General features: G+C 41.6%; 1 protein-coding gene across 1 annotated transcript; it reads right to left on the bottom strand.

The window, feature by feature from the left end:
* Nucleotides 1–4,750: 4,750 nt before the first annotated feature.
* Nucleotides 4,751–14,780, bottom strand: LOC311109371 (insulin-induced gene 1 protein-like). The gene is made up of 6 exons (XM_084152224.1): nucleotides 14,556–14,780; nucleotides 13,943–14,292; nucleotides 12,932–13,056; nucleotides 12,211–12,377; nucleotides 9,965–10,064; nucleotides 4,751–6,793 (listed from the first exon to the last, which is right to left on the bottom strand). The coding sequence occupies exons 2-6, from the start codon at nucleotides 14,274–14,276 to the stop codon at nucleotides 6,764–6,766; spliced, it is 756 nt and encodes a 251-aa protein (XP_084008350.1). The 5' UTR covers nucleotides 14,277–14,292; nucleotides 14,556–14,780; the 3' UTR covers nucleotides 4,751–6,763.
* Between the last annotated feature and the right edge of the window lie 57,309 nt (nucleotides 14,781–72,089).

Genomic DNA, 72,089 nt, shown 5'->3' on the forward strand with positions numbered 1-72,089 from the left:
ATTAAGAAACATGAGCTGTCAAAGACCCACATGGATAGCTGTTTGAGATTGTCTGCTTTTGGGAGAGTGAACATTGCCACTCAACTGGATGAGGGATACAGGCTAGCTGTCCGCCACCACAACGATGAGGTTAGCAAGAACCGCCACATCCTCAGCCGGCTAATCCAGTGTGTGAAGTTTTGCGGAGTGTTTGAGTTAGCTTTGCGAGGCAAAGATGAAACTGAGGGCTCCACCAACCCTGGTATTTTTCTTGGACTTGTCAACTTTGTGGCACAATTAGATGAGGTGTTTTATGGAAATGCATATTGTTTATGCAGTGTTGAGGAATGTGAAAGAACACCCTTGATTATTTTTACTGTGATAACTTATTTTGCTTTTGTAAGCCAACACTTTTGAGATCAGTCAATAAATGCTTCTGGTATTGACTTATATGCTGCCCCTGTCTTCATGTTGTTGCTGGACATATCTTTTTTAAAATGTGTGTAGGCCACCTAAATCATCAGAAAAATTGCCCCCCCTGAGAATTTTTTCAGGAGCCGCCACTGTCTGAGAGTCCTTTACGTCGCTTTTAGCAAACTCCAAGCGGGCTGTCATGTGCCTTTTACTGAGGAGAGGCTTCTGTCTGGCCACTCTACCATAAAGGCCTGATTGGTGGAGTTCTTCAGAGATGGTTGTCCTTCTGGTAGGTTCTCCCATCTCCACAGAGGAACTCTGGAGCTCTGTCAGAGTGACCATCGGGTTCTTCGTCACCTCCCTGACCAAGGCCCTTCTCCCCCAATTGCTCAGTTTGGCCGGGCAGCCAGCTCTAGGAAGAGTCTTGGTGATTTCAAACTTCTTCCATTTAAGAATGATGGAGGCCACTGTGTTCTTTGGGACCTTCAATGCTGCAGAAATGTTTTGGTACCCTTCCCCAGATCTGTGCCTCGACACAATCCTGTCTCGGAGCTCTACAGACAATTCCTTCGACCTCATGGTTTGGTTTTTCCAAATCATGTCCAATCAATTGAATTTACCACAGGTGGAAACATCTCAAGTATGATCAATGGAAACAGGATGCACCTGAGCTTAATTTCGAGTCTCATAGCAAAGGGTCTGAATACTTATGTAAATAAGGTATTTCCGTTTTTTATTTTTTTTATAAATTCGTAAAAATGTCTAAAAACGTGTTTTTGCTTCGTCATTATGGGGTGATGTATGTAGATTGATGAGAATTTTTTTTATTAATTCCATTTTAGAAGAAGGCTGTATCGTAACAAAATGTGGAAAAAGTCAAGGGGTCTGAATACTTCCTGAAATAAAAATCTAATCAAATTGTATTGGTCACATACACATATTTAGCAGATGTAGCAAAATGCTTGTGTTCCTAGCTCCAACAGTGCAGTAGTATCTAACAATTCACAACAATACACACAAATCTAAAAGTAAAAGAATGGAATTAAGAAATATATACCGCCGCTCTGATATCCAAAAATTATTTCCGGCTGTATGTAATAACACAAAAAAAGTTCTGGGCTAATAATGTATGAAATAACACACACAAAAAACAATACTGCAAAGTTGCTTAGGAGCTAGAAGCAGAGCTGCCATGTTTGTCGGTGCCATCTCTATTACATACACTGTATGTAGCCATGTAGCTCAGGCCCTGTGTACTGTACATAGACAGGTACACAATCATATCATATCACACTCACAATGATTAGAACTAGCACAGTAAGGCTCCCTAGAGCACACTGACATGATAACATGCTGTTGGCTTTGACACCACCTGAGGTGGATGGAAAATAATATGGTACCATAATACGTACAGCCCAACTGTCAAGTGTTGGGTCAAGTTGGCCCACAGGGCACTGTATCAGGACCTGTGTGGTTTTCTAACTGCTGATGTATGAGAGGAGGACGTGATGCAGAGGAGAGAGGGAGGCAGAGGAAAGAGAGACAAGGGCAGAGGAGAGAGAGAGAGATTTGTGCTGGCTTGAGCGGTTGTCTATTGGAGTCCTTCAGTCAGCTCTGGGGGAAATGAAAAGGGTTGAGGCCTCGCCAATTATTCTGACTGAGTGGAGGAGGAGATATTAAGAGGGGGAACGTAGCCGTGGCATGTGGCGCTGGATCGCTGCCCTGTCGGGAGAGACCCAACGCTCTCAGAACGAGGGCTGAATCCGGCCTGAAAATTGGCCTCACTCCCAGAAATGTCCCCAGTGCAAAAGGTTAACTGTCAGTCCCCTGCTAGGTATAAATAGAAGACTGCTCTCCAGAAAGGCGTGTCACGAGGGGGGAGCAGATTGGGTAGGGGGTGCTCCTCCTCTTATGATAGTGATCCTAGTGACAGGCAGGGGTATATAAGTTCAACGAGGGGGAGGGTTGACAGGGAGTGAGAGAAAAGGGGAAAATAGATGAGTACATTATAATGGTAGTCGAGACTGTGACAGGGGCCTCAGACAAAAGACTGTCCTGCTCTATTCAGCTTCCCCTGCCACAGACACAACAATAACAAGCCGGGCTAATCGAGCTTCCAATGGAGCTGCGCTGATGCCCCAGCACTTTTGGACACTATTGCTTTGTGGAAGCCATCTTGACACGTAGTAATTAAGTGGCAGGAATTCCTGTTGTCATCCAGTCTTGTAAACAAACGTGGAGTTCAATGGCAGATCGAGTTAGAATTAGGACAGTGATGAATAAAATGGATGAGAAAGAAATCCATTCTCTAAATGAAAACGGACAAAGTATTCTTTTTCCTCTATAATACTGCAGTTTGTCCTAATAATCCTCTAACTATGCTGTAGCTTGTGCCTTTAATAATCGTTGCCCTTGCACACCCAGAGAGAGCGATGACTCACTAGGTTACTCAGCAACTGTTGAAAGCATCAGCTTAGCAAGTAAAGGTTGAAGGGCAGCACCATGGGAGTTATTCATAATAATATGTCCCGAATGACACCCTATTCCCTATATAGTGCACTATATAAGGCAGGGATGGGCAACTTTGATGGGGGTGAGGGCCACAAAAATAATTTTAAGCCCTACCCTACCCAGGCCCAATTGCTTCTGCCAAATTTAAGGCCCTGCCCGAAACCTGAAATCACTTCCTACGTTAGTAAATCCATTAGCTGCTCCTCTCTGTCTGTCTGTCACTCGCTCCTTACGCTCAGCTCGCTCTGCATGTACTCTGCTCATGGCGCTCTGAGTATGTGAGTATCCATAACAACGGCTCCGCTTGGGCTGCTCTGCTCTCAATAAAGTGTCATGACAGCAGTTTGCTGTTAGCTAATTTTCGTAACTCTAAACTACGACAAAACTCAAAGAACATTATTATTTTCTGTGAAATAATCTCTCCTGTTTTATAGTTGATGAGGTTGATGCACTTCTGACACCATGTTATGATCTTAGTCAGATATGAATGTACTGCGCAGCAGAGCACGCGCAAATGGCTCAGTTTCAAAATGTTAGTGATCAATTAGTAATACCCGAGCCCTGCCAGTACCCTAGTTATTAATGAAAAAACAGGCCTTACCCGGCTCTAACCCGATGTATAATGTCAGGGCTGTTGGGCTCGGGTCGGATAGCAGAGCTCTGGTCTGCATACACCCTGACTTAATACTGTTTTGCTGACATGGGCTAATTGAGTGACTGTCACTAACCAGGTTTCCATCCTACCTGTTTATGCGCGTAAAGTACATGTCGGAAAAAAAAAATGAAGGCCTGATGGAAACAGCAAATTTGTCGGTAAACTTGCCAAATGTTGCCAAAACTAAATACACTAGACAAGGTGGGATCCTTTTGTGTCAGTAAAATGAATTAATGCGAGAAATGGAGGTGGAAACACTTTTATGCGCAAATATTGATATGATAACCATCATATCGAAGAAAACTTGGACTCACACGATGACATGTTGTGTGGTCCTCCCACTACGACTCAGGAAAGCATGCAGTTTATTAGGCTACAGATGAAATAAATGACGATGAACTTCACAGGGTGGTGAAAGTGCACGGTGATGAGCTTGATGCTCCTTTCCAATAAATATAGAGGGTGTTATTATTCTGGTGACATGATGATCGATGCTTGGCTGCCTTTGACAAATAAAAATAATCTTGCTCTTTTGTCCATAATAATCTCTTCATGTAGGCTATACCTGCACTGTTTCTGTGAGCAGTTGGCTAGAGCGCACATGCCAATACCAGAGTGGTCATTTATTTTGTGCACCATGTCATTGCGCAAAGACTTTTATCCGCAACAAGTCAACCTAGCTATTAACTGACATAACAAAATAAAAACTGATGATGCACAACCAAATGTCTAAATTGCACCTTGTGTATTCTACTATTCTAAAGGGGGAAATTGTAAAGGGGGAAATTGTAAAGGGGGAAATTGTAAAGGGGGAAATTGTAAAGGGGGAAATTGTTCCGTGGGCCTACAAAAGAAGGGGCAGCCGCCAGTTGCCCATCCCTGATATAGGGTATAGGGTACCCTTTTGGACGCAGACAGAATCTCCACTATACCTCCTGCGTTTTCCAAGACAGAATAAAACAATTTATTAGTGATCAAAATTCTGAATAAAATAGCATCTATATTTTTGTTATGTCTCATTTGCATACCTTATGTGTTTGTATCAATTACATTTTCAGATGGCAAACTTACCAATGGGGTAAACTCTCATACAAACACTTCATGCATTGGGCTCAAAATGATGTGCACACAAATCTTCTTGTATCTGTATGTTTGACAGAACTATGTAGACATAATGTAGATACGCACACGTCATTAGGAGTTCCTTTTTATTTTCCAAGGTAATAAAAATGATGCACAGCTGAAAACACATACTCACACTCTCTACACATTGAAATAATAGGTGTTTCAACCACCCCAATAATAAAGCTTCCTTTTCTCCCAGCAGCACACCTGGAGTGCATCCAAAATGGCACCCTATATAGTGCACTACTTTTGACCACGGCCCATATGTATATAGGGAATAGGGTGCCATTTGGGACGAACACCTGAAATTGAGCAAAGATTCACACCGAACCAGGCGTACCAACCAACCCCTCTGTGATCTATACATCACAAAACATAACACATAATAATCTGTATTCCCATTTACTAACATTTTAACTACTAGGAGAATTTACAAACAGTTTGACACAATGTTTTTTATCTTCTCACGGTGAGAATAGTCATTGGTATACAGTCATCTCAGACATACTTTTTGTTTTTTTTACAAAAACTGCTGTTATTGCTTATTTTATGCACCTTTTCTATATCCACACTGCATCTGAGTCCACAGAGTCTCATCTCTTAACCTTTGTCAGAAATAATAAATAAGAATAGTCGGCTCAAGTATATATGTGATTGCACTTTTATTCGTTAGCCCCCCAACTATTGAACTAACTAGGTCTAGTGTGGTAATACCTGTCTGATTATATAGGGAAGTGATTATACATGTAAGCAATATATAATGATGTACAAGTAATAAAACTGAACTGGTATAGTAGTGACAAAAGCACTCAATTATATAATACAAAGGCAATCACAGATTGCAAATCCTCAAGGCCATAGTAAAAATGTCCTGTCTCCTTCTCTTAATGTATGTTCCTAAACTTTAATGCTTAGTCTGGAAAATTCAAAATAGGAAATCTGCCATTCATTTGAGGGGTCATAGGTCACCTCCAGGTTGCACACCATGTCCAGGAAGTCAGCCAAGAGGTGAGCTTTCACACCCGATTACATTCAGGTGCCTTTTTGTTATCATTACTGATTTCACTGCAACCATGAATATGCTTACTTATTGTAGCATCATGGTACATCATTCAAAACATGGTCACATCATCTGTGATCTCATGTATATTTGGTTTGGGGTTATAGGTGTTGGCTTTCTAATTTCTCAGAGATAAATACTTCTCTTGGTTAATTACAATATTGTGAACACACAATACATGTCATCGGTGACATACCGCTGGTCACTGTCTCTGTGAGTATCGGACATTTTTGCACAGCTCTGAAACGTTTCCCTTTTAAGGTCATTTTGTACTCAGGCATAACAAAAAAGCAAACATTGTAGCACCACCTTTTCACCTCATCTTTTCTGTTAAGACCTGCACAAATCCACACACACACCTGCAAAAAGCGAATAGTTCACTCTTACACTGTAAAACTGAAACCAGTTAACTTTTCATTTCGAAGAACTGGAAGGGCAAATACTGTCCTGCCATAGTGAGGGAGGACCTAGTGGCTAGAAGCTAGCCTAATGGTATATGGACCCAAACAGGGATAGCCTAGCGGCTAACTGCTAGCATAATGCTATTTGGATCCAAACAGGTATAGCCTAGCGGCTAACTGCTAGCCTAATGCTATATGGACCCAAACGGGGTTGGCCTAGCGGCTAACTGCTAGCTTAATGCTATTTGGACCCAAACAGGTATAGCCTAGCGTCTAACTGCTATCCTAATGCTATATGAACCCTAACAGGGATAGCTTTGCGGCTAGCTTCAGGACTAATGCTACATGGACCCTAATAGGGATAGCATAGCGGCTAACTGCTAGCCTAATACTATAAGTTATTTTGGCCACCAGGAGGTGCAGAAGTCATGGCACGTTAGGTCAAGGGTGTTCTGGCTAGCTCTTTGTTATAACGCACAGAAAAGTAGTAACAAAATAATAAGAGTCTATTTTCTTTCTAATTTAAATGTCTCTCCCCATGACGGCAGACTTGGTTCCGTTACGCCTGCTCTCCATATTGTCAGTCTTCCTTCTTTCTCCTCTTCAGCTGATCTCTGTTCAGTCGTTGTGGAGTTTCTCGACACCACCCTGAAGGGAGAGAGAGGAAAGCTCATGTTCATATATCATGCTCTACATCTGAATCAATATCAGCAAACAACAGACATCTTCCTACAGTGGTAACATCCACAATGGGGATCGGAGAATAACATTATTGACGACTTTAACATAAGGCTGAGTTCTGCAGTTCTTGACAGTAGACTATAGGGCTATTATACAGTGGACCATGGTGTCCAACTGTGAAAAGATTATCTAAAACTGGGGTTGCAGTAAATTGTGATACCCCTTCCTCAAGGCCTCCCTAACCCCCCTAAATGGTATACGTGTCTAGAAGAGAGAGTTCTCCCTCTCCCTCTTCCTGTTTCTCCTGATTTAGAACATCCCGTCAGAGCCCTGAGTCATGTGTTAAGCATATGTAGACCATACCAGAACATAATGTACGTCCCAGAACTTAGTTGGTCTTATACAGGAATATTTCTTGCATTCAAGAGCGCTAAAGACAAAATTAAACCATCAACATTTACAGACAAAATGACATACAGTGGCTTGTGAAAGTATTCACCCCACTTTTTCCTATTTAGTTGCCTTACAACCTGGAATAAAAATTGGGGTTTGTATCATTTGATTTACACAACATGCCTACCACTTTGAAGATGCAAAATATTTTTTGGGTGTGAAACAAACAAGACAAAAAAACAGAAAACTTGAGCGTGCATAACTATTCACCCCCCCAAAGTCAATACTTTGTAGAGCCACCTTTTGCAGCAATTACAGCTGCAAGTCTCTTGGGGTATGTCTCTATAAACTTGGCACATTTAGCCACTGGGATTTTTTCCCATTCTTCAAGGCAAAATTGCTCCAGCTCCTTCAAGTTGGATGGGTTCCGCTGGTGTCCAGCAATCTTTAAGTCATACCACAGATTCTCAATTGGATTGAGGTCTGGGCTTTGACTAGGCCATTCCAAGACATTTAAATGTTTCCCCTTAAACCATTGCTTTATCGGTATGCTTAGGGTCATTGTCCTGCTCCGTCCCAGTCTCAAATCTCTGGAAGACTGAAACAGGTTTCCCTCAAGAATTTCCATGTATTTAGCGCCATCCATCATTCCTTCAATTCTGACCAGTTTCCCAGTCCCTGCCGATGAAAAACATCCCCACAGCATGATGCTGCCACCACCATGCTTCACTGTGGGGATGGTGTTCTCGGGGTGATGAGAGGTGTTGCGTTTGCGCCAGACATAGCGTTTTCCTTGATGGCCATATAGCTCAATTTTAGTCTCATCTGACCAGATTACCTTCTTCCATATGTTTGGGGAGTCTCCCACATGCCTTTTGGCGAACACCAAATGTGTTTGCTTATTTTTTTCTTTAAGCAATGGCTTTTTTCTGGCCACTCTTCCGTAAAGCCCAGCTCTGTGGAATGTATGACTTAAAGTGGTCCTATGGACAGATACTCCAATCTCCGCTGTGGAGCTTTGCAGCTCCTTCAGGGTTATCTTTGGTCTCTTTGTTGCCTCTCTGATTAATGCCCTTCTTGCCTGGTCCGTGAGTTTTGGTGGGCGGCCCTCTCTTGGCAGGTTTGTTGTGGTGCCATATTCTTTCCATTTTTTAATAATGGATTTAATGGTGCTCCGTGGGATGTTCAAAGTTTCTGATATTTTTTTATAACCCAACCCTGATCTGTACTTCTCCACAACTTTGTCCCTGACCTGTTTGGAGAGCTCCTTGGTCTTCATGGTGCCGCTTGCTTGGTGGTGCCCCTTGCTTAGTGGTGTTGCATACTCTGGGGCCTTTCAGAACAGGTGTATATATAATGAGATCATGTGACACTTAAATAAAGTCCACCTGTGTGCAATCTAACTAATTATGTGACTTCTGAAGGTAATTGGTTGCACCAGATCTTATTTAGGGGCTTCATAGCTAAGGGGGTGAATACATATGCACACACCACTTTTTCGTTATTTATTTTTTAGAATTTTTTGAAAGAAGTTATTTTTTTCATTTCACTTCAACAATTTGGACTATTCTGTGTATATCCATTAGATGAAATCCAAATAAAAATCAATTTAAATTACAGGTTGTAATGCAACAAAATAGGAAAAACGCCAAGGGGGAGGAATACCTTTGCAAGGCACTGTAGATGACAACAACCACATAAAACAGAAAGGTAAAGCTACATAACCAGTTATACGTAGGCTACTGAAGAAGGATTAAAGGAAAAGCGCTTTCAATATTGTTATTTATTAAGGCAATATTTCTGTCATTTCAAACTTTTGGAAGCACAAAAACTTGAGTCAGCTTCTCAACAGTTCAATCGCTGGCCTGATTTCATACTATACTACAACTACAAGTATAATGAACAAAAGCTCAAATTAACACATCACTAAAAATGGCTTCTAACTGTGTAATTCCTAACCACTACTCTTTCTTAATGGCCTTTAAAATGCTACTCCAGCCAAGCCCCGATCAAATATTAGCTACAATAATCAGGGTCGTTTTTATTAGTGCAAACTGTAGCAAAATGTTTTGCAATGAAAAACCAAAATAACCGTTTCATATTGGACAAGTTCTTGTAGTCCCTCACTGTTTCAGTCCATTTTCTTCTGTTTCGTGCCTAGTGAATGCAACCCAGTTGACTGAACTCTAGTGCTAACGCGTTCCTGCCACAACCAAGCTGGCTGCTTTGTTGAGAAACACAAGATGCAAGTTTGAAAACAATTCAAAGGCAACTCTAAAAGACTGAATGAAAGGTAAACAGTCTTAATCCATCTCAGAGAGAGACAGAGTGAAAAAGAGTGAGAGAAAAATAAATAAAAGAAAGCAAGCTCGTGCCAACTGCCAACATTTCAAACACCATCAATCAAAAACAACAAGCAGCAAATGACCCTTTGGTACATTTAGCTCTAGGACTCGCTGTAAGACTGGCTTGTTACTGTGAAAAACAAAACAACATGCTTAATTTTGTTTTCACACTTTAATTCAGTCGAACCGTATAATGGACGTGACTGTGAAGAACTCTACACAGAATAAGGACAGACTTCGGGCGTACACCTGATGAAGGCATTATAGCCGACATTGTGTTGTGTCAGGCCTTTTCTCTCACAAACGTTCGTACCACATGAACATGTCAATGCGCTGTCAATGTGTTAATGTGCTTACAAACCAGCAGAATTTGACTAAGAAAATAGGGGACAGGACTTACCATGGCTAGCTGGCGTCCTATGTTCCCCACAGTCACTCCTCCTGAGAAGAATATGCATGGAAGCCAAGAGCGCACATACAGAAAGTCTGGATACGTGTATCTATAAGAGAGGGAGAAAAATACATCAGATTAAATTAAATATCTGCCCCAATAGTCAAATCTAGCCCCAAATAAGACATGTCGAGACAAGTCTTAAAAGAGGAATGGCAACTTAAACACAGTTTCAAAAACAGATCTCGGAAGGGGGAAGGCAGCATTATTAAAGTTTAATGCAGAAATATAAAATCCTCTCCCTCTCCATTTCATCTCTCTCTTCCCTTCAGTCAACAGAAGCTGTGAGGCCTTTTGAACACAGTTCTTTGTAAGCCCCTCACTGAAGCAACAGAGTGCTCCTTCTCCCCAGGATGTTTTTGAGGAGGTGCCACAGAGGCAGGTAGGAGGGCCAATAATTGGGTGTAGAGGCATGGGGGAATCCGTATCACCAAAAAATAATTGCTTTCATTTTCATGTCTTATCTGTCAGATCATCTTTACTGGAATCAGGTGACTGAGACCAGTTCCAGAAAATACACTTTAATAATACGTCATTCACAAAGGAGATAGACATCTTTTCTCAAAAAACACCTTATTTGATTCACTGGCTGTACTAAAACTTTAAGGTAAGTAATGATACCATAACATCCACCAAAATATAATAACATCATAATATGGTCATGGCAGCACAGTTGGTAGAGCATGGCACTTGCAACGTCGGGAATATAGGTTCTATTCCCGCTGGGGCCACCCATACAAAAAATGTATACTTGCAGTACTGTATGTCACTTTGAATAAAAACGTCTCCAAAACGGCCTATCTTATTATCTTATATCTTGTGAATGCATTTTTGACAGTTGGTCTGCACGGTTAACCCCAATGTGCTGTCATTACTCAAAACTTTTGAGGAAACCCTTTGCACTTAATATATCTGAGTACAGTTACTTAAAGTGATTTTGTAGTTACTCCTCAAACCGATAGTCACTGTGACCCTGTAGGTGGTCCAGATTTGAGTTGTAACGCCCCCACTAAGCCACGCCTCCAATATAATTTCCCAGTGTGCTTTGCATTTGAGTGAATTGTAGAGTTACCACCCATGACTGTATTTGTTAGTGACAGAGAAATGGTTGTTGAATTCGTTCATTTTCAGTCCTGTGGCCTTCAAGTGAGTTCCTAGGTGAATATTATAACTCTTTATGACATTACATTTCTCATAAGGCCTTATTTTGAGGCCTAGCTTTACCCTAATACAGTGGCCTGAAACTCATGGTTTACAGGCCACATCAGGACTGCAAGTACGGTTGCAACATTTTGGTAACTTTCCCAAAATTCCCAGATGTAAAAACATTCTTGGTTGGAGGATTTCCAGGAATCTTCCAACCGGGATTTCTGGAAAACCTGGGAAATGTACCAGAATTTTGCAACCCTACCTGCAAGTCACATTTTGCTGGCTTGCAAAGTGATGAGTAATTGAAAAATAAACATTTGAAAATATATGGCACATGGAAATCATAAGAGGGCAGTTTACGGAGATCGGTGGGATGGACAGAGTAGCTGAGGGGTGAATTTAAAATCATGTTCAATAATAGTTAAGACTGAAAACGCGATGTATAATGTATAAGTACTATCTATCCAGATGTAATGTATATCAAATTACTTTATTCTTGCTATGCAACTACTGTAGTAGAAAAATAAAAGTGCCATGTATGTAAAATGTGTGTAGAAATACATGTAACAATAAAATAAAAAACAAGAGTTAGGATATCCAACAGTTTACATTTTTATTCACCCGCAACCTGCATACATAATGACTGTCAGGGTTAGGAACAGTGGGAGGACACTACCTAAGCCATTTAAACTGGAACAACCATTTCAGCAACGGGTGCAAAAAATCCAACTAAATGATTGGATTAATTTAGAAAAATTGATGATATTTATCTTTGTGTAGCAGAAGATTAATCAAAACAAAATCAACCTGCAGTAGAGCATGCTGGGTAAAAAGTTAATTTGTTATCATAACTTTTAAAATGTAGTTGAAGTGACTTGTCATTTAGTTTTGAGTCAGTACCACAAATATTTTAAGTAATTACTTTTCATTTACTTTGAGTTAAACTTACTAGAAGTATTTGAGTTAAAAATGCCTTGGGATTTACAGTGTGGGGTTAACTTCTCAGTTAGCGTGACATGGTAAAATAAAAGCGTGACTTGACTTACTGATAGACGCCGTTGTAGACCAGCAGCTGTGTGATAACGGTGGCAAGGAATGCCGTCCCGATGCCCAGGCCGAAGCCACTCCTCGAGCGGTCAAACGTCCACCACAGTCCCAGGGACAGGGCAGCCAGGGTCAGGGACAGCTGGGCATTATTGGCAAAGTGTAGTTTCTGTGAAATGGAGCAGTTAAGGACAAAGACTGTATTTGTTTGCATAGGTTCGAATCCAGGCCTACTACCCTTTGACACAACCTCTCTCTTCCCCACAGTCATCATCTCTTAGTATCTCTTCAGTAAAAAAATCCCTTCAAATATGTTTATAAAATATAGTATTTGTTTGACTGTTACATCAAAGCATTACAGTGTGGTTGGCACAAGCTGTGTATATGTTTAAAGCAACTATCTGTTCCATACATACTTGGAAGGTATGTCAAGGAATCAAAACAAGCAGGAATGCTGTGGGGAATTCCACCCACTGTCCCACTGACACTAGCTGAATTGCCTTCGGGGCTGTAAAAGTAGTAAAACAACAATATAATATATCAAACTAATCACAGAATGTTACTCAATTATTAATTACACATTTAGTAGACCCTCATCCTTGTTTAAGCTCTGGATGTGATAAAATTACTTTGGTGTAAATATGTGTCCGTCCTTTTCTAGATTGGAGGTAGCCAACATGAGAGCGTGCACATTGTGAAGTTGTTGTTGTTTAGAAAGGATACAGCACTGGCATGGTTGATGCCAACGAACACTGCGATGCATCTCATGACACTGGCCCATTCCCTCTTGAACTTGTGGGGCTCTCCTAGATGGCTGTCGATGCAGGGGTATAGCAGGCCAACAACAGCTGCAGAAAGGACAGTTGAGTTAGTACATCACTAAATAGCCTACATACAAATCAAACTGACTCATATTGTTCTATGGGCTTGAAAATGGTATTTCTTTGAGTTTCAATTTGGGATCAAAATAGACAGAAATGAAACAAACAACAAGATTGCTTTCTACTTTCACTTTCAGGGACACTTTATTATTTCCCGCCTATCAGTCATTGCAAACATGTCTGTAACCTGTGAAAAGACAAGTCTGGAACATTGTATCACTAAAATAAAAACGTTACATCATTGTCTCCAAATTGAATTGTAACATTCTTATTTCTGTTTTTTTGTGAATCACTACTTCTCAAGAACATGAGGGAGGGGTTGGTGGTGAAAATTATTTATTTATTTAATTCTGACTGCACACGACTTCCTTGTTTCTCTTTTTCTGTAGTGGCATGTTCGAGGCAGCAGCCAATTATGGACCACCTCCACAGCTCACCCGTTATGAAAGCAGCCAATGAAAAAGAAGCACAACCCTAATGACCCTCCATATCCGGCTGTTTCTAGGGAAGCCTATTGGAGCATTGGAGGGCAATATAAATACTACTGTATGTTTTCCCCAGACAAAACACTCACCATTATGGGCTCATGGCTGCGAGAACACTTACACAATGACTATATAGAACAATAACAATGATGGAATAAACGGTAAATGATTATGTAGCCCAGGCTGTAGTTAGCTGCCTATAATGGCATCATGAAACACACAAGCTGACCAGCCCCATCCTATCCCACCCCTCCCCCCTTCAAAGCCCAATTCACATTCCTTGATCCATATTTAAAGTACATATAGCAACCTCATTCATTCATACAGAATGATTAACTCAAGATATAGGTTTAAAAGTGACAACTCACCAGCTGCCGTGCCGCAGCAAGGGGGAATCCACCACGCTGATGAAAACAAAGTTGCCATCACCTCTTCGGGAAACAAAGTCACATTTCTTTGTAACTGCAGCAAGTTGAGCACCAATGCAAGAACTACTCCCACGGTGAAAAGGACGAGACCCCGTCTGATCAAGTTTGCTGTTCGCACACTGTGCAGCGAGCCATATGCATTGCTGAGCACTGTCGTGACAATGGACATCATTTCTTCAGCTCTCGATGCGACCCAGTTTCCCCCAGAAAAATGATTAGATTCCACCCTCGATGCACAGGATCGACTCCAAAAGTGTTCTTCTAGTCTTGGCATTTGGCACTTAAGAGTGCTGGAAACAACAAAGATGCGTTAATACATCGTAGCTAACACAGATTTGCATCAATACGTTATATCTAATCTAAAGGAACACCGGCAACAATGTTGCAAGACCACCACTAAGCTAGACAGACATCAAATAAAAGAGGTGTCTAGCCTGGCCTTTGTAGATCATGTTTTTCTCAAGCAGTTTTACCACTACATTTCAATTTGCCACAATCTTACTATGATTATCAATTGACAATAGCAACGCAGAATGAATCGATCTCTTCTAACCTTGATCTCCAGACGTTCCAACTGTATGATCTAACGAGAACCGACTTTGTTCATTCGCACCTCGACAATGATGAAGCTGTGAGTTGTACTGCTCTAAGACTGTTATCACGTTGTTAGATCACATCACCGTTGGGAGAGAGAGGCAGAAAAAAGCTGCAATTTCATTCCTGAGCGCAGACCTCATTCCAGAGACAGACTTCCTCTGCAGAAAACAGTCACAGCTGTGTCGGGTGAGTCGCGTCGGCCAATGGGAGCTAGGCGAACGATGTGACGCGACGCCACCCCACTGCCCTGTTGTTCAGGACAGTGAGACGACGTCACACGAGTCTGGCGCACGTTCATACAGTCTGTCTGCATTCGTGGAAGGTTGGAGTAGGATACGCAAACCAGTGATCACTTCAAATAAAGTGAGCAAACATCCAATTGAAAAACTAAACAAACTTATTCAAAAGTCATTCCGATGAAGCAGGTCCGATACATTGGTCTACAGTAGGCCTATTATCTTACAAATAAAAATGCCGGATCAGCTGTGTTATCCTGGGTCCATATAACATTAACTTTTTCCAACCCAAATATTTGAAATAGCTTACTGACTACTAGTTTTTGAGCATTTTCATATGTTTCAACAGGCAGGCCTAGTTTGATAGTTCTTAAAGACCATACCCAACATAAACTCTTGAATTCTGGCAGGTGGTCTTTTAAAGACCCACTCCAGCACACACCTTCCAGGCAGGTTGGTGAAAACCCGGTCAGCAGAACAGCTTCAGCCAATGACTGTTGACCGAGCCCAACCCAGCTAAAGGCCAGTGATAACATCACCAAAGGGGGTCAATGACTGGATAACCCCCAGGTCTCAAGGTACTGATACTGACAACAACAAGGAAACATGTTTTGCAGGTGTCATGTGACCCAGTATTCTGAGTGGTTACACAATCCACATGCATCAGGTGATGTGTAGATGAACAAATACTGTATGGCACACCGGCATCATCCGATACATACAGTTGAAGTCGGAAGTGTACATACACTTAGGTTAAAACTCGTTTTTCAACCACTCCACAAATTTCTTGTTAACAAACTATAGTTTTGGCAAGTCGGTTAGGACATCTACTTTGTACATGACACAAGTAATTTTTCCAACAATTGTTTACTGACAGATTATTTCACTTATAATTCACTGTATCACAATTCCAGTGGGTCATAAGTTGACTGTGCCTTTAAACAGCTTGGAAAAGTCCAGAAAATGATGTCATGGCTTTAGAAGCTTCTGGCTAATTGACATAATTTGAGTCAATTGGAGGTGTACCTGTGGATGTATTTCAAGCCCTACCTTCAAACTCAGTGCCTCTTTGCTTGACATCATGGGAAAATCAAAATAAATCAGCCAAGACCTCAGAAAAAAAATTGTAGACCTCCACAAGTCTGGTTCATCCTTGGGAGCAATTTCCAAACGCCTGAAGGTACCACGTTCATCTGTACAAACAATAGTACGCAAGTATAAACACCATGGGACCACGCAGCCGTCACACCACTCAGGAAGGAGACGTGTTCTGTCTCCTAGAGATGAACGTACTTTGGTGCAAAAAGTACAAATCAATCCCAGAACAACAGCAAAATACCTTGTGAAGATGCTGGAGGAAACAGGTACAAAAGTATCTATATATCCACAGTAAAACAAGTCTTATATTGACATAACCTGAAAGGCCGCTCAGCAAGGAAGAAGCCACTGCTCCAAAACCGCCATAAAAAAGCCAGACTACGGTTTGCAACTGCACATGGGGCCAAAGATCATACTTTTTGGAGAAATGTCCTCTGGTCTGATGAAACAAAAATAGAACTGTTTGGCCATAATGACCATCGTTATGTTTGGAGGAAAAAGGGGATGACTTGCAAGTCGAAGAACACCATCGCAACTGTGAAGCACGGGGGTGGCAGCATCATGCTGTGGGGGTGCTTTGCTGCAGGAGGGACTGGTGCACTTCACAAAATAGATGGCATCATGAGGAAGGAAAATTATGTGGATATATTGAAGCAACAACTCAAGACATCAGTCATTAAGTTAAAGCTTGGTCGCAAATGTGTCTTCCAAATGGACAATGACCCCAAGCATACTTCCAAAGTTGTGGAAAAATGGCTTAAGGACAACAAAGTCAAGGTATTGGAGTGGCCATCACAAAGCCCTGACCTCAATCCTATAGAATATTTGTGGGCAGAACTGAAAAAGTGTGTGCGAGCAAGGAGGCCTACAAACCTGACTCAGTTACACCAGCTGTCAGGAGGAATGGGCCAAAATTCACCCAACTTATTGTGGGAAGCTTGTGGAAGGCTACAAGAAACGTTTGACCCAAGTTAAACAATTGAAAGGCAAAGCTACCGAATACTAATTGAGTGTATGTAAACTTCTGACCCAATGGGAATGTGATGAAAGAGATTAAAGCTGAAATAAATAATTATCTCTACTATTATTCTGACATTTCACATTCTTAAAATAAAGTGGTGATCCTAACTGACCTAAGACAGGGAATCTTTCCTAGGATTAAATGTCAGAACTGAGTTTAAATGTATTTGGCTAAGGTGTATATAAACTTCAGACTTCAACTGTATAGGCTACATGCACGCGCACACACACCACACACACATCAACACCATTATCCCAGAAACCCTAGACCCACTCCAATTTGCATACCGCCCCAACAGATCCACAGATGTTGCAATCTCTATTGCACTCCACACTGCCCTTTCCCACCTGGACAAGAGGAACACCTACGTGAGAATGCTATTCATTGACTACAGCTCAGCATTCAACACCATAGTGCCCTCAAAACTCATCACTAAGCTAAGGATCCTGGGACTAAACACCTCCCTCTGCAACTGGATCCTGGACTTCCTGACGGGCCGCCCCCAGGTGGTAAGGGTAGGTAACAACACATCTGCCACACTGATCCTCAACACGGGGGCCCCTCAGGGGTGCATGCTCAGTCCCCTCCTGGACTCCCTGTTCACCCATGACTGCATGGCCAGGCACGACTCCATCACCATCATTAAGTTTGCAGATGACACAACAGTGGTAGGCCTGATCACCGACAACGATGAGACAGCCTATAGGGAGGAGGTCAGAGACCTGGCCGTGTGGTGCCAGGATAACAACCTCTCCCTCAACGTGACCAAGACAAAGGAGATGATTGTGGACTACAGGAAAAAAAAGAGGACTGAGCACACCCCCATTCTCATCGACGGGGCTGTAGTGGAACAGGTTGAGAGCTTCAAGTTTCTTGGTGTCCACATCACCAACGAACTATCATGGTCCAAACACACCAAGACAGTCGTGAAGAGGGCACGACAAAGCCTATTCCCCCTCAGGAGACTGAAAAGATTCGGCATGGGTCCTCAGATCCTCAAAAAATTATACAGCTGCACCATCGAGAGCATCCTGACTGGTTGCATCACCGCCTGGTATGGCAACTGCTTGGCCTCCGACCGCAAGGCACTACAGAGGGTAGTGCGTACGGCCCAGTACATCACTGGGGCCAAGCTTCCTGCCATCCAGGACCTCTATACCAGGCGGTGTCAGAGGAAGGCCCTCAAAATTGTCAAAGACGCCAGCCACCCTAGTCATAGACTGTTCTCTCTGCTACCGCACGGCAAGCAGTACCGGAGTGCCAAGTCTAGGTCCAAAAGACTTCTCAACAGCTTCTACCCCCAAGCCATAAGACTCCTGAACAGCTAATCATGGCTACCCGGACTATTTGCACTGCCCCCCCACCCCATCTTTTTACGCTGCTGCTACTCTGTTAATTATTTATGCATAGTCACTTTAACTCTACCCACATGTACATATTACTTCAACTACCTCAACTAGCCGGTGCCCCCACACATTGACTCTGCACCGGTACCCCCCTGTATATATAGCCTCCCTACTGTTATTTTATTTTACTTCTGCTCTTTTTTTTCTCCACACTTTTTTGTTGTTGTTTTATTTTACTTTTTTATAAAAAATAAATGCACTGTTGGTTAAGGGCTGTAAGTAAGCATTTCACTGTAATGTCTGCACCTGTTGTATTCGGCGCATGTGGGCAATAAAATTTGATTTGATTTGATTTGATTTGAAATGGCTTTTATACTGCATTTGGCATTAGATCTCAAAGTTACTTGCGTAACCCAGGTTCTCTGATATCTCAACTTTAGTGATTGAGTGAGATACTGTATCTCACCTGCGGTGACAATCATTCTTCCCAAGTCAATATTTGGTCACACATCAACGTTTTAAAATCTCAATTTACACATACAATTTCATGCCAAGTCAATTTGCATACTGCCAACAACAGGGAAACATTTCTGAGTCATCTGCATGTTATGTGTAGTGTGACAGCCACAATATTTGGAGCCTACTCAGTTGTCCCTTACTGAAAAACCACATGATTACGTGGAAATTAAGTTTTTGTTTTTTTCATAAGGTGAAAATGTACATGTGAAATCATGCGAAACCATGTGGTTTTGGAACACTTCACATGTGATGATATTTCTCATGAAGTTTCACATGGATATTTTGACATTTCACAGGTGATGCCTGCAAACAAAAGTAAGTCCTTAGGCTGTCCCGGAACATCACACGGTCACAGTGTTTTCAACTTAAATATTTGACACTCTTTGACATACCTGATTACATTGTGAATGTTTATTTATACAATAAGTGAACTCACAACCTCTTTGTTTACGGCAGTCAAGCATCGATCATCATGTCACCAGAATAACACTCAATATTTATTGGAATGGAGCATCAAGTTCACCGTGCACTTTCACCTCCCTGTGAAGTTCATCATAACTTATTTCACTTGTAGCCTAATAAACTGCATGCTTTCCCAAGTCATAGTGGGAGGACCACAAACCATGTCATTCCGTGACTCCAAGTTTACTTCGATATGATGGTTGTTATATCAGGCGTTTCCACTGCCATTTCTGGCATAATCTTTTTACTAACACAAAAAGATCCTACCATGTCAAACAAACAAATTATAATAATAATAATATGCCATTTAGCAGACGCTTTTATCCAAAGCGACTTACAGTCATGCGTGCATACATTTTTGTGTATGGGTGGTCCCGGGGATCGAACCCACTACCTTGGCGTTACAAGCGTCGTGCTCTACCAGCTGAGCTACATTTACAATTTATGAAATTGTACCAAAACGTCCGGTTTCCATCATTAGCTAGGCTTCCATCCAATTGGCGACATATTTTCATGTAAATATTCTAAAATCTGCATGGCAAACAAGCTACATACACATCCGATAGCCTATGTTTGTCTGCAGCAGGGCCTTTTAAACTCTTTTTTTTGGGGGAAATATTGATATTGTTCATAACACACCCGCATACACACACACACACACACACACACACACGATTTTCCTGTGTTCTATATATTTATATATATTTCCACACTATGAGGTTGGAATAATACTGTGAAAATGATGATAATGCACTTTTAGTGTAAGAGCTGTTTGAAAATACCGCCTGAAATTTCAGCCTGTTTTGGTGGGATGGAGTATTGGCCTTCCATGGTGACATCACCATGCGGTAAATTAGACCAATAAGAAAGAGAGTTCCAAACCTCTCTGCCAAAAACAGTTAATTTTAAGTTTTCCCCTCCCTGCTCAGAACACTCCCAGACAGTCCTAGCAAAATTCTTGCTTGAGAAATTGCTCTTCGTTAAGAAGCAATTTTTTTCTTATTTTTGACAATTTTAATTGAAAACAATCACATTAAGGTACTTAGTTGTTACCCAGAAATGATTTGAAATTGAGATCAACGGCTGCATTGGACTTTTAAAATTAGAGACAATTTCATGCAAGTCAATTTGCAATGCTGGTGAAAGTGTATTGGATGAAATTAAGTTGTTTACAGTGGATTTATCCACACTGTCATAATATGTCTATAGTGTTTATTCACTAGATGCTGGCACTTTGTTGAAAGCAATGCCATGGGTGAATCATCAGTTTCATGCAAATTGGCTACTGAAATTAAGAGTGTGGCTTCTTGACCTAGAGCTAGTGAGGCAGGCAAAAAAAGCACATACTGTATTAATCAGACAGGAATTATTTTAATTTAAGTTCTATAAATAAAAATGTTTCAACTGATTGTTTCAGAGTAGTTCTCTCGTTTTTGTGGTTTTGGTACTACACAGAATGAGTTCATCATTAAGATGCTCATTTGCACTGAGGCTGTGTTGATTGGTGTTCTGGTTGCCATCCAAATTTCAGCTTCAAAGCACCTACTGAAACAGCCAGTGAATGTATTTATTTGTTTATGACAGGATTGTTACTGTGTGTATGCTGAAAACACTGGAGGCCCTGTTGATAGACACACCAAACAAAGGAAACATATAAAAACATTTCCATCAACCATGAGAATTTCACTCATAGAATGTTGTTATTAGCATTGAACATGTATATTTTGATGTATTTGAGTAGTTTCAAAGTATTACCCTCCTGAAACCTGGTTGGTCATCTGAAAGTTCTATGTTGAAGTCTTAAGTGGAGATTCTCATCTTCAAATTGGATTCAGGAAATAGAACCGGCCGTATCAGTCTATTACGCCTTTATAACTCAAGCAAAAAAGTATTTGTCCCGTCTCGCTTTCTTAAATACTTTGGTTATCGTGGTTGTTCTGCAGCCCATGGACACAAATACGCATACAGCATGTCTTATTGGATAAGAATTCTGTGTCAAAGAGAGGATTCCAATCTTTCATGAACTGAAATGTTTATTTTTCTCACATCCCATTTGCTATGTCTTGTAGGGCACTAAAGCTGTTTTGGAGGACAGAGCCTTATTGCGTCTTTGGAGTACAGAGCACACATGCTGTTTGTGGCGTAGAACAGACAAAGACACACATTCCCTCGCAATGTGTTGCCATGCAGAAAATTAGGTATTTGAGATTTACTTTATCAAACTTTATAGCACAACATAGAAAATGCAATGTGGTTGAAAGAGATAAACAGGCTGGGCTGCACAGTTTGACAAAGAGGAAGGAGGTCAAAGAGAGAAGGCTAGGACGTGAACAGGAACCTCCCCAAGGCGAACCTAGTGTCACAGTACCCCTATAATGCCATTGTCTTCCTATGGAGGACATGAGTACATTGTTCCTCCATTGTTGCTCCCTGCTGAGAAGGAGTATGTGCTTGTTCTCCTAAATGAATACCTCCCCTTTTCCCCTGTAATTCAGGGGTTCCTGGTGTTGGTGGATAAGGGCCTCAAGCTGAGTGTAGGAGTTTGGGGGACCTGGTCCTGAGATCACATTGTGCATAGAAAAACATCCTAACCAAGGATGAATACTACCACCATTTATTTTTAACACTAGCAGTTTTAACATAATAATATTTTGTTACAGTATGTAAATGAGGGTGAGGAGTTACAGGCCTGCTTTAACCTTTTACTGCAGTGGGCTGAAGCCAGGCTTCCCCAAATATTTGACCAATAAATAAATAAAAATCATAGTTTTCCTTCAATCCGCAAGTGGCTGAAACTCACCGGAGAAATCATCAGAACGAGGGAAACAGCGCCCCTCATTCTCAGTATGTTTAGCCCATGTATCTGATGCTGTCTGGACCACATGGTGCCGCTGTAGCATTCGATTGATTGATGCCAGCAAGCATTTGGCCTCCCTGGTGCAGCAAAACGCCCCCCAAGGGAGGCCAGTTTGGATTTGGCTTCAGACCAACCAAATCACTTCCTTTGCTAAATGTAATTTTGAGAAAAAAATGTCTGTTTCTGGTCTGCTTGTGTTCTGCAATAGCTAGTTTGCTAAATCGGCCCTGTCCTAAGCCATGGATGGAGATGGGGATTTGGACTTGTGGTTTTGACTTAATTCTCTGTACAGGCCAATGATAATGACGGCAATTCCATGAATGAATATGTTGTGCCACTGGCCTGAGACAATTGAAGTTCAATATGTAGCCTAGATGTAGCCTAGTAGGCTAACATTGACTAGCTAGCTAGCTAACTTAGCTAGTTCATTGTTTCCCATGCGAGGAAGTCAGGCTAGCACGCATTTGAGCTAGGTAGCCTATGACAACAAAAACTAAGTGTTCTGTATGACAGAGCCATATATTGTTTTGTAAACATTAAAGAGAGGAGGATGGCATTGGGATTCAACTAGTCTCTGGTATCTTTAAGTTTGTTTTCAGTGTATTAAACTAAGCATATATAGCCTTGTTGATTTGATGATGTTTAAATGTTTAAGTTGAAATGGTGCTGGAATAACGGAGGCAGTGCTCCTATTGTCTTTGTGCTGACTTGAGGTAACTCTGTGGTTCTAAATCAGTAGTTGTTTAGTAAACTGTCGAAAACATTAACTTGACCATGCTGCAGGTGATATAACTGTTTGTATGCAATATTTGCTTTGTGGGCTTCATCGGACAGATGCTGCTCTCCGGTTTTGTGATGAAACAAACTTATGTGTAGTTGAATTTATTCCACCACTGTGTGACTGTTGTCTTTTTGTTGTCATGGCCGTATTGTATATCAGGTGGCGTATGAACGAATGGGTGAAAGATCGAACAACTCAATTATCACAACATAGGTTGTAATATGGCTTTTTTTTATTGACTTCCTAAGTGATTTTACCCACACACCGCTACTGCACACATGGTTATGGGTTAAAAAAAAAGAAGACACCTGTACCATGTCAGATATAGAGTTGAAATATATTACGTTGAGTTTGCATCCCAATATTACACTTTATATACATCACAGAAGACTGAAATATAACAAAACCGTTTGACATAGAAACACCAGATTTTCAGTGTAAAATAAATATGTTTATCAATTATGAAATATATTAATAACATTCCACCCATGAGGCCACTAGGTCATTTGACTGCAGGAAAGTATTTTTAAAGCACATTGACATTAACAGGTACGTTTACGACGTGGATACTGAAATAAAAAAGCGTATGTTAATGCTCTGATAATAACCATGACAATGATTCGGAATAACAGCAAATAGCTCCTAGCAACCGGCTCTGCTCTCTCTCTCTCAATCTTGCTGCTGGTGTCTGGGAGATATCCCCCTAATCAGAAGATAAAGCAGGATGTTATAACACATCAAATGAATAGCAGATCAAGCCTGCCACAGATTATGCTGTTAGACTAAAGGGGAGGAATGGAATAGCACCATATTAAAAAGGGGAGAGAGAGACTATTAGAGCAGAGAGTAAATTGATCTATCAAACTAGCACTTCGCAATTTATACTTCAATCCTGCATGGATTTATGAAGGGAGACATCCTCATCCGTCCCCGTCTTAACCGATAAGAGATTAAGATGCAAAAATCACTTTTCATTTCTCATATACTGTGTTTTTTTTTACAGAACCAGAGGAAATGAAAGCCATGTCCCTGATGTACATTACTGTGTTACTGCCTCAGCCCATTTACAAGTCACTTCACTGCCCTGCGTTGATGCATGTGATCCTGTGTAGCTCAGTTGGTATGGCTCTTGCAAGGCTAGTGTTACATATCTTGCATTACTCATCTCAACAGACGCCTCACAGTTCCTCAACTGGCAGCTTCATTAAATAGTAGCCGCAAAACACCAGTCTCAACGTCAACAGTGAAGAAGTGACTCCGGGATGCTGACCTTCTAGGCAGAGTTGCAAAGAAAAAGCCATATCTCAGACTGCCCATCTTAATCTTTTATTTTTATTGGCCAGTCTGAGATATGGCTTTTTCTTTGCAACTCTGCCTAGAAGGTCAGCATCCCGGAGTCGCCTCTTCACTGTTGACATTGAGACTGGTGTTTTGCGGGTACTATTTAATGAAGCTGCCAGTTGAGTACCTGTGAGGCGTCTGTTTCTCAAACTAGACACTAATGTATTTGTCCTCTTGCTCAGTTGTGCACCGGGGCCTCCCACTCCTCTTTCTATTCTGGGTAGAGCCAGTTTGCGCTGTTCTGTGAAGGGAGTAGTACACAGCGTTGCACGAGATCGTCAGTTTCTTGGCAATTTCTCGCATGGAATAGCCTTCATTTCTCAGAACAAGAATAGACTGACGAGTTTCAGAAGAAAGTTATTTGTTTCTGGCCATTTTGAGCCTGTAATCGAACCCACAATTGCTGATGCTCCAGATACTCGACTAGTCTCAATAAGTTGTATTGCTTCTTTAAATAAGCACAGCAGTTTTCAGCTGTGCTAACATAATTGCAAAAGGGTTTTCTAATGATCAATTAGCCTTTTAAAATGATAAACTTGGATTAGCAAACACAACATTCCATTGGAACACAGGACTGATGGTTGCTGATAATGGGCCTCTGTACGCCTATGTAGATATTCCATTAAAAATCAGCCGTTTCAAGCTACAATAGCCATTTACAACATTAACAATGTCTACACTGTATTTTTGATCAATTTTATGTTATTTTAATGGACAAAACAATTGCTTTTCTTTCGAAAAATGTCTAAGTGACCCCAAACTTTTGAATGGTAGTGTATATACTGTATTCTATAATATTCTACTGTATCTTAGTCCATGCCGCTCTGTCATTGCTCATCCATATATGTATATATTCTTAATTCCATTCCTTACTTAGATTTGTGTGTATTGAGTATATGTTGTGAAATTGTTAGATATTACTTGTTAGATATTACTGCACAAGCTAGAAGCACAAGCATTCTCTACACCCGCAATAACATCTACTAAACACGTGTGTGACAAATACAATTGTATTTTATTTGTTTAGGGTTAGATTCTGGCTGGGGCCACACATACGAAAATGTATGCACACTGTACTGTAAGTCACTTTGGATAAAAGTGTCTGCTAAATGACATATTATATTATAAATTCATTTTATTATAAAATTCACATATGAAAATGCAAATTAGATTTTTTACAAGTGATTGTTTTTCACATATGAAAGTGAGATTTTCACATGTGGAGTTCTTACATGTGATCCTGCAAAATAGATTCCACATGTGAAATTGAGATTTTACATGTGAAACAAAACATTTGATTTTCACATGTGAATGTTTTTCATGTGAAATGTCTTACATGTGAACCTGCAAATTGGATTTTCACATGTGATTAATTTTTCATATGTGAACTTGCAATTCACGTGAGGTGAAAACCTGTTATTCTCTTCACGTGAAAAGGTGGTGTTAACATGTAAACTCTACATGTGAAAATATGGTTTCACGCGAAATTTAAGGTCAGCAAATGAAAACAGCTATTTCACATGTGAAAATGTGATTTTCATACAGGAAACTGCAATTTTGACATGTGTTTTTTTGTTATAAAGGATGCTTTAAATATGCAACAAACTATTTAGCACATTTTGGTCATTTAACAGAAGCTCTAATCCAGAATGATTTATACTCAGTGCATTTAATGAAGGTAAGTAAAACAACCACATACTGTATCACAGTCACTGTAAGTGCTGGGGGATTCAAGAGGGTTACGTTGAATAAGCTTGTTATAACACAGTGGACATTTTAGATTTTTACATAATTTTTTATTTTCCCCAGCAGTTTGACCTGTGATATTTGTAATTAAGTATCCAAAATGCAAGTCCAAAATGCATGCCACAGACCTGCCAAAGTAGCATGATCATTCTGTAATGTTGTCATTGTGATTTTAGTGCTTTCATGAGGTGTGGGCTATTACTTAACCACTAAGGTAGGTAGGTGTATCTACAATAAATTACTGACTTATCAAGCAAGATAAGTTGCATACTGAAGTAGGAAGCGTTCATTGTCCTGATACTAAGATAGGAATGAAATACTCAGTCGTATTTATTAGGCATCAAACAGGCAAAAGAAAACAGACTAAAACAGGGAGGCATTACCTGAACTTGACAAATAAGAAATGCTCATTTTCATTTTTCATTGCACATTTTTCTATGGTGTGCACTAATGAATACAACCCAGGTAAGACAATAAAAAAGTAAATCTAGTTTTATGCTTAGCTCTTCATAAAGCATGTTGTGTAATCACATAACTTCCTACTAAAGTATGAGAGTTGTTTTGTAGGCCTGTCACTTCCAAAACAAGAAGAGGCAACCTCAAGTGGCAAGATAAATAGCAGCACAGAAGCCCTGTTTATGCCTGGTGCTAACATGCGTCCTTTGTCCTGATTTTGTCTACATTCTGATTGTACCCACATTTTTAGACAGGTGTAGACAATTGAAAGACACATTGTGATCTGATATATTTTTTATATTTTACCCCCTTTTTCTCCCCAATTGCGATCTTGTCTCATCGCTGCAACTCACCAACAGGCTCGGGAGAGGCGAAGGTCGAGTCATGCATCCCCCGAAACATGACCCACCAAACCACGCTTCTTAACACCCACCCGCTTAACCCGGAAGCCAGCCGCACCAATGTGTCGGAGGAAACACCGTTCAACTGACAACCGAAGTAAGCCTACAGGCGCCAGGCCCGCCACTAGAGCGCGAGGAGCCAATTAAAGCCCCCCTGGCTAAACCCTCCCCTAACCCAGACGACGCTGGGCCAATTGTGTGCCGCCCTATGGGACTCTCTGTCACGGCCGGTTGTGACACAGCCTGGTATCGAACCCGGGGCTGTAGTGACGCCTCAAGCACTGTGATGCAGTGCCTTAGACCGCTGCGCCACTAGGGAGGCCGTGATTTTGATCAGATTTTCCTGACCACCCCCGGAGGTAGTCGGGGATGCATTGTGTCTGAACCCATTTAAATCATAATTATCCCACCCTCTAAAATAATTTACAGATAGCACCATTTACTTATGGCATCAATATGTGTCCTAAAATAATTTAATACATATTATTTAGAAAAATTATCTGTGAAATAATTTGCATACAAGGAAATCTGGTCACAATGTGCACACAGTAGACACACTGTGGACAGATAATACCAAGTGTAGACACGACAAACCTTCATCAGATAGTGATTGGATCATATTGATCAGATCAGGAAACCCACATGTTAGCACAAGGCGTAAACGAGGCTAGAGATTATGTCCCATATTAGGTTTATTCAACAGCCTGTATGTCTATGGTGAGAGAATTAGGAATCTTAACCCTTCTCTACAGTGGGATGGGTCTGTCCAACAATGAACCCAAGGTATGCTATGGTAAATTGTTATTGTTACCATTCTCACTGTTGACTTATATGCATCATACTTTTCCCTAGGCAATGTTTTATATCTCTTACTATGATATTGGGACATAAGTACTGTTGCAACTGATGCAAGGTACTTCTCCATCATTTTTAGAATTAATATTCATATAGCCCCGACAATATGTATGCATTGATTGATGGTCAATGTTATATCACGTCTAAGCCAATATGACACCAATGTCAACGAAACTTCGCAAATCAACTTGATTCGAGGTACACAACACACTCCCCACCTCTCGTCACGATCCGTTCAGCCGTTACCGAGGAACCACATACATTTTTGACAGGGTCGTTGGCATTAGGAAAAAATTAATAAATGCCACCACATAGCTCAAGTTCTAGACGGTTGGATTAAAACAAGAATATAGCTTCCATATGGTGACCATTGGATTTACCATTTGTCGGACTGAACAGTTTTTATTAAATATATGTATAATTTATCGCTCTCACGTGCCCAATAAAAACCAATGATGTGCTACCTTTTTTGTAGAATTTCTGACAATGCTAACATCTATTTCAGCAAAATCTCTGATAAGTTGCGTCAATTCAAATCTGGTATTGGAACAAAAAGAGGTCAATACACGTCTTCTAAAATAGACTAGTATTTTCATTAATGCAAAACACTTCAATGGTAAATATGATGTTCGTATATACGGGTCCACTGAAATACCATGCAGGGCAGACAGAGAACTGGTCCATTGTTATGAGTTCTTCTTTAAATACTCTGACAGAGATAGTTCCCGCTCCCTGCTGGCCTATCAGAGTAGAGACTGAGCGTGGTTTAGACTTACTCAGCCTATCGTTGGCGCAGAGGCTGGTCCCAGTCCCTTGGCGCTTCACTGTTGCCAGGCATAAGTTGTTATCTGCAGCTTGTCCAGAGAGTCAGAAACCTCAGACATCTTTGTAGCAGAACACATGTCCTTGAGCGTTCTAACAAAGAGGCAGTGTTTGTGTCTGTGTGAGACACAAGCCTTATCTCATCCTACTCCCTAACAGTTCCCCACATTAATCACAGCTTGTTATGTTGACCAATCTATATCAGTACAGTACAAACCTATTATGTTTAATCATTAATGCTTTCTTATTAAGCTAACAGCACATCTAAAATATAAGAGAATAATTTCCCACATCTCCTAGTTCTAAAATCGGGTCCAGCAACTCGGTTGCTCAGCAACTCAACAACACAGCTGACCGCCTGCACTTGGCAGCCAGTCATAAGAAATGGTTGAGAACAAACCTAGGCTACTGTAGATATATGTTGGTATTCAAGCTGAGGTTAATCAATAAATGCATACAGATAATTATCCAACATAAAATAAATGGGTCGGTTGGTTGTAGTGAGCAGTTTCTGATTTGATAAGCCAATGAATGTGGTTCTGTTTTGATTAGCTAGGTAGCTATCTAGCTAGCCAGCAGCTGTAGCTAGCTAAGTTAGCTAACATAACATTATACTAGTCAGAGGAGAGCTAACGTTGGCTAGCTAGCTAACCAACAAGCGAGGAAAGTTAGCTATATTTAGCAAAGGAAGGTTTTTCATATAAGGCTAAAGTAATCTGTGTAAACTGCTGACCTCGACACTTGCGTGTAATCAGAGCACAAACCGCGCTTCAGCACTCGGTGGTCCCGTCGTTTGTTGCTCCTAGACGTTTCCACTTCACAATAACAGCACTTACAGTTGACCGGGGCAGCTCTAGCAGGTCAGAAAGGTGGAATCCTAGGACGATGCCACGTTGAAAGTCACTGAGCTCTTAAGTAAGGCCATTCTACTATCAATGATTGCGTTATTGCCATGCTGTGTGATCGATTTTATGCACCTGTCAGCAACGGGTGTGGCTGAAAAGCCGAATTCACTCATTTTAGGGGGTGTCCACATACTTTTGTATAGATAGTTTACCTAGCTAACATTAGGTAGCTCGACATGTAGCCTAATGGAGGCAAACTGCCATGCTGCTCACATTAATTTACTTCGCTAGAGAGCTACAATGAGTGTTCTTCTCCCTACATTCTCTTTTCCCTCCGTTAGGCTACATGTCGCTCACTCAGAAATGACTGACTATAAAAACATATGTAACTGATGCAGTGTTGCCAACTCAACAGTAAGTAAAGGATCTATTGGCTGTCCTAAAAGTCGCTAGAAGTCGCTAAATGACGTCATCACCTAATTTGTATAATTGGCCATGTGCATGGAATTGTGATGGATGCTGTAGGAGAGAGGAATAACGTTGTGGGAGAAACAAAAAGTGAGTAAAAAACACCCTACATTTACATCCCGCCCTGCCAGGGCGGGATCAGCCAGCGGCGGCTTGCCGCATGCGCGATTCATTTGCAGTCTGGATGCGGAGGGGTGAACATCTCCTGCTCTGACTGCAGCTGGGAGGGACTGCTGCGCAAGGACTGGACCGCCTGTGAGTGCTTTGGGATAGGGGTGGGGCCCGGGGCCCACGGCAGCACCTGCTGCTCATTGAGAAGAGTAAGAACGATACGTGCTTTCACGTCAGAGTCTCCAAAAGTCTCCAATAACACCAGAAAAAGTCGCTAAATTTGTTGCTAGTCGCTTTTTTGAAAATGTGTCGCTAGAGGGGTCTGAATACTCGCTAAATATAGCGACAAAGTCGCTATATTGGCAACACTGAACTGATGGGATACACAAACAAGACAAGCTACATTCCTTGCCACAGCTTTATCACAAATTCAAAATGGACTGGTTAATTAAAGTAGGGAAATATGTGTTCCAACCACGAGCTGCAGTTTTGGAATAATAGATGCTGAAATGTACTTTACTTATGTCCAAGGTAAAATCAGTTATTGACACAGTCATTGTGGCGTAGCAAGAAGATCTGAATGCCGTGACCCAAGAGTTTGGGAGTTCAAATCCCAGGTGTGGACATGTTGAGTAATAATGACTGTGTAAATACACATACACAATGTAAATATGTAAGTTGAAAACACTATGTTAAAAGCATTGTTTGTGTGTGTGTCCTAATGACACATTTTTGTTCGCAGGGCATCACCTGTAAAATCTTTTGTGAAAAAAGGTTATATGATCACGTGAAAATCCACATGTGAAACTTAATGTGAAATATCATCACACGTGAAGTGTTACAAAAACACATGGTTTCACATGTGAAATAAATATAAAGTAATGTGTTTTTTCCGTAAGTGTTATGTCAATATTACACAGGTAAGCTAACAGTTACAGAAAACTGTTAGCTTACAGGCTCTATAGACCTCTATGTCTATATGAGTGACTGTGTCCAACACACCACCACCTGTTATGTTGGGCACCTACTGACCAAAAAATATGATATGAAATGTATATTCTCAATGACCTGTATTGCTAAAATAAAGGTTTAAGGAAAACAGGCAGGCACCACATTACTACAAGACAAAACAGCTCACTCAATCAAGCCTGATGGTCTTGTAAGTATACAAGCAAAGCTTGCTTTCATATGATAAAAACAAAGCTTGAAAAGGTAGTGGAATGGGTTAATGTCTTAGGTTGCGTTGACACAGGCAGCCCAATTCTGATATTTTTTCCACCAATTGGTCTGTTGACCAATCACATCAGATTTTTTCACATCAGATCTTTTCCAGAGCTGATCTATTTGGTCAAAAGACCAATTAGTGAAAAAAAGACCTGAATTGTAAACAGCCTTAGAGGAGGTGCTCTCACAATAATGTGATTTATACTGCATACAAAGTAATGTATTGGATTCTTCACACACCACACTATGGCTGCATTTACACAGGCAGCCCAATTCTGATATTTTATATCCAATGTAGTAGGTCAAAGCTGTGTGCTTGAAACCCTTGGTAGAGCATGGGTGAAGTAGGCATTGTGGTGCTCGTGAATTTCCTTTCTTTTTCGGCTTCAAACCAATGCCTACTTCTCACTTAAAATGTATTTTTTTGTTTTTAATAACCATATGGATATGCATAATAAAGTTGACAGGATGAACAGCAGAGGGCACTAAAACGTCAAAATTGAGCACACAATTTTTATTTTATTTTTATTTCACCTTTATTTAACCAGGTAAGCCAGTTGAGAACAAGTTCTCATTTACAACTGCGACCTGGCCAAGATAAAGGGCCTGGACAAGCCCTGTTGAATGATCAAGACCTGTGAATAAACATAAATAAACAGTAATCTCATTACTGTACTTGTTGGTTTGAGTCTGTCAACAAAATGATACCTCTAGTGTTGACAGGTTCACCTCTTGAGTTGCTCAGTTGTAACCAGCATTCTGAATACATTAAGGGAAATTGTATAATAATGCCAATGCCACATTTCAACACAGTATTCTTTGAAAGTGTCCTTAGAAAATCTTTATTTCGTCATTATCTTTGTGAGAGCACCTCTTCTTTCCCTCTTTTGTCCCCCTATTCTTACCTCACGTGAGAGTAGCATTTTACAATTTTTCTTAATACTTTTTTCTAAAGACCTCCCCAGATTACCACATAACATTTCCTCTTGCCGTAGTAGCAGGACAAAGCAACGTGACTTTCGGGTAATATCAGAGTTCATTACTTATAATAACTACAACTCTGTATCTGGATATATACAGAACAGAAATATAAACACAACATGTAAAGTGTTGGTCCCATGTTTCATCAGCCAAAATAAAAGATCCCAGAAATGTTCTATACGCATAAAAAGCTTATCTCTCTCAAATTTAGAGCACAAATTTGTTTACATCCCTGTTAGTGAGCATTTCTCTTTTGCCAAGATAATCCAACAGCATGATCATTACACAGGTGCACATTATGCTGGGGACAATAAAAGGCCACTCTAAAATGTGCAGGTTTGTCACACAACACAATGCTATAGATGTCTCAGGTTTTGAGGGAGTGTGCAATTGGCATGCTGACTGCAGGAATGTCCACCAGAACGTTTGCCAGATAATTTAATGTTCATTTCTACCATTTCTCTACCAACGTCGTTTTAGAGAATTTGGCAGTACGTTCAACCGGCCTCACAACTGCAGACCATGTGTAACCACACCAGCCAAGTACCGCCACATCCGGCTTCTTTACCTGCGGGATTGTCTGAGACCAGCCACCCGGACAGCTGATGAAGCTGAGGAGTATTTCTGTCTGTATTAAAGCCCTTTTGTGGACAAAACTCATTCTGATTGGCTGGGCCTGGCTCCCCAGTGGGTGGGCCTGGCTCCCAAGCGGGTGGGCCTATTCCCTCCCAGGCCCACCCATGGCTGCGCCCTTGCCCAGTCATGTGAAATCCATATATTAGGGCCTAATTAATTAATTTAAATTGACTGATTTCCTAATATGAAGTGTAACTCAGTATAATATTTGAAATTGTTGCATGTTGCGTTTATATTTTTTGTTCAGTATAAAATCAACTGGACAAAATCTGCTCTATTACCCCTGAATGAGGCAATGTGTAATTCACAGCTGCCCTTATACATTCCCAGAGTCCAGCATTTCTGCTACCTGGGGATATAAAGCTTTCCTTCTTTGCAATCAATAGTAAAAAACAACTTCAACACCATCTTAAGAAGCATAGAGTCTGATTTGGAAAGATGGGAGCAAATCCCAAACTCTTTCCAGGCTTGAGTCTCGATAATTAAAATGAATATATTGCCAAGAATCAATTTTTATAGTTCCATGATCCCTCTTTCTCCACCAGCAGGATATTGGGATAGGCTACATTCATTACTTGCCAAATTCATTTGGAAGAGGAAACACCCTCGTATTACGTGTTCTACCCTTCAGTAGACAAAATGTGATGGTGGCCAAAACCTCCCAAATATCAAGTTCTATTTATGGGCTTTTATTTTATGCCCTGGTTAAATCCTGGTACAGCTTTATCCTAGTGCCCCCTGGAGGAAAATCTAGTTGCCCCTCACAGACTCCAAGACATAATCCATTCTGATATTCCACTCAAATACTGTCACCAGGCAGGCCAAAACTCCATCCCACCAAAACAGGTTGAAATTTCAGGTGTTCTTTTCAAACAGTTCTTATACTGAAACAGCATTATCATCATTTTCACAATTTCACAGTGTTATTCCAACCTCGTAGTGTGGAAATATATATAAAACACAGGAAAATCACATTTTTGACTGCACTGGGCCTTTACGAATGAGATACAGGAAGTGATCTTATACCTGCTCATACCTGCTCTACTGTTGGCCCAGGAGGCCTGTTGTCCCAGGAGGCCTGTCTGCTTGTGTGTCTTTATCTGTGGGGACAAGGGATTCTCACAGATCCATTACTGCACTGAAGTGTATATAACTGGGAAATGACAAACATTCAACTGTGATTGAGATCAAATGTTGCCGTCATTGAAGAGGATGTATCCTTGTGTAGCCTCACTTATGATGTTATCACTCTTCAATCCTAAAGTAAACCATAACCACTAACCCTCAAGGCACTGTCATTCAGTGCGCTCCACTGTGGCCACCTAGGCCTCTTTTTCCTCCACTTGTGGCCTCAGTGTTCCAGCCATTTTGTAAGGATTCTTCTCTGTGTGTAAGAGCGTGTGAATTGTGTCTAGTTATTATGTCCATTTTCAAAGCAATTGTTCAAAATAGATCTAATGCATTTGGCAGTTTATGGAGCATTTTTTAATCCCGAACAACAGAAATGCTAATTGTCACAGCCATGTCATAATTGCAGGGCAATTATTTTAGAAGTTCTCTTGTCTCGTAATTGCAGCCCTCTAATGAAATCACGACATTGAAAAACAAAGAGGACAATTTGGGGAAATATCCATATCAATAAGGACACCTTACTAGACTGTCAGGAGAATTAAACTGTCTGACGTCACCGTGTTTGAACCTTTTACTGATGTGGGCTAAATCAGTGTCAAACAGAGTGATTCTTGGTAGTCTTAAACAAATCTACTTTAATACAAAAATATACACCTCACACACATGGTTATTGGCTTAAAAAAAGAAGACATCTGCACCATGTCAGATATTGAGTTGAAATGTATTCAATTTTGAGTTTGCATCCCAATATTACACATGATATACAGTACAAGTCAAAAGTTTGGACACACAAGGTTTATTTTTTATTTTTACTATTTTCTACATTGTAGAATAACAGTGAAGACATCAACACTATGAAATAACACATATGGAATCATGTAGTAACCAAAAAAGTGTTAAACAAATCAAAATATATTTTATACTTAAGATTCGTCAAATAGCCACCTATTTGCCTTGATGACAGCTTTGCACACTCTTGGCATTCTCTAAACCAACTTCACCTGGAATGCTTTTCCAACAGTCTTGAAGGAGTTCCCACATATGCTGAGCACTTGTTGGATGCTTTTCCTTCACTCTGCGGTCCGACTCTTCCCAAACCATCTCAATTGGGTTGAGGTCAGGGGATTATGGAGGCAAGGTGGTCCTCTGTAGCTCAGCTGGTAGAGCACGGCGCTTGTAACGCCAAGGTAGTGGGTTCGATCCCCGGGACCACCCATACACAAAAAAAATGTATGCACGCATGACTGTAAGTCGCTTTGGATAAAAGCGTCTGCTAAATGGCATATTATTATATTATATTATATTATTATATTATTATATAAGGTCATCTGATGCAGCACTCCATCAATCTCCTTCTTGGTAAAATAGCCCTTACACAGCCTGGAGGTGTGTTGGGTCATTGTCCTGTTGAAAAACAAATGATAGTTCCACTAAGCCCAAACCAGATGGGATGGCGTATCGCTGCAGAATGCTGTGGTAGCCATGCTGGTTAAGTGTGCCTTGAATTCTAAACAATCACAGACAGTGTCACCAGCAAAGCACCCCAACACCATAACACCTCCTCCTCCATGCTTTACGGTGGGAAATACACATGCGGAGATCATCCGTCTAATGTCCATTGCTCGTGTTTCTTGGCCCAAGCAAGTCTCTTCTTCCTATTGGTGTTCTTTAGTGGTGGATTCATGCAGCAATTCGACCATGAAGGCCTGATTCACACAGTCTCCTCTGAACAGTTGATGTTGAGATGTCTCTGTTACTTGAACTCTGTGAAGCATTTATTTGGGCTGCAATTTCTGATGTTGGTAACTCTAATGAACATATGCTCTGCAGCAGAGGTAACTCTGGGTCTTCCTTTCCTGTAGCAGTCCTCATGAGAGCCAGTTTCATCATAGCGCTTGATGGTTCTTGAGACTGCACTTGAAGAAACTTTCAAAGTTCTTGACAATTTCCGTATTGACTGACCTTCATGTCTTAAAGTAATGATGGACTGTCATTTCTCTTTGCTTATTTGAGCTGTTCTTGCCATAATATGGACTTGGTATCTTTCCAAATAGGGCTATCTTCTGGATATATTGCAGCAATAGATTTTTAATTTTTTTGCCCCACCAAGATTTACATGCTAAAATCACCACTGATAAAGTATAATGAAGATGATTATTCTACTTAATCAACGTAGGGCTGATTAACAAACCTGCAAGTTAGAACTTGTTAATTGTGAAATTGATAACAAAAGTCTGCTGTAATAGCAGTGTTTTGGGGATCTGCATGCCCTGACTGTATCACGCAAACAATTACATGAGTCTTCATGACGTCTCATCACATTTGATGTAGCCTATGCTTGGTAAATCCAATGCACGCACACACACACACACACACACACACACACACACACACACACACACACACACACACACACACACACACACACACACACACACACACACACACACACACACACACACACACACACCCTTGCTGAGCCAGTAGTTTGATTGCCTTCAATAGTACACCACTTCTCACCGCAATGAACTCAACAAACAGGAGTTACATAAATGATACAGAGATATCAGTTTGACCCTGACCTCTGTAGGATGGCGTGGGCCTTATATCATGGTGGAGGTGTGCTGCTTTCCTGCCTGTGTGTGTGTGTGTGTGTGTTTGTGTGTTGCATGTGGTTGATACTGAACAGGAAGCACATGCCCCACCAAGCGCCTAGGGAGACGGTGCCGGCAGGTGCAGTGATTTGGTACTTTTGATCTCTCCTCAGCCCACCTTCCTACTATGACACTGTGATTATCCCGTGCACTGAACAACCTTCGACTATACGTGCTCAGAGTATGTTCATCAGAATGATCAGAAAACTTATATTACTGGACACGTTGTCAAAATTGTGAAAAATTACCAGGATCTTAGGATCTGGGTTAAGCAGGCAGTGTAAAGCCTAGGCAAACAGAAAAGGACAAGCATAATATTGTACAGAGGTTGCCATTATATGCCTACCCATGAAGCCAAGTCCATACAATGCCAACAAAGTCCATACATACAGATTATATTTACATTTTAGTCATTTAGCAGACGCTCTTATCCAGAGCAACTTACAGTTAGTGAATACATATCTTCTTTTTTTTTTTTATACTGGCCCCCCGTGGGAATCAAACACACAACCCTGGTGTTACAAATGCCATGCTCTATCAACTGAGCTACATCCCTGCCAGCCATTCCCTCCCCTACCCTGGACCAATTGTGCACCGCCCATGAGTCTCCCGGTCACAGCCGGCTGCGACAGAGCCTGGATTCGAACCAGGATCTCTAGTGGCACAGTTAGCACTGCGATGCAGTGCCTTAGACCACTGCGCCACTCAGGATATTATATGATGGTTAACTGGGGTGATAATTCTGCATGACAAGGAAGCTGAGACCAGATCTGAGCTGAGGAGAAGGCTCATTGTGCCAAAAGCAGCCCATACACAAAGCACTGATCCACTCTCTTTCAGCACCTGTCTGTTTTGGGAAGAAAACAAACACTTGGTTGGATGGCCATAAAAAAAAAAAACGGCAACTTATCCAGAACGCTGCAGCCCGCCTGTTGTTCAGCCTTCCCAAGTTCTCTTATGTCACCCTGCTTCTCCGCACACTCCACTGGATTCCAGTCGAATCCACTACAAGAACATAGTACTTGCCTATGGAGCAGCAAGAGGAACTGCCCCTCCCTACATTCAGGCTATTCTCAAACCCTACACCCTAACCCGAGCTCTCCGTTCTGCCACCTCTGGTCTCTTGGCCCTCCCACCCCTACGGGAGGGCAGCTCCCGCTCAGCCCAGTCCAAGCTCTTCTCTGTCCTGGCACCCCACTGGTGGAACCAGCTTCCCCCTGAAGCTAGGATAGGAGAGTCCCTGCCCATCAGCTGAAACCCTACCTCTTCAATGAGTGTCTTAATAATATCCTCTTAAGGTGACAGTCCCCGAAATCGGGCACTAGAATTACTTAAAAAAATATGTATATGTTTACATGACTTATTTGATTGATTTCCCACTGTTTTATAAGTCAGAAGACAGCCATCCAGACCTTCCAAGGACGATGCCAGCGTCCTCTGTCGAATAAATGTCTATTTACCTCCCTCTGGTGGTCGGCTACATCATTACATCCATTTATATAACTTAATTGCAACATTACGTCAAAGGGGTGGTCCTTAGAAAAACATTTATCCAGCTCGACTGCTTCATGGCACAGACAAGGCAAAGCAACGCTGAATTTGTCTCGAGCAGGCGGATCTAAATACATAACTTTCATAGCTCTACGATAAAGAATGCAACCTACATACTTCCTTAAACCTAAAATAAGTAAAGAAGTACTTTTGTGTGGAAGTCAAACATTTGTTTTATGTCGGAGGCAGACACATTGCATATGCCTAGAATGACAAAATCGAGCACTTTACATAGCCCTTCTCCCCTTGTCTATAGGAGGGAAGGATGCTGTTTAAATGGTCCAAATGTTGATTTAGACATTCACAAATGTAACAGATTTTGACTATCACTAATGTCATGATATGTTTGGTAAAGTAATAAAGATGGTGAAATATCTTGGATAGGTGTTCCTAAAAGAGATTATAACTATATATGGACATATTATAAAGTATGAAAAGGCTTATTCATTCAATTTTTGTAAATTATGTTTTATCATACCATCATATTTGTATATGTTTTATTATACTTTTATTGTGTACTAGATCATATGGGTTGAAAAGTGTTTTAAACAATTCCATGTGGAAGCCAAAGGTCATAGCTTTCTAGGGGAGGAGGGGGGACATGATTACATTAATAAAATATTGCCCTCTTGCTAGATTGATGACTAAAACCATAGTGAAACAGTGCAAAATGGCTGTCAGCTCAACTTTAAATAATCCCACAGCATCCCCCCTCCTCCCCCTCCCCCCAAGAATAAGCAAACAATAAAAACATGTTTTTAAAAAAGCCTTTCGTGATCTAACACTCGCACTTGACCCTTACTAGCTCTGACTTTGCTGAAAGCTACTTTATTGAGGAAAAATGTACTTACTATGACTGAGATATGTGGTTGAATGCATATCACATATCTTAAGATGAATGCATCAACTGTAAATCACTCTGGATAAGAGCGTCTGCTAAATGACTAAAATTTAAAAATGTAAATGGCTTCAGTACGGGCCAAGCCAAAAATCACCTCTTACATACAAGATGGCTCTCTGATGGTGTGGATGGTGGTGTGTGTGTGTGCCACAGGAGGTTGATGGCACCTTAATTTGGGAGGACGGGCTCATGGTAATGACTGGAGCGCTATAAGTGGAATGGTATCAAATACATCAAACACATAGTTTCCTGGTGTTTGATGCCCTTCCATTTGCTCTGTTTCGGCCATTATTATGAGCCGTTCTCCCCTCAGCAGGTGTGTGTGCTTCTCCCCAGAGCCACAAACCACCGGCTGGTTTCAGATGGCACCTCCACCCTGTGTGCAACTGTCAGAATCTATGTGATTATAGCTTTGCTCAATATCCTTGAAATATATACCATATTGTTACTACTGTATATTGCCATGTTTTATTTAAAGATGCAATATGCAGAAAACGCTCTGTCATTTCCTGGTTGCTAGAATCCTAATAGTTCTCTTAATTTCAGTTTATGTGACAAAACAAGCAGTTATTGTGTAGAGAATCATTGTACCATCTAAACCGCTGTGAGAAATATTTTTCATGAGTAAAAATATTTTATTTTCAGCTGTTTGAAGCTGGTGTACAAAACCAAAAGTAAAAGATGCAAAAACGAAACTTAAGAACTGGAAGCATAGAAACAGCGCACATAGAACAGATCTACCGCTTCTTAGACTTGTTTTAAATGAGAATGACAGATGTATAATTCACATTTCTATGTGAATTTGGTGGCGTTGCCCAAAAAGTTACATATTGCAGCTTAAACTTACATTGCACATGATAATTTGATGAATTTCCTCTGTTGCTGCAGTTACGGAGAGGGGTGGCGTTTTCTTTGGAGCTTGTGTAGAGATATCTACAGTATACCATATGTATAGCTCAGACCGAGCCAACTATAGCTTAGTAGAGACCAGCACTAAACTGAGGGCTAAACCCAAAGCAAAGAATAGACATCCATTCACCGCTTTGGCTCAACATCAATAATGGACCTGCAATTAATACCATCAAAAACATCCTTTGAATTGATGTACACATTTACATTACATTCTCCCCCCTCATTAATCTACACACAATACCTCATAATGACAAAGCAAAAACTGGTTTTTAGAATTTTTTGCAAATGTATAAAAAATAAACAACTGAAATATCACATTTACATAAGTATTTAGACCCTTTACTCAGTACTTTGTTAAAGCACCTTTGGCAGCGATTACAGCCTCAAGTCTTCTTGGGTATGACGCTACAAGCTTGGCACACCTGCATTTGGAGAGTTTCTCCCATTCTTCTCTGCAGATCCTCTCAAGCTCTGTCAGGTTGGATGGGGAGTGTTGCTGCTCAGCTATTTTCAAGTTCAGGTTCTGGCTGGGTCACTCAAGAACATTCAGAGACTTGTCCCGAAGCCACTCCTGCGTTGTCTTGGCTGTGTGCTTAGGGTCGTTGTCCTGTTGGAAGGTGAACCTTCACCCCAGTCTGACGTACTGAGCACTCTCTTTGCCTTGATCCTGACTAGTCTCCCAGTCCCTGCTGCTGAAAAACATCCCCACAGCATGATGCTGCCACCATGCTTCACCGTAGGGATGGTGCCAGGTAATGATGTACTGTCGTTTCTCCTTGCTTATTTGAACTGTTCTTGCCATAATATGGACTTGGTCTTTTACCAAATAGGGCTATCTTCTGTATACCCCCCTACCGTGTCACAACACAACTGATTGGCTCAAATGCATTAAGAAGGAAAGAAAGGCACAACTGTTAATTGAAATGCATTCCAGGGGACTACTCCTTCAAGACTGTTGGAAAAGCATTCCAGCTGACGCTGGTTGAGAGAATGCCAAGTGTTATTTCATAGTTTTGGTGTCTTCACTATTATTCTACAATGTAGAAAATAGTAAAAATAAAGAAAAACCCTTGAATGAGTAGGTGTTCTAAAACTTTTGACCGGTAGTGTATGCCTCGACAGAGTCTTAGTAGTTCCAAACATCTTCCATTTAAGAATGATGGAGGCCACTGTGTTTTTGGGGACCTTCAATGCTGCAGACATTTTTTGGAACCTTTAACCAGATCTGTGCCTCGACACAATCCTGTCTCGGAGCTCTACAGACAATTCCTTCGACCTCATGGCTTGGTTTTTGCTCTGACATGCACTGTCAACTGTGGGACCTTATTTAGACAGGGGTGTGCCTTTCCAAATCATGTCCTATCAATTGAATGTACCACAGGTGGACTCCAATCAAGTTGTAGAAACATCTTAAGGATGATCAATGGAAACAGGATGCACCTGAGCTCAATTTCAAGTCTCATAGCAAAGGGTCTGAATACTTATGTAAATAAGGTATTTCAGTTTTTTATTTATAACAAATTTGCAAAAAATTCTAAAAACCTATTTTTGCTTTGTCATTATGGGGTATTGTGTGTAGATTGCTGATTCTTTTTAAAAATGTTATACATGACAGAATAAGGCTGTAACGTAACAAAATGTGGAAAAATAAAAGTGGTCTGAATAGTTTCCGATGTCACTGTACATCAAGGTCGTAAATAGCTTTCATTAATGTATATCAAATTCAGTATTTTTTGCTCTCCTACTGTACGATGAGTGTCCCTATCAGCCTTATGTTTTCAGTGTTAATTAAATCCAGTAGTTTTGCATTCCTGGGTTGTCTTTGAAATTCAGCTGATTTGAGTGCTTACTCTGTCTTTGCCGCCTAACAGTGAGCATGTCACGCCCTGGCTCTAGGGACTCTTTTAAGTTGAGCCAGGGTGTGTAGAGTTTATGTTTTGTGCTCGTTGTGTCTAGTCTAGTTTTTGTATATCTATGTTGGCCAGAGTGGTTCTCAATCAGAGGCAACGAGTATCAGCTGTTGCTGGTTGTCTCTGATTGGGAACCATATTTAGTCAGGTGGTTTTCCCACAGTGTTTGTGGGATCTTGTTCCGTGTTGGTTTGTACCTGTTACGTATCGATTTGTTGTTTTGTTCGTGTATCATTTAATAATTAAGTATGTTCACCTTCCACGCTGCGCCTTGGTCCTCTATGTCCGACGATCGTGACAGAGCAAGAGTCCCTCTCATTTCTTCACTCAATATTTATTGATGGATTCATTCATATCTAAAACACATGCACATCCTGAGACTAGCTGAATGTCTGCTGCCTCCTGGTCTCATGTTGCCCACAATTACACTTCCTTGTTTATTTCTATTTCCATGTTATTGCAAAGTGTGTGTGTTTTGAATATTTGTGTGTGTTATGTATGTTCTGTGAGCCGTGAGAATGACAACAGTGGCAGTGTATGCGTTTGATTGTCCCCTCACATTGGGCCAGGATAATCATTAACCTTTTCCTCATACAAATTCACCATATTGGCAATAGCCAGCCAAGATGACACAGTCTTTCTTTTTATCCTGGAACATTTTGTTGTGTCCAATAGTCGGTGGGGCAGACACTCAGTCCTCAGTATTATTTAATCTTAGTCATTCCAAATATTGAGCCCAGTAAATAGGCTATATAATACAGGGTATAACTGTAGTCCCATTTCAGTGGATGGGACAGGTTAATCATTAGGAACAGAGACTGTAGCCAACCCCATCATTACATCACCCAGCCATCAGGCCTTAGGGAATTGAGCTTGACTGACTGGTCCTACACCAGGAGATGAAGTCAGTGACACCAATTCACCTTGTGTTGGGCTGTCACATCTACACCGCTGGAGGTGTGAAAAACAGCTGTATGAAACCAGACAATACAGCCAGCTATAGCATCAGGTACACAAAAAAAACACACACACACACACTCTCAGTCTGGTATCTCCACTTTCAGAGAGCCATCTTGTATGTGATTTTTGGCTTGGCTGGTTTTTGCTGGATTGTCACGATTGAGTTGAATAGGTATTACTGCATATGTTAACCTAATCCCAATTTGCCCCCTCCATAAAGTTTTTATTTAGCTGGTGACTAGGGAGGATAATTTGCAAAGCAAGCAGTATGGGGAATATATCCTAAGGAATAAAGTTATTTCCACTATGCTTCCTTATCACACTGATTAAATTAGCAATAAAACAGATTAATGCCAAAACATCTTACTTTTTATTGGTAATTTAATTATTCATTAGTTCTAATTAGCATTTTCTTCTAATTCAATCAATGATTCATGAATAATGTTATTACATAGTTGTTACGTTGTCATAGATCTAGGCTGTTTTTTGCGCTTAGCAGGGCACTCATTAACTCTTGAAACGGAAGCTGCCAACCAACTCACTTGCAGCACTTGTCTCGGCAAAGTCAAGGACATTCAGAATGCCAGGTTGGGCCAGCACCTTTAGAAATGGAAGGCACCCGCTAGACACACACTGTTAACTGCCAAGAAACCCACAGACATACACAGACACAGACACAGATGACTGTGACCAAATAATGGAGCCTTTAGGGATATAGTGTAATCAGTAGGCATTATTCATGCAATTACCCTGGTGCTTGCCTACAGAGCAACAAGGGAAACTGCCCCTTCCTACCTTCAGGCTATGCTCAAACCCTACACTACAACCCGAGCACTCCGTTCTGCCACCTCTGGTCTCTTGGCCGTCCCACCCCTATGGGGGGTCAGCTCCCGCTCAGCCCAGTCAAAACTCTTCTCTGTCCTGGCACCCCAATGGTGGAATGAGTATCCCCCTAACGCCAAGACAGCGTAGTCCTTGACCATCTTCCGAAAACTGTCTGAAACCCTACCTCTTCAAAGATATCTTAAATAAGACATCTCAGTCTTACACCCCCCCCCGCCAAAAAAACAAAAACATTTTTGAAATAAACCTGCGCTTATCTTTTCCTACTAGCCCTGACTTTGCTGATAACTTCTTTATTGAGGAAACATGTATTTAATACGACTACGATATGTGGTTGTCTCACCTAGCTATAAAAAGATGAATGCACTAACTATAAGGTGCTCTGGCTAAGAGTGTCTGCTAAATGACTAAAATGTAAAACGTAGATGATGGGGTGAATCACATGAATGGCACATCTCAAAATAGCATAGCATGTGGTTGACAGGTAGCACTCCCGGCATCTATGATTCCTCACCGGAGACTGTGGTTCAATCCCTGTGCCCGCCCTTCCCACTCCTTCTCTCACCTGCCTGTATCCCATCTGATTTCCACCCTGTCTAAAAAGAGGTGTCAAAATACCATAAAATATGTATTTCAAATGGCGTATCATAAAAGGTGTTTGTTGTGTTGGTCCTGTTTTCATCATACAGCACACAGTACTGGACATTTGAACTGGAACAGCCAGATGCATGAATATAAGTCGTGCTATAAAAAGACTGGGATCTTTTTACTGGGTAGAGTGAGCTGTCAACAGCAGAAAGCAGCTGTGAGATGGCAAGTCAGGACAGAGCACGGTGGGGGTGTGATGTGTGTGTGCGACCGACTGATTGTACGTGTGTGTTTGCGGTCCATAAATAAACCTGCAGTCACTGAGGAAGAAGGGTTCATCTGGCTGCAGAAAAAAAGGAGCCTGCTAGAGATGGAACCAAACATGCCCTTGTAAAACTGACTATACTACCGATCCTTGACTTCGGCGATGTCATTTACAAAATAGCCTCCAACACTCTACTCAGCAAATTGGATGTAGTCTATCACAGTGCCATCCATTTTGTCACCAAAGCCCCATATACTACCCACCATTGTGACCTGGACACTCTCGTTGGCTGGCCCTCACTACATATTCGTCGCCAAACCCACTGGCTCCAGGTCATCTATAAATCACTGCTAGGCAAATCCCCACCTTATCTTAGCTCATTGGTCACCATAGCAACACCCACCCGTAGTATACACTCCAGCAGGTATATCTCACTGGTCATCCCCAAAGCCAACACCTCCTTTGGCCGCCATTCCTTCCAGTTCTCTGCTGCCAATGACTGGAACGAACTGCAAAAATCTCTGAAGCTGGAGACTCTTATCTCCCTCACTAACTTTAAGCATCAGTTGTCAGAGCAGCTTACCGATCACTGCACCTGTACACAGCCCATCTGAAATTAGTCCACCCATCTACCTCATCCCCATATTGTTATTTATTTTGCTCATTTGCACACCAGTATCTCTATTTGCACATCATCTTCTGCACGTCTATCATTCCAGTGTTAATACTAGATTGTAATTATTTTGCACTATGGCCTATTTATTGCCTTACCTCCATAACTTACTACATTTGCACACACTGTATAAAGATTTTCTAATGTGTTATTGACTGTACGTTTTGTTTATCCCATATGTAACTCTGTGTTGTTGTTGTTTTTATCGCACTGCTTTGCTTTATCTTGGCCAGGTCGCAGTTGTAAATGAGAACTTGTTCTCAACTGGCTTACCTGGTTAAATAAAGGTGAAATAAAATAAATAAATAAACGCTGAGTCTATCTGTATCCCAAATGGCACCCTATTCCCTATGTACAGTACACTCTTAGAAAAAAAGGTGCTATCCAGAACCAAAAAGGGTTCTACTGGGAACCCAAAATGGTTCTCCTATGGGGACAGCCGAAGAACTGTTATGGAACCCTTTTTTCTAAGAGTGTAGTATACTACATTTGATCAGGCCCATAGGGCTCTGGTCAAAAGTAGTGCACTATATAGGGAATAGGGTGCTAGTTGGGACACAGCGCATGTCTCTAATACTGCTGAGTATTATGGAAACCATTTACCCCCACTCATCTCGTTACACGGATGGAACAGACCGAAGAAGATACAACTTTTTCAGAAGCCAATGTCTGATTATTTCCATTACTATCAACACTGCCAGCAGGCGTCCATACCAGATAAGTCCATGAGAATCCACTATATGACTGAACATTAGGACACAGAAGCAATGTTAAGACTGCAATCTTGGGTGCTATTTCAAACGAACAAGAGAATCCCATTTGATACTGTATATGCATAATTCTACTGCATGTCAGTTGCACAAATAAAAGGCCAATCATGCTCATTAATCATGCAAACTATTGAGAGCTCGGCAAGAGGACATGATTTGTCCAACAACCAGGTTCAACCTCACAAGATCACAACATGACTGTAATGCTCAGCTATTGTAAGAGACAGGCTTATGTGAAGTAGCCACGGGGTAGCAGCGCAAGCCTAGCACCTGGGTTCAAAGACTATTTGAAATATTTCTAATACTTTTAGCATTTGCTCTAGTCTGTCAGATGGGCAGGATTTGCAACTATTCTACTGATACCATTTGCGCCAGACACGCTTACTCAAGCCCAGATGAAGTATTTGAAATGATATCAAATGCTATTTGAACCCAGGTCTGTTAGCACTCTGTCTTTATGCATACAAGAAAAATAGTGTATTATATACACTACCAGTCAAAAGTTTGGACACACCTACTCATTCAAGGGTTTTTCTTTATTTTTTCTATTTTCTACATTGTAGAAAGAAATTCCACAAATTAACTTTTAACAATGCACACCTGTTAATTGAAATGCATTCCAGGTGACTACCTCATGAAGCTGGTTGAGAGAATGCCAAGAGTGTGCAAAGCTGTCATCAAGGCAAAGGGTGGCTATTTGAAGAATCTCAAATATATATATTTTTGTTACTACATTTCATAGTTTCGATGTCTTCACTATTATTCTACAGTGTAGAAAATAGTAAAAATAAAGAAAAACCCTGGAATGAGTAGGTGTGTCCAAACTTTTGACTGGTACTGTATTTAAAATGTTACTACAAAATGTATTATTATAGGATAGTGTCTGTGCACACTATGCTGTCACAGTTTGGTCGGTCTAATATTTGCACAAGGTACAGTATGAATAGATCATCTGTAGAAGTTTATGAAGTCTTAAAGATTTGAGACTTAGCCCAGATAGCACATTTGGTTCCTTGGAAGTTGTGGGAACATACGTTTTTGGTTTCCCATTGGTTCTAGGAACGAAGCCATACGTTTCCTGACCGGTAAAACTGAAAGGTTTTTAAAAATGTAACCTGTTCCTGTTCTTTTTATGTTGCAGGGAGGTTCTGAGAACGTTTTACTATGTTTCCCTGAAAGGTTCCCTGGGAGGTTTTTATTAATTTTCTGAGAAATAAAATTGTCGGTTATTAAATAAAGTTCTGAGAACATGTTTCAATAACACTGCTAACTTAGGTTACCTGTTCTGAACTCCAAGCACAGATAGAAATTCATTTTGAAATTAATTTGCTTAGGCATTAATCATGCAAACAAAATTATTTTTTATAGTGGCACAGCATCAGGGAGATTCAAACCTATGACCTTCTGCTCTCTATCCATGGAATTAGTCCACTGCGCCACCAGGATGGAGCTAGAATGCCACGTTTTTGTTACTCATACAAGGCTGTTCATTTCATTCTATTCAAACAGACCCCATTTTAAAGAAAAAGAGGACTCATTACCTGTGTCCAATTAGTGGTCAATGCCAACACACCTGAACACACTTAACAAGATGGAAGATATAGAGAGTGTTGTTGATGCTGGGAATGGAATGTATATGTTTTTAAATAACATTCTTAGAATGTTCTTTGAATGGTACTGTGTTCTTGTGGTTTTTATGGAAAGTTTTCTTAATGTTCTGAGAGCACGAATTTAAATAGAACCATGAGGAAACCTGTCGGAAACGTTATGCTGAAGTACTGAAATTCCCACCTAAGAAACATACAGTATGGCTCTCAGAACGTTATGTACTAGCTGGGTATCCTGCGCCATTCCCAAAACCTTGTGGGAAGGTTGTATACAAAATAACCATAAGACAACCACCTTCTCACCAAGCTCTAAGAAACATATGCTTCTCAGAAAGTTATGTGCAAGCTGGGAGGGGACAATGCAATAAAATAAAATAAACTCTGTCAGTGGACAAAATTGCTTATTTCAGTTTCACAGTTCTCTAGTTGGGTAGGAAACGTCACAGACTTTCCTCTTGTCACAGACTTTCACCTTACCTAGAAGGGAAAATGACAAGGTGGCAAAGAAATTATAACCCACTGGTTTCCCGGACCCAGCTGGCGCTAACATTGGGCTAAAAGCATTCTCAATAGAGAATCTATAAAAAGTGTGATTCGACACACCAGACATGTTCAGTGAAATTCTGGACAGGTGTCGAACAAGTTATTCACTTAAAGTTGTGCTCTATTTTCCAGCGTTTTTCCTGTAGTAATAATGAGGAGCCTGGGGGAAAGGCAGAGAAAAAGTCTGCGTGATAACATAACCTTGATCTCTGGGCACCTTCAAAGTGTAGAGTTGGCTGGAGCCAACTGTGGCTAAAGGCATCTGGCATACATAAGTTCAGTTTGATCCTAGCAGAAATCAGCTAGGTGAAGCGAACGTCTGCGCTTGCATACTCCCTAAAGACCGCTTGAAAAACAGAAAAAAGTAGCAATATTACTTGTCCCTTTTGAGCGACCGTAGCAACAACATAGAGAGTAAGACTTCCTCAAAATAGTCCCCCCCAAAATAAAACAGTTGGTCATTAACCGAGGCAGGTCTTAGTCGCGCAATTTTTCATCTACACTGAACCAAAATATAAACGCAACATGCAATAATTTCAAAGATTTTACTGAGTTACAGTTCATATAAGGAAATCAGTCAATTGAAATAAATTCATTAGGCCATAATCTATGCTTTTCAGATTACTGGGAATATAGATATGCATCTGTTGGTCACAGATAGCTTAAAAAAAGGTAGGGGCGTGGATCAGAAAACCCGTCAGTATCTGGTGTGACCACCATTTGCCTCATGCGGTCTCCTTCGCATAGAGTTGATCAGGCTGTTGATTGTGGCCTATGGAATGTTGTCCCACTCCTCTTCAATGGCGAAGTTGCTGGATATTGGCGGGAACTGGAACACACTGTCGTACATGTCAATCTAGAGCAGGGTTCTTCAATTCCAGTCCTGGAGGGCCGAAACACTTCTGTTTTGTATTTCTACCTGGTAGTTAATTGCACTCACCTGGTGTCCCAGGTCTGAATTAGCCCCTGATTAGAAGGAGAGGATGAAAAACAGAGGTGTTTTGGTCCTCCAGGACCGGAATTGAAGAACCCTGATCTAGAGCATCCCAAACATGCTCAATGGGTGACTTGTCTGATGAGTATACAGGCCATGGAAGAACTGGAACATTTTCAGCTTCCAGGAATTGTGTACAGATCCTTGCAACATGGGGCCATGCATTATCATGCTGAAACATGAGGTGATGGCGGCTGATGAAAGGCACGACAACGGGCCTCAGGATCGCTTCACGGTATCGCTGTGGATTAAAATTGCCATCGATAAAATGCAATTGTGTTCGTTGTCCGTAGCTTATACCTGCCCATACCATAACCCCACCGCCACCATGGGGCACTTTGTTCACAACGCTGACATCAGCAAACCGCTCGCCCACACGACGCCATACTGACTGGTACAGTTGAAACCGGGATTAATCCGTGAAGAGCACACTTCTCCAGCGTGCCAGTGGCCATCGAAGGGGAGCATTTGCCCACTGAAATCGGCCAGGTCAAGACCCTGGTGAGGACGACGAGCACGCAGATGAGCTTCCGTGAGATGGTTTCTGACAGTTTGTGCAGAATTTCTTTGGTTGTGTAAACCCACAGTTTCATCAGCTGTCCGGGTGGCTGGTCTCAGACGATCCCTCAGGTGAAGAAGCTGGATGTGGAGGTCCTTGGCTAGCGTGGTTACACGTGGTCTGCGGTTGTGAGGCCGGTTGGACGTACTGTTAAATTCTCTAAAACGACGTTGGAGGCGGCTTATGGTAGAGAAATTAACATTCAATTCTCTGGCAACAGCTCTGGTGGACATTCCTGCAGTCAGCATTCCAATTGCACGCTCCCTCAAAACTTGAGACATCTGTGGCATTGTGTTGTGTGACAAAACTGCACATTTTTTTATGGTATTTTATTGTCCCCAGCACAAGGTGCACTTGTGTAATGATCATGCCTTTTAATCAGCTTCTTGATATACCACACCTGTCAGGTGGATGGATTATCTTGGCAAAGGATAAATGCTCACTAACAGGGATGTAAACAAATTTGTGCATAAGATTTTAGAGAAATTAGTTTTTTGTGCGTATGGATGATTTCTGCGACTTTTTATTTCAGCTCATGAAACATGGGACCAACACTTTACATGTTGCATTTATATTCTTGTTCAGTATAGCTAAGATGTTTGGTGCAGTAGTTTTAAAGTGAAAAAATTTGCATGAAAACTAGTAGTGGACTGCAGACAGTAGGGCCTAGCTGCTGCTGTGCTCTCTCATCTCTCTCGTTGAATGACAGCAAACACTTCATTGAAGAATCCTGTCCATAGTTTTCAGTTGATCAATCACCGACGAAGGGGTGGAGATTTCAGCTACCTGACTTCGTCTTGCCTCAATAATGTTTTGTAAAGTATAAATAATGTTTAGCTCAGCTGGTAGAGCACGGTGCTTGTAACACCAGGGTAGTGGGTTCAATCCCCGGGACCACCCATACGTAAAAATGTATGCACGCATGACTGTAAGTCGCTTTGGATAAAAGCGTCTGCTAAATGGCATATTTATTTTTAAAAAACCTGACGAATATCAAAACGAACAAAAATGTCACAAAATATGCCCAAACTGTTTAGACTGGGAATCATGCGACAGGCTTAACTGGACACACACATCAGCAGGTGTTCAAATCAGTGCTGGATACAGCTTGCCCACTTAAACTGCATGAAAGAGACGCTTGATGACAACCTCATTTATCTATGGCTGATTCCCAAATGGCACCCTATTCCATATGTAGTGCACTACTTTTGACCAGGGCACATAGGGCCCATAAGTTGCCATTTGGGACAAAGACTGGTATATGTGGTATATGGCCAAGCATGATCATGATTCAAGTGATATTCTGGTCTGTAAAGAGCTGTATTTTTTGGCTGGTATGAATTCAAATGACTCAGACAACCTGATGGTTTTGATCCCTAGAAGTTTGCTCTTCTTTTCACCATCTTGCCTTGTATACCCCAGGAGGTGTATGTTAAAAATCATAAGATAAAAAAGTAAAAAGAGAAGAATCGTAGAATCCCTTTGAGTCTGGGAATCAAACAACAACAAAGCGGTCTGTTACGAGATGTCTCCAAGCCAATAGATGGCGCTGCTGTTATGTGTATCTGAGTGTGATACTATATAGTACCAGTGAGCCAAGTTAGGCATTACTTACTATACACTGAATGGAGCTGTATGCACACTAGAGAGTGATGCTGAAGTAAAGACTTTCTAACAACATTACCTTGTTCTTGTATAGAATAAACACCATACAAAACATGGTGTCAGGAGTCAGAACCAAATAGGTACGTCCTTGGTGAATCAAAATATTAAAACGACACATAAATGCACAGTAGGAAGGGATGCGCTAACTAGCTAACCAGCTACACACAATCATAACAACGACAACAACGGCTTACCCGGTACCAGTACCAGAGCCTATGGACATGAAGGGTACCAGTACCAGAGCCTATGGACATGAAGGGCGATACATACATCAACTGGACATTTTTTCAAGCACAATGGGAAAACTATGAGATAGCTACCGGTCTGGATGAAAAGGAAGCAAAAATCCGCACAGCAACTCTGCTAACCATGATGGGAAAGGAATGTCATCTCTTACAGCGGCATCTTCATATGCCTGAAGCAGAGAGAAATGACCCGGTAAGAATTATAGAGGCGCTACAGAAACACTTTGAGCCATCCAGGAACGTGATCTACGAGAGGTACATGTTTAATGCTCGTCAACAAAGTCAATGTGAAACATCAGAGCAGGACATTGCAAATCTGAGGAAGCTAGCAGACACTATTTGGCGCATTAGGAGAGGAAGTAGTCCGTGACAGGCTTGTCATAGGCACTAAAGATATAGCATATGCTCAGAGAACCCAACCTCACACTGAACAGTGAATAAGCACAAATGCAAATCAGGAAAATTGGTGGAGGTGAACCAGAGACTGTACATTATACCTCCCGTGAGTGACGTTCAGAATCAAAACGCCAAACATATGGTCGTAAAGAGACAGAGTTTACAGGGGATAATAACAAACATAGAATGCCAAACGACTTACCTTGTCATTACTTTGGTTCAGTACATTCCAAAGCCAAATGCCCAGCATACAGTGTCACCTGTAAAGCATGTGGCAAATGAAACCACTTTGCCAGAGTTTGTAAACAAGCACAACACAAACCTCAACTCAATCTATTAGAGGAAGATCCAAATAGGTCAGATCAGGTTTGCAATGAATAACTTAAATCAGACCCCCTCTCACCTGTAGAGGGGGGTTAACAGCTCACACCCTGTTGTAAATCAACAAAGAAGGCCCTCCCTTTCAAGATCCCCCAAAGGAAAGTCTTTGTTTCAACAGACCTTTTCCCGCTGAAACTTTAACACGTTCAAAAGCGATTACTGGAATAATATTCCTGACGTAGAACGTGGGGAATGGTCAGAGGCGATCTATTGGACACTAAGGTAATTTTGTTTGTTATTTTGTGATGTCATTCAAAATGTTATAAAGGAAATACTGTAACTTGGAAAGTATACCCACTACATGTATGAAGTGTCCAACCTATACGTTGTGCATGTAATATGAAAAATGATGAAAGCATTTTTGTTAAGAGAGGAATGTGTTTTGAGAAGCTATAAGAGATAATTGTTTTCCATAAGCTTTGCACAGGGACAAGTCACGCCCCGAGTGAGGTCAGAGAGCGTGTCAGCCTGACGTAACCGCCTCTTTCGACCAGAGTGTATAAAAGATGGGTTACGAATTAACACATTAGACCAAAAAAATGTGAAGTGGCCGCTACACATTGAAATTTGTTGGAACTTTGAATCTCAACACGAGGTGAGGAGAATAAACTCCCCTCCCGGACAATCACTGGTACGGCTGTATAAACTGTCCTAAGTAAAGTATCTTTGAAAGCGGATTTAAGTAGGCCCATCCTATTACTCTGCTCAAACCATCCTGTTATGCTACGCCCATCACCCCACTGGGAATCATCGATGCGGCTGGCTAGCTTATCTTCAAAGAAGCATCTTCAAGAGCGGATGGAAGGAAAATCAACTTTGTAGTTCTGTTCAGGACTACACGACAAGTCATCAGAGACCGAACAACTACGAAGAAGAGAACAACAGTAGAAGACTTGTTGGAACCTTTTTGGACAATCAGAGCCTTACAAGCATGCCGCGAGATGGTCCAACTCCCTTTTCAGGGTGGTCATGTCCACTGAAAGAGACACACGGCGAACCAGACATTTCACGTAAATACATTCATGATTTCTTACTCAAAGAGGGCGGCGGTTGGTGTGCAAAGTATATGGTTACTATAGAGGAGAGTTGTTTCCGAATGTGGCAATGTTAAGCGTCTCTCTCCCTCTTCCTCTCTTCTTTAACAAGCATCAATGTTGTTGTCATTCCGCTAGGGACCTGTTTTCATCGGATTACGTTTTCTTCAGTCAATAACCGGTGCATGTTTATCCTGTGTTCCCATTTAATTAGCTAGTAAATAATTAAACCAGTTTGTGTAGTACTGAATCATAAGTAAGGCTTTGGTTTTTGCAGATGCAAGGAGATTACGACTGTTCAGAATGATGATATGATACGAGGTTATGATTAATAAGTTGACTGTTTATAGATGTGATACTGGTCCCACGGGGGGCCAGTATGAAAAATAAAAATGTATGCACTCACTAACTGTAAGTCTCTCTGGATAAGAGCGTCTGCTAAATGACAATAAATAATAACAGTCTTCAGATTAACGTTAAAGTCAAGTCACGACAAACATAATGAGTCAGATGACCAAACAACAGATGCAATGTGGTACATCTCACAGGTTAATTCTATTGAAGGCAAGGCAAAAATAAATGTCATTAACCTTAAGCTAGCTCCACTCAGTAATGAGCCATTGACATATGACACCAGCCATACAATTAAATGTCAACTACACACAGGATCAACAGTGAATGTCATAAGCTATGGGGACCTACAGCGAGTCATGCAAGACGGCAATCCAGTTCTCCTACCCAGCAATGCTACACTCAAGCTATATGACGGCACACTGATAAAGCCAATAGGAGAACGCAATCTCAAAGCAGATCATGATGGAAAAATGTTTCATATCATATTTCAGGTCATGGAGACATCCCAGCTTCCTCTCCTGTCAGCTGACATGTGTGAAAGACTCAGCCTACTACATGTGAACCACAGCCATGTGTTACATCACGTTGACACCCCAAGCACCACATCCACTAAGGTCATCATGACAACTGAGGAGATCATCTCCAAGTACAAGGATATGTTTGATGGGCTTGGCTGCCTAGATGTAGACAATGCAGCCCAGCCTGTGCAGCAGCTACCAAGACAGATACCTATTCCAAAGGCCATACATTCAATGGACAATGCAGACATCGTCACGAAACTCACAGAGCCAACACCGTGGATCAGCAACATGGTTGTCATTGAAAAACCTGATAAACTACGAATATGCATGGACCCCAGTGCACTCAACAAAGCCTTACTGAGATCGCACTTCCAGATGCCCACTATAGAATAGATTCTACCAGAGATATCCAACGCAAAGGTATTCTCAGTACTTGATGCCAAAGATGGATATTGGATACTGATCTAACAACTTTCTGGACACCTGTAGGCAGGTATAGATGGCTGAGAATGCCATTTGAAATCAAGCCAGCAGCTGAAGAATACCAGCTCAGACAGTGTGAAGCACTACAGGGACTAAAATGAGTGAGTGTGATTGCAGATGACATTCTATTCTATGGATGTGGTGACACACACGAAGAGGCGATGGCAGATCATGACAGAAACCTTACAGCTCTCCTGCAGAGAGCAAGAGATGTCAACCTGAACCTGAACAAAAATAAACTCTGGTTAAAGCTACGTAGTGTGACATACATGGGTCATCTTCTCACCACAGAGGGCCTTCGCCCTGACCCAGAGAAAATAACAGCCATTCAGAACATGGGTACCGACGTCAACTCACTACAGCGGCTGTTGGGGTTTGTGAACTATCTTGCTAAATTCATGCCCCGCCTATCTGATGTGTGTGAGCTGCTCAGAAGACTGACTGACAAGGACATTGAATGGACATGGCTACCACAGCATGACACAGCAGTTGAGACTATCAAACAGTTAGTCACACAACACCCAGTGCTCAAATACTACGACCTGAATGATGAAGTCACACTGCAGTGTGATGCTAGTGAGACAGAAAGGACAACCTTTTGCATTTGCCTCCAGAACATTGATTCAGACATAATAAAGATATGCACAGATTGAGAAAGAATGTCTCTCCATTGTTTTTGCATGTGACAAGTTTGACCAGTATCTGCATGGCAGAGAGTTCATCACAATACACAGCGACCACAAACCGCTTGAGAGGATCTTCAGGAAATCCCTACTCACAGCACCCAAGCGACTGCAGGCAAACGCAATGCTCCTAAAAAAGGCTGCGATGGATGGTGAAGACCCATGGAAAGCAGTGTTGGCATGGCAGAATAATCCAACAGAGGGATTTAACATTTCTCCAGCACAGCGACTCATGTCCAGACGCAAACGCACGATCCTACCCACCATGAAAAAACTGCTCAAACCCCAAGTGGTACAAAATATAATTCCAAGAAAACAAGCCAAAGGGCTGACAGCAAAACACCACTATGACACACATGCCAGTGACATGCCCAACATCATCCAAGGACAAACAGTAAGGGTTCTTCTCCACCCCAACAACTCATCCAGCACATGGACGCTGGACATATGACCTGATCAACTCAGTGACCGGTCGTATGAAGTACTAGTGAATGGTAAAAAATACAGCAGAAACAGAAAAGACATTCGTCCAGTGACTGAACAACTCAGGATCCCCCCGAACAACAACCAAACAAACATGGATGAGGATGACTGGGGACCATGGAACGAACCTGCCATCCCAGCAGGTGGTGAACAACAGGCTGCTGATATGGAAGCAGCCCCACGGCCTGAAAATATAACTCTGAGACACACCAGAACCAGGGTAAATATCAGGCCGCCTGTGAGATACTCCAGAGACTATGTTGTTTAATATAAAAGGTTATATATTTTACGTATTTGTTTTTGTGAGAGGGAAGGGGGTAGTCTGCTTGTTGACTTTAAAGTTGATGCTTATTGAAGGTACTTTTTGTTACCAGTGTAATGTTTTCACTAGCAAGGGTCTTACCCCAGTTTTCCTGTTTATGAGTCGAGGAGGAGTTATCTTCATTTGTTGGGTAAAGGAAGATGTTACGAGATGTCTCCAAGCCAATAGATGGCGCTGCTGTTATGTGTATCTGAGTGTAATACTATATAGTACAAGTGAGCCAAGTAAGGCATTACTTACTATACACTGAATGGAGCTGTATGCATGCTACAGAGTGATGCTGAAATAAAGACTTTCTAATCAACATGACCTTGCTCTTGTGTAGAATAAATACCATACAAAACACGGTCAACCCACCTCTTGTTTTGGTAAAAAAACGGAGTGATGGGGCTGGAGAAATCTAACCAGTCTCAAATTCATACACAGAGCAATGGATGCAATGACTGATCATCCATGAGATCAAAATCATGTTTTGAAGCTATACTTTTGAAGCTATATATTTTGAGCTGCGATGGAGTAAGACAGTGGAACTAAGCTCATGATACATTTATAAGTTATCAATGGCCATATAACATCAATTAAGTCCAACAATGGATGTACCAATCCCAGATTGCCCCTTTAGTGCATGAGATCAAAGTTTAAAAAAAGAAGAATCACTTGAAGTGATGACCTACAACCGATAATTGCTGTTGACATTAAATAGTCCACATGAGATAGTTAGGCAGCTTCCCAATTCTGATATATTGCCCAATTATTGGCAAAAGAGCTGATCTGATTGGTCAGAAGACCAATTAGTGGAAAAATATCAGAATTCGTCTGCCTGTGTAAACACAGCCGTAAACAGCACATATCCATGAGAATGGAGAGAAATGATCAGATATTTTGATATTTCCACACATGTGCTGGGTTATTTTACCATGCCAAGTCTCCCCATTCTTGCTCAATTTTGCATGCTTTCTCAAACAGCTACAACAGTATATTCGCACATCAAGTCCTTTCTTGAGTTGGGCTCGGGGATGGAACATCTGAGCTTGTGGTTTTCTGTGGGGGAAGGGTGGGGACTGTGTATGAGTGTGTGTGTGTGTGTGTGTGTCTGTAGCTTTATCTTGGCCAGGTCGCAGTTGTAAATGAGAACTTGTTCTCAACTGGTTTACCTGGTTAAATAAAGGTGAAATAAAAAATAAAATAAAAATCCCACATCTGTTGCTATGGGGTAATGATGTTAGGGACAATATAGGATCAATCACAATAATTGTTTGCTAAAATAATAATTGCTTGCCAAAAATGTAATTTTTGTAATGGCAATCCTGGTTATAGGTAACAATCCTTCGCATGAACTGCCTACATTATTAGTTAATTGTGGATTATTTTATATATATACATATATATATATGTTTTTTTTGTTGTTGTTGAAATAACTGTATATAATACAATCGAGGTGAGGGAGTTGGAAATGTTATTGGCGGTTGATCGGCTTCTGTTCTGTGGGTGGCACTGTGTGCTGTTTTTGAAGGATGGGTCCCAGTCTCTCGGGGGCCCTGGGATCCGGGGGGACAGGGGTGGTCTACCGGTCACTGAGGTATTAGCGGGTGGAATAGTGGAAAAGACAATCAGTATTTACCTGGCTAAAAGATAATTAATGTAATATCTACTGTTTACAGGAAAGTCATTCAACAATTTTAAATAAAGTTGTGTGGAAAAGGGACTGGGGGGAAGAAATATACTTCTCCCATGGGCAAAGAAACTCAAAATGGGTGATGATATTAATTAACAATAATTAATATCAGACCAAGGCGCAGCGTGATATACGTACATGTTTATTAAACCAATAAACACTCAACAAAACAATAAACGAAACGTGAAGTCCAAGGTAGCGCGCACACACAACATACCTTACACGGAACAAGATCCCACAACTAGACTGTGCCAATAGGCTGCTTAAGTATGGACCCCAATCAGAGACAACGAGCGACAGCTGCCTCTGATTGGGAACCACACCGGCCAACATAGAAATACCCATCCTAGAAAAACCACATAGAATATACACAAACAAAGAATACACACACCCTGACTCAACATATAAGAGTCCCCTGAGTCAGGTCGTGACAGTACCCCCCCCAAAGGTGCGGACTCCGACCGCACAACATAAACATAACAGGGTAGGGGCCGGGTGGGCATTCCGCCTCGGGGGCGGATCCGGCTCGGGGCGTGACGACCTCTCACTCTCCGCCTCCCTGTTGCGCCCCTGGTCTGGTCTGGACCTCGGCGCGCTACTTCCCCTCTCCTTCCTCCCACGATACGCCAGGACCTGTCTGGACCCTGGTGTGGGAGACCCCGAACCTGGAGAGGGGCTGACGTCATGGTCTGGACTGGAGCCGCTGACCGGAGCTGGACTAGGCACCGGTGGAGCGGACAGCTCTGGCTCCGGAGTGGAGCAGCTGACCGGAGTTGGACAGGCACCAGTGGAGCGGACTGCTCTGGCTCTGGAGTGGAGCCGCTGACCGGAGCTGGACTGGACCCCGGTGGAGCGGACTGCTCTGGCTCCGGAGTGGAGCAGCTGACCGGAGCTGGACAGGCACCAGTGGAGCGGACTGCTCTGGCTCCGGACTGGAGCAGCTGACCGGAGTTGGATCAGGCACCGGTGGAGCGGACTGCTCTGGCTCCGGAGTGGAGCCGCTGACCGGAGCTGGACTGGACCCCGGTGGAGCGGACTGCTCTGGCTCCGGAGTGGAGCAGCTGACCGGAGCTGGACAGGCACCAGTGGAGCGGACTGCTCTGGCTCCGGACTGGAGCAGCTGACCGGAGCTGGATCAGGCACCGGTGGAGCGGACTGCTCTGGCTCCGGAGTGGAACAGCTGACCGGAACTGGATCAGGCACCGGTGGAGCGGACTGCTCTGGCTCCGGAGTGGAGCAGCTGACCGGTGCCGGACCAGGCACCGGTGGAACGGGCACGGGCCGTGCCGGACTGGACAAACGCACCACTGGTCTGGTGCGAGGAGCCGGAACAGGCTGGGCCGGACTGGCGACGCGCACCACTGGCTTGGTGCGAGGAGCAGGAACAGGCCGGGCCGGGCTGGCGACGCGCACCTCTGGCTTGGTGCGAGGAGCAAGAACAGGCCGGGCCGGCGACGCGCACCACTGGCTTGGTGCGAGTAGCAGGAACAGGCCGGGCCAGACTGGCGACGCGCACCACTGGCTTGGTGCGAGGTGCAGGAACAGGCCGGGCCGGACTGGCGACGCGCACCACTGGCTTGGTGCGAGGACTGGCTTGGTACTGTGTCTGTAAAATGTATATAGGTTCAGAATGTTTGTGAAACAGCACAGTTAAAAATATATTGCAAATAGAAATCAAACTGGATGGTCTTTAGAGATAGATGGGAGGGGTTCAGGGTAACTGAAGGATGGGATTAAAAACAACCCAAAAATAACTATTGTAAAATACATTGTGTCCGTGAAATGTATATAGTATGTATAAGCTGGAAGTAGAAGCCTAAGTGCTGTTGTCCATTAGTTCACTCCAATTAGGGGAGGGGTGGTAGGGTTAGTGGAAAATAATAAAGTAACATATATTTATATATAGATATATATTTCTACAAAAAAATGTATATATACATATTCAGTGAGGGAAAAAAGTATTTGATCCCCTGCTGATTTTGTACGTTTGCCCACTGACAAAGACATGATCAGTCTATAATTTTAATGGTAGGTTTATTTGAACAGTGAGAGACAGAATAACAACAAAAAAATTCAGAAAAACGCATGTCAAAAATGTTATAAATTGATTTGCATTTTAATGAGGGAAATAAGTATTTGACCCCTCTGCAAAACATGACTTAGTACTTGGTGGCAATCACAGAGGTCAGACATTTATTGTAGTTGGCCACCAGGTTTTCATACATCTCAGGAGGGATTTTGTCCCACTCCTCTTTGCAGATCTTCTCCAAGTCATTAAGGTTTTGAGGCTGACGTTTGGCAACTCGAACCTTCAGCTCCCTCCACAGATTTTCTATGGGATTAAGGTCTGGAGACTGGCTAGGCCACTACAGGACCTTAATGTGCTTCTTCTTGAGCCACTCCTTTGTTGCCTTGGCCGTGTGTTATGGGTCATTGTCATGCTGGAATATCCACGACCCATTTTCAGTGCCATGGCTGAGGGAAGGAGGTTCTCACCCAAGATTTGACGGTACATGGCCCCGTCCATCGTCCCTTTGATGCGGTGAAGTTGTCCTGTCCCCTTAGCAGAAAAACACCCCCAAAGCATAATGTTTCCACCTCCATGTTTGACGGTGGGGATGGTGTTCTTGGGGTCATAGGCATCATTCCTCCTCCTCCAAACACGGCGAGTTGAGTTGATGCCAAAGAGCTCGATTTTGGTCTCATCTGACCACAACACTTTCACCCAGTTCTCCTCTGAATCATTCAGATGTTCATTGGCAAACTTCAGACGAGCCTGTATATGTGCTTTCTTGAACAGGGGGACCTTGCGGGCGCTGCAGGATTTCAGTCCTTCACGGTGTAGTGTGTTACCAATTGTTTTCTTGGTGACTATGGTCCCAGCTGCCTTGAGATCATTGACAAGATACTCCCGTGTAGTTCTGGGCTGATTCCTCACCATTCTCATGATCATTGCAAATCCACGAGGTGAGATCTTGCATGGAGCCCCAGGCCGAGGGAGATTGACAGTTATTTTGTGTTTCTTCCATTTGCGAATAATCGCACCAACTGTTGTCACCTTCTCACCAAGCTGCTTGACGATGGTCTTGTAGCCCATTCCAGCCTTGTGTAGGTCTACAATCTTGTCCCTGTCATCCCTGGAGAGCTCTTTGGTCTTGGCCATGGTGGAGAGTTTGGAATCTGGTAGACTGATTCCTTCTGTGGACAGGTGTCTTTTATACAGGTAACAAACTGAGATTAGGAGCACTCCCTTTAAGAGTGTGCTCCTAATCTCAGCTCGTTACCTGTATAAAATACACCTGGGAGCCAGACATCGTTCTGATTGAGAGGGGGTCAAATACTTATTTCCCTCATTAAAATGCAAATCAATTTATAACATTTTTGACATGCGTTTTTTCTGGATTTTTTTGTTGTTATTCTGTCTCTCACTGTTCAAAAAAACCTACCATTAAAATTATAGACTGATCATTTCTTTGTCAGTGGGCAAATGTACAAAATCAGCAGGGAATTAAATACTTTTTTTTCCATCTCTGTATATATATATACAGTGGGGAGAAGAGGTATTTGATACACTGACGATTTTGCAGGTTTTCCTACTTACAAAGCATGTAGAGGTCTGTAATTTATCATAAGTCATTTATCATAAGTACACTTCAACTGTGAGAGACGGAATCTAAAACAAAAATCCAGAAAATCACATTGTATGATCTTTAAGTAATTAATTTGCATTTTATTGCATGACATAAGTATTTGATACATCAGAAAAGCAGAACTTAATATTTGGTACAGAAACCTTTGTTTGCAATTACAGAGATCATACGTTTCCTGTAGGTCTTGACCAGGTTTGCACACACTGCAGCAGGGATTTTGGCCCACTCCTCCATACAGACCTTCTCCAGATCCTTCAAGTTTCGGGGCTGTCGCTGGGCAATACGGACTTTCCAAAGATGTTCTATTGGGTTCAGGTCTGGAGACTGGCTAGGCCACTCCAGGACCTTGAGATGCTTCTTACGGAGCCACTCCTTAGTTGCCCTGGCTGTGTGTTTCGGGTCGTTGTCTTGCTGGAAGACCCAGCCACGACCCATCTTCAATGCTCTTACAGAGGAAAGGAGGTTTTGGCCAAGATCTCGCGATACATGGCCCCATCCATCCTCCCCTCAATACGGTGCAGTCGTCCTGTCCCCTTTGCAGAAAAGCATCCCCAAAGAATGATGTTTCCACCTCCATGCTTCACGGTTGGGATGGTGTTCTTGGGGTTGTACTCATCCTTCTTCTTCCTCCAAACACGGCGAGTGGAGTTTAGACCAAAAAGCTATATTTTTGTCTCATCAGACCACATGACCTTCTCCCATTCCTCCTCTGGATCATCCAGATGGTCATTGGCAAACTTCAGACGGGCCTGGACATGCGCTGGCTTGAGCAGGGGGACCTTGCGTGCGCTGCAGGATTTTAATCCTTGACGGCGTAGTGTGTTACTAATGATTTTCTTTGAGACTGTGGTCCCAGCTCTCTTCAGGTCATTGACCAGGTCCTGCCGCGTAGTTCTGGGCTGATCCCTTGCCTTCCTCATGATCATTGATGCCCCACAAGATCTTGCATGGAGCCCCAGACCGAGGGTGATTGACTGTCATCTTGAACTTCTTCCATTTTCTAATAATTGCGCCAACAGTTGTTGCCTTCTCACCAAGCTGCTTGCCTATTGTCCTGTAGCCCATCCCAGCCTTGTGCAGGTCTACAATTTTATCCCTGATGTCCTTACACAGCTCTTTGGTCTTGGCCATTGTGGAGAGGTTGGAGTCTGTTTGATTGAGTGTGTGGACAGGTGTCTTTTATACAGGTAACGAGTTCAAACAGGTGCAGTCAATACAGGTAATGAGTGGAGAACAGGAGGGCTTCTTAAAGAAAAACTAACAGGTCTGTGAGAGCCGGAATTCTTACTGGTTGGTAGGTGATCAATTACTTATGTCATGCAATAAAATGCAAATTAATTACTTAAAAATTATACAATGTGATTTTCTGGATTTTTGTTTTAGATTCCGTCTCTCACAGTTGAAGTGTACCTATGATAAAAATTACAGACCTCTACATGCTTTGTAAGTAGGAAAACCTGCAAAATCGGCAGTGTATCAAATACTTGTTCTCCCCACTGTATATACAGGACCAGTCAAAGGTTTGGACACACCTACTCATTCCAGGGTTATTATTTATTTATACTATTTTATACATTGTAGAATAATAGTGAAGACACCAAAACTATGAAATAACACATATGGAATCATGTAATAACAAAAAAAGTGTTAAACAAATGAAAATATATTATATATTTGAGATTCTTCAAATAGACACCCTTTGCGTTGATGACAGCTTTGCACACTCTTGGCATTCTCTCAACCAGCTTCATGAGGTAGTCACCTGGAATGCATTTCAATTAACAGGTGTGCCTTTTTAAATGTTAATTTGTGAAATTTCTTTCCTTCTTAATGAATTTGAGCCAATCAGTTGTGTTGTGACACGATAGTGGGGTATACAGAAGATAGCCCTATTTGGTAAAAGACCAAGTCCATATTATGGCAAGAACAGCTCAAATAAACAAAGAGAAACGAGAGTCCATCATTAGAACTTTGAAAGTTTCTTCAAGTGCAGTCGCAAAAACCATCAAGCGCTATGATGAAACAGGTTCTCATGAGGACCACGACAGGAATGGAAGACCCAGAGTTAACTCCGCTGCAGAGAATAAGTTCATTAGAGTTGCCAGCCTCAGAAATTGCAGCCCAAATAAATGCTTCACAGAGTTCAATTAACTGACACATCTCAACATCAACTGTTCAGAGGGGACTGTGTGAATCAGGCCTTCATGGTCGAATTGCTGCAAAGAAACCACTACTAAAGGACACCAATAAGAAGAAGAGACTTGCTTGGGCCAAGAAACACGAGCAATGGACATTAGACCGGTGGAAATGTGTCCTTTGGTCTGGAGTCCAAATTCGAGATTTTTGGTTCCAACCCCAATGTCTTTGTGAGACGCGGTGTGGGTGAACGGATAATCTCTGCATGTGTTTTTCCACCATAAAGCATGGAGGAGGAGGTGTTATGGTGTGGGGGTGCTTTGCTGGTGACACTGTAAGTGATTTATTTAGAATTCAAGGGACACTTAACCAGCATGGCTACCACAGCATTCTACAGCGATACGCTATCCCATCTGGTTTGGGCTTAGTGGGACTATCATTTGTTTTTCAACAGGACAATGACCCAACACACCTCCAGGCTGTGTAAGGGCTATTTTAACAAGAAGGAGAGTGATGGAGTGCTGCATCAGATGACCTGACCTCCACAATCACCCGACCTCAACCAAATTGAGATGGTTTGGGATGAGTCGGACCGCAGAGTGAAGGAAAAGAAGCCAACAAGTGCTCAGCATACAGTGGGGGAAAAAAGTATTTAGTCAGCCACCAATTGTGCAAGTTCTCCCACTTAAAAAGATGAGAGAGGCCTGTAATTTTAACCATAGGTACACGTCAACTATGACAGACAAATTGAGAAAAAAGAATCCAGAAAATCACATTGTAGGATTTTTTATGAATGTATTTGCAAATTATGGTGGAAAATAAGTATTTGGTCAACAACAAAAGTTTCTCAATACTTTGTTATATACCCTTTGTTGGCAATGACACAGGTCAAACGTTTTCTGTAAGTCTTCACAAGGTTTTCACACACTGTTGCTGGTATTTTGGCCCATTCCTCCATGCAGATCTCTTCTAGAGCAGTGATGTTTTGGGGCTGTCGCTGGGCAACACAGACTTTCAACTCCCTCCAAAGATTTTCTATGGGGTTGAGATCTGGAGACTGGCTAGGCCACTCCAGGACCTTGAAATGCTTCTTACGAAGCCTCTCCTTCGTTGCCCGGGTGGTGTGTTTGGGATCATTGTCATGCTGAAAGACCCAGCCACGTTTCATCTTCAATGCCTTTGCTGATGGAAGGAGGTTTTCACTCAAAATCTCACGATACATGGCCCCATTCATTCTTTCCTTTACACGGATCAGTCGTCCTGGTCCCTTTGCAGAAAAACAGCCCCAAAGCATGATGTTTCCACCCCCATGCTTCACAGTAGGTATGGTGTTCTTTGGATGCAACTCAGCATTCTTTGTCCTCCAAACACGACGAGTTGAGTTTTTACCAAAAAGTTATATTTTGATTTCATCTGACCATATGATATTCTCCCAATCCTCTTCTGGATCATCCAAATGCACTCTAGCAAACTTCAGACGGGGCTGGACATGTACTGGCTTAAGCAGGGGGACACGTCTTGCACTGCAGGATTTGAGTCCCTGGCGGCGTAGTGTGTTACTGATGGTAGGCTTTGTTACTTTGGTCCCAGCTCTCTGCAGGTCATTCACTAGGTACCCCCGTGTGGTTCTGGGATTTTTGCTCACCGTTCTTGTGATCATTTTGACCCCACGGGGTGAGATCTTGCGTGGAGCCCCAGATCGAGGGAGATTAATAGTGGTCTTGTATGTCTTCCATTTCCTAATAATTGCCCCCACAGTTGATTTCTTCAAACCAAGCTGCTTACCTATTGCAGATTCAGTCTTCCCAGCCTGGTCCAGGTCTACAATTTTGTTTCTGGTGTCCTTTGACAGCTCTTTGGTCTTGGCCATAGTGGAGTTTGGAGTGTGACTGTTTGAGGTTGTGGACAGGTGTCTTTTATACTGATAACAAGTTCAAACAGGTGCCATTAATACAGGTAACGAGTGGAGGACAGAGGAGCCTCTTAAAGAAGAAGTTACAGGTCTGTGAGAGCCAGAAATCTTGCTTGTTTGTAGGTGACCAAATACTTATTTTCCACCATAATTTGCAAATAAATTCATTAAAAATCCTACAATGTGATTTTCTGGAATTATTTTTCTCAATTTGTCTGTCATAGTTGACGTGTACCTATGATGAAAATTACAGGCCTCTCTCATCTTTTTAAGTGGGAGAACTTGCACAATTGGTGGCTGACTAAATACTTTTTTTCCCCACTGTATGTGGGAACTCCTTCATGACTGTTGGAAAAGCATTCCCGGTAAAGCTGGTTGAGAGAATGCCAAGAGTGTACAAAGCTTTCATCAAGGCAAATGGTGGCTATTTGAAGATTCTAAAATATAAAATATACTTTGATTTGTTTAACACTTTTTTGTTTACTACATGATTCCATATGTGTTATTTCATAGTTTGATGTCTTCACTATTATTCTACAATGTAAAAATAGTAAAAATAAAGAAAAACCATTGAATGAGTAGGTGTGTTCAAACTTTTGACTGGTAGAGATATCCAGGTATATATAGCTTCCATCAATGTAATTGTCTGCATCATTTAAAATACACCATATATTTTTTTGTAAATATATATATAAATATATACAAAAAATATATACAATGTATTTTAAATGATGCAGACAATTACATTGATAGAAGCTAAAGTCTATCTGCAACATTAAGCCTACCACCTAAAAAAAACAAAAAACAGAAGGACAATTATAAAGGGAAATGGTAAGGTACAGTATTCTGTAGGGTACAACATTCTCACTCATGGGTAAAACAAATATAGCCTCTTACAAGGCACGCCTCAAAATATGTTAATGAGCCAGAGATTCTTTCACCGCACACAACATTTTCCCACAATGTACCATAATTCACAGTATGCTGCTGTAAATATACAGCAAAACAGGTAATACAGTACTATACTGTAAAATTGTATTGTACAATTATTTTACAGCAGTGTATTGGAATGCAATTGAGCCCCCATATGTGTTGCTCTTTACAGTATTGTATTGTAATATAAAATTACTGTAGCTAACTGAAAATGTTGCTGTAAATTTACAGCAAATAGTTACAGTGATTCAAACGTATTTTTAGCTACATGTCACTGCTGGTTATCCATGTATTTACAGTTTTTTTCCGATTGCCAACAAGCATGGTTCAATACTGCGGATACATGTGCAAAACTCTAAATAAAGTCATCAAAACAACATGCAACTAGGCAATGCACATCCTGCAGGTCTGAAAAACAAATATTTTTACCAAATGAAAGCCAATAGTCTCTCACGACATGCACACGTTGTCATTCATAGTATCATGACCTACAAAACTCTAAAAACACCTACCACTTGAAAATGTGTCAATTTGTCTTTAATATCATATTTTTTTAGATGAACCAACAGTCATTTTTACAAAAAAAGAGTGGCAAACCTGTACTGTATAGAATGTCCTGCAAGATATGTAAAGAAATAAAGCAGAAAGGCTGCAATATACTTCAATACAATTTACTGTATTTTTGCAAATTACCGCATTTTTCTTTTTGCAGAGTAATTCCAAAATACACAAAAATAAATAATTCCAGTGCTGTTAAACAAACAAAACATTTATAGACACTATGAATATGCATAGCATATTGTCCAAATGAAACAGATATATAACAATGCTAGTCAACCCTGTCTGCTACATTGGGCAACAAGTTCTCATCCACATCACACCATATGGCCTCTCGCAAAATACATCTGGGAAAGAATCTCTTTGCATGCCTGATGCATCCCTGGCAATCTTCTGCAGAGATATCCAGGCATCCTGCATTCATTGCTTCCAAGAGTGACATTTGATCATGTGGATGGTGGTCATAAACATAAACTAATTATTCTATGGGGTTGAGGAAGGGAGAATAAGGGGGGAGGAAAAGTGACACCTTCCCGGGATGGGCTGCAAACCACTCTGTGACTGCATGAGAGTGGTGAAATGCCACATTGTCCCATATAATCACCCAGGTTTCCATATTTCTTCTGACTTGCCCTCTTTCTTCACCTGGCAAAAGCCTTCCATAGAGGTCATCCATGAATGAAATGAGGCTCTCTGTGTTGTATGGCCCAATTAGTGGTTTATGTAACAGCAATCCTTCAGAGGGTATTGCAGCACACATTGTGATGTTGGCACCCCTCTGGCCCGGGACATTCACTATTGCTCTTTTCCCAATCAAATTCCTTCCACGTCGGCGTGTTTTGGCCATGTTAAAACCAGCCTCATCCACAAAGATGGTGGGGTGTTGGCCTGGCTTCAAGCTCCATGACACTCTAAAATATTGTAAATCCACAGGGCAACGTAAGAGTTATTCTTGTAACAGTAGTTTACATTACAGTATACTGAAATCACTGCTGAGTGTGCAGTGCTCTGGTGGGTTTTGTTTACAGTAAAAACAGTACTGTATTACAGGATATAGACATCTTACCTGGACATATTGGTACCGGAGTTCCTTGACACGATCAGAGTTCCTCTCTAAGGGAACAGTGTACACCTGCTTCAAGCTGATATGATGCTTTGTCAAGACTCTAGCAAAGGTTGTCGTGCTTACACTTTCAACATTTTGAAATGTATTATTGTCTGCCAACACTCTCTCTTGAATTTCTCTGAGTTTTATGGCATTGTTGCTAATGACCATGTCAACAATTACAGCTTCCTACTGAGCAGAGAAAATCATACATCTCCCCCCTCCATTTGGTAACTGTTGGGTCCTAAAACAGAAATACAATTACACACAAGTAGTTCAGCGAGCTTTTGCTCGATTTACTACTCTACAGTAATATTCAGTACAGTTAGATGCCCATGCAGAATGCATATCTTACTTGTTAGTTTTCTGGAAGATTCTTATAATAATAATAATATGCCATTTAGCAGACACTTTTATCCAAAGCGACTTACAGTCATGCGTGCATACATTTTTTTTCGTGTATGGGTGGTCCCGGGGATCGAACCCACTACCTTAGCGTTACAAGCGCCGTGCTCTACCAGTTGAGCTACAGAGGACCACAGATGACACAGTTGAGCGTTGCAAATTTGGCTGCACACTGAGACCAGCATCTCTCATTGATAGACCATGATTGACAACATGATCAATGATTGTAGCCCTAATCTCATCTGACACTACAACTCTCCCGGCAACTCTTCCACCTCTGGCTGGGTCCATGTTTATGTAAAATATATTCCAAAGATGTCCCCTATTGTAGAGATGGTAATGACATAAAAATGGAAAACTATTTTAGAATTTCTATTTTGCTTTTAATGTAAAAAATTGCAGTCTAATTCATTTTTCAGTAGCTTTTGAACTTGAGTTTAACCGTTTTGATAAGGGTATCTTAACATTTGCAAAATGGTCTGTAGATACATAGAGTTTTGTTGGTAAATGTGTTTTTGTGAGACAAGTATTTATGTAATTTGAAAGATGTTTTCATTGAATGCATTTAGTGTCAAAGCAATGACAAATGATCCACAGGCTGCCACATAGTGTTGTTGTGATAACTGTATTTAGAGTTTTGCACATGTATCCGCAGTATTGAACAATGCTTGTTACCAATCGAAAAAAAAAACTGTAATTGCTCAATCACTTGTTCATTAACCCCTTCAGTATTGTGTAAGTGTATTTTTTCTGTGTGTGTTTATTGTGATATGCTTGTGTCTGAGTTTGTGTGTCTGAATGTGTGTGTACTTAGGCTTCCGGACGTCCCTTATATGGTTTCCCCTGAGATGCCGTTCACTTATCCATATATAACCATTGTGTGTATTTGTACATGTGTGTAAATGTGCACGTGTAATTCCATGTGTGTGTACTGTGTATGTACTGCGTGGGTGTTTGGGCATTAGCCTGTGTGAGTGTTGTCAGCTGTGACCTTGAGTTTGGACCTTCAGCTGTGACCTTGAGTGTGCGTGTGAATCTGCATGTGTAATTCTGTGTGTGTGTCTATGTACTGCATGGGTGTTAGCTTGCGTGCGTGAGTGTCTTTGAGGATCCCTATTCACAGGCAACAATCGCCTGAAGTTCCTTGACAGGCAAGAGTTCATTACTCCAGGGAAATATTTATTGTTTTCTCTTATGTTCTTTCTCTTGGCAGAAGTCCAAATCCACCAGAGACTTCCCCACAGAAAGTCTCCAAGATTACAGAATAACAGAGCCCAATTATGAATTATTATTAGAATTATAGTCTTATTATTATGAATGATTATTGGGATTACAGAGTCTTTTCAACACTATTCACTCATCATTGATTTAGTTTATTTACTTCAGCAATTTTAGGGTTTTCTGTATAGTTGTCTAATGTTGGTGGGGCATATTATTCTGTTTTAATGTTACTCCTGAATCGCTATGATAAATATAATCGTTTTTTTTTTAACAAAGCTGAGATTTACTTTGAAGTCCAAAGTGTAGGAATACAGGTGAACTCAGTTATTGACACAGGCATGGTGGTGTAGCAGGAAGATCGGAAATCCGTGAACCAAGAGGTTGTGAGTTCAAATCCCAGGTGAGGACATGTTGAATAATAATTACAGTATAAATAAACATACATAACTTCATCATGTACAGTGGGGAAAGAAAGTATTTAGTCAGCCACCAATTGTGCAAGTTCTCCCACTTAAAAAGATGAGAGAGGCCTGTAATTTTCATCATAGGTACACGTCAACTATGACAGACAAATTGAGATTTTTTTTTACAGAAAATCACATTGTAGGATTTTTAATGAATTTATTTGCAAATTATGGTGGAAAATAAGTATTTGGTCACCTACAAACAAGCAAGATTTCTGGCTCTCACAGACCTGTAACTTCTTCTTTAAGAGGCTCCTCTGTCCTCCACTCGTTACCTGTATTAATGGCACCTGTTTGAACTTGTTATCAATATAAAAGACACCTGTCCACAACCTCAAACAGTCACACTCCAAACTCCACTATGGCCAAGACCAAAGCGCTGTCAAAGGACACCAGAAACAAAATTGTAGACCTGCACCAGGCTGGGAAGACTGCATCTGCAATAGGTAAGCAGCTTGGTTTGAAGAAATCAACTGTGGGAGAAATTATTAGGAAATGGAAGACATACAAGACCACTGATAATCTCCCTCGATCTGGGGCTCCATGCAAGATCTCACCCCGTGGGGTCAAAAAGATCACAAGAACGGTGAGCAGAAATCCCAGAACCACACGGGGGGACCTAGTGAATGACCTGCATAGAGCTGGGACCAAAGTAACAAAGCCTATCATCAGTAACACACTACGCCGCCAGGGACTCAAATCCTGCAGTGCTAGACGTGTCCCCCTGCTTAAGCCAGTACATGTCCAGGCCCGTCTGAAGTTTGCTAGAGTGCATCCAGAAGAGGATTGGGAAAATGTCATATGGTCAGATGAAACCAAAATAGAACTTTTTGGTAAAAACTCAACTCGTCGTGTTTGGAGGACAAAGAATGCTGAGTTGCATCCAAAGAACACCATACCTACTGTGAAGCATGGGGGTGAAAACATCATGCTTTGGGGCTGTTTTTCTGCAAAGGGACCAGGACGACTGATCCGTGTAAAGGAAAGAATGAATGGGGCCATGTAACGTGAGATTTTGAGTGAAAACCTCCTTCCATCAGCAAGGGCATTGAAGATGAAACGTGGCTGGGTCTTTCAGCATGACAATGATCCCAAACACACCGCCCGGGCAACGAAGGAGTGGCTTCGTAAGAAGCATTTCAAGGTCCTGGAGTGGCCTAGCCAGTCTCCAGATCTCAACCCCATAGAAAATCTTTGGAGGGAGTTGAAAGTCTGTGTTGCCCAGCGACAGCCCCAAAACATCACTGCTCTAGAGGAGATCTGCATGGAGGAATGGGCCAAAATACTAGCAACAGTGTGTGAAAACCTTGTGAAGACTTACAGAAAACGTTTGACCTGTGTCATTGCCAACAAAGGGTATATAACAAAGTATTGAGAAACTTTTGTTATTGACCAAATACTTATTTTCCACCATAATTTGCAAATAAATTCATTAAAAATCCTACAATGTGATTTTCTGGAATTTTTTTTCTCATTTTGTCTGTCATAGTTAACGTGTACCTATGATGAAAATTACAGGTCTCTCTCATCTTTTTAAGTGGGAGAACTTGCACAATTGGTGGCTGACTAAATACTTTTTTCCCCACTGTATGTCAAAGTGTGTCAAATATGTACGTTGAAAACACTGTGACCGTGTGAAGTTCCGAGACTTCCTAAGGACTTACTTTTGTTTGTAAAATATCCATGTGAAACTTCATGTAAAATATCATCACATGTGAAGTGTTCCAAAACCACATGGTTTCACATGAGTTCATGTGAATAAAATTGTACATGTGAAAAACATGAATATTTCACATG

This window comes from Coregonus lavaretus (assembly GCF_964263955.1).
Source record: "Coregonus lavaretus genome assembly, chromosome: 34".
NCBI lineage: Eukaryota > Metazoa > Chordata > Actinopteri > Salmoniformes > Salmonidae > Coregonus > Coregonus lavaretus.

Bases quoted from the DNA above. Each gene is read 5' to 3' on its own strand.
- LOC311109371 (XM_084152224.1), bottom strand. From the start codon at position 14,276: ATGCCAAGACTAGAAGAACACTTTTGGAGTCGATCCTGTGCATCGAGG. The intron at 12,378-12,931 runs GTATCCTTTCTA...TCCATTTCACAG, and splicing joins GCATCAACCATGCCAGTGCT to AAACTACACTTTGCCAATAA. The intron at 6,794-9,964 runs GTAAGTCCTGTC...CTCTCCCTTCAG, and splicing joins TAGGACGCCAGCTAGCCATG to GGTGGTGTCGAGAAACTCCA.